Below are 72,089 nucleotides of genomic sequence, written 5' to 3' on the forward strand. Positions count from 1 at the left end.
TTATGAGTAACATCACATATACTAAGGCAAGATGAGTCTATAACCTAATAAATAAAGTGTTGCATGACACGACACATATGTTACTTCTCATTATAAAGGTAGTAACTTAGACTAGTAACATATGCATGTTACTAGTCTAAGTTACTCCCCACTGTGGCTGGTCTTAGAAATGATTGTTGATGCACTTATTGTGTCTTTTTTTCGCAGGGAATTTAGAGCTTTATTCAAACAAAAGCGTTCTCTGAACAGTCAGCAATAAGGCTACTGATCAGGAAGTTGGGAGTCTCCGTAAGCCAGCTTTCGGTGCCAGTCACCGTGCAAGCACGCTTTGCACAAAGATGAGCTGGACCATTGGCTGATGTACTTACATGTTGGATTACAAAAGAATGAAAACTATCAGAAAGCTCTTCAATTTCTAAGATAACTGGTGCCACAACTGATCGATTGTTGCGGCGAGTGTTCCAGAGGTTGACCACCTCCAGGCTATCGGTCTCTACCACCACATGCGTAAACCCTCTGAGATTTGCAAAAATTAGTCCATCCCGAACTACAAGGGCCTCCGCTATCATGGGGTCAGTAACTCCAGGGTGTGGTTTACACCAAGCACCTAACAGGGCTGTGGATGATCTTGCAACACCACCAGCTCCACTTTTGCCTTCGTCATGAACGACTGTTGCATCGGTGTTTATCTTAACTTGATCTGATTCCGGAGGTCGCCACCCATGCCCTGGCAATACATTTGTGTGTTGTCCGGGAATATCAAGTAGGGCCAGAGCTTCTCGAGTAAGTCTCATCGAGTTGGCCGGGTCGAGTTTATCCCCATCATGCGTCCATCTGTTCCGGGAAGTCCAAATGGACCACATCACAGTGATTATCGTTGCTCGTTCTCTCGGTGAGAACCTTGGTTCACATAAAATATCAGCTGCTCAAGTTGTGGGATGAAGGCGAGGTAGTTTGACATCCAGTAGCTTGCGCGCTTCGTCCCAAAAACCTCGAGCATGTGAACAGGATATGAGTGCATGTTGTAGATCTTCTTCATGTGATTGACAAAGCTTTCATGTACTGATAACTCGGATATGTCGATGCTTTAGTGTGCATTCATCTGGCAGTATACCACGGAGTACCCTCCACCAGAACACACGCACTTTAGGTACCACCTTGAGAGACTAGAGGGCTTTCCACAACTGTTGTTTATTAACTGAAGCTTCTGTAACCGGCCCTTCTTCTCGAGCTTGATGCTCTTTCTGAATCACTAGAGCTCGGTACGCTGACTTAACAGTGTAGTTACCTGTCCTCTCATGTGCCCATGCCATTGTATCTGCACCCCCTCCGCGCCGTAGAGGGATATTCAGTATAGCCTCTGCATCTGGTGCGATAAAGTTCTGCCGAACAAGATCCTGTTTCCAGGACCAGTTATCTACATCAATCAGGTCGTTGAATAGTGAGATAGTAGGCGCCATTGGTATCAACAATGGTGTCCTTGTAGGAGTTGTAGGAATCCACTTGTCAGTCCATGCATTGATAGAAGTACCATCACCAACCCGCATCACAATACCCGCAAGCAAGGCCTCACGACCTGCAATGATGGCCCGCCAAATTGCTGACGCGGCCTTGGGTACAGTAGCTTGCAAGAAATCAGATTCTGGGAAGTACCTGCCCTTCATGACTCTTGCACAAAGAGATGTAGGCTTTGTCATTAGACGCCACCCATGTTTGCCAAGAAGAGCGAGGTTAAACATATGTAGATCACGGAAGCCCATGCCTCCTTGACATTTAGGTTTCGTCAGCTCCTTCCAAGAGAGCCAATGGAGCGACCTCTTATCAATGGAACTACTCCACCAATACCGTGCCATGCTTGACGTCAGTTTTGCACAAACTTTCTTCGTTAGCAGGAAACAACTCATGCTATAAGTAGGGATCGCCTGGATAATAGTTTTAATGAGCGTTTCTCTTCCAGCGCATGCAAAGTGCCTCTCAGACCATCCCTGCATTTTGCTCCTGGACCTCTCACCAATGTGCTCGAAAGTACCACTCGTGATCCGTCCTACAGCAGTAGGTAAGCCAAGGTATCGGTCGCTAAACGCTTCAACCATGACACCTAGTTTTCCTTTGATAGCCTGCCTGGTGGAGCTGGGTGTGTTCGGGCTAAAATAAATAGCACTTTTATCTTTATTCACACATTGACCTGAAGCTTCACCGTAAATTCGCAGGATCTCATCCAATCTCTCCGCACTATTTGAATTAGCATTGAGAAAAATCAAGCAATCATCCGCAAACAGTAAATGGCTCACCCACGGTGACCGGATACTCGTCCTTATACACCTGTCAATATGACCATGATATTTGAGTAATGAGGAGAAGCCTTCTGCACATAGCAGAAATAAATATGGTGACGCTGGATCCCCTTGCCGAAGCCCCCGAGAGGGTGTGAAGTAGGGTTGAAGCTCACCATTCACCCGAACAGAGAAGCGCACTGAGGTAACACATTTCATAATTAAGTTGATCAGGGTTCCACTGAAGCCCAACCTTGCCAGCATAGCTTCCAGGTAGTGCCACTCGACTCTGTCGTATGCTTTCATCATATCTAACTTCACTGCACATGCATGGTTCTTGCCTTTCTTTCTCCTCCGTAAAGTGTGCACACTTTCAAAGGCCACCAGAACATTATCAGTAATCAATCGCCCAGGGACAAATGCACTTTGTTCCTCGCTAATTATCTCATCCATGCAGCTCCTCAAACGGTTAGTTATAACCTTAGATGCGATCTTATATAATACAGAGCATAGCGCAATGGGGCGATACTGAGAAATTGTTTGAGGGTACCGTACCTTTGGGATCAGGGTAATGGAAGTGTCATTGAAACCACTCGGTAAGTCACCCCCATTTAAAAAATTTAACACAGGATTAGTCACATCATCCTTCAACAAATGCCAATGTCGTTGGAAGAAGCCAGCCGTAAAACCATCGACCCCCGGAGCTTTCGTTGGGGCCATCTGGAAAAGAGCATCATGAACCTCTTTCGCGTCGTACGGTTTTTCCAGCATGTCATTCATCGCCGGCGTCACTTTCACTGGAACGTGATTTAGCAGCTCGCTTGTATCAGTCACTCCTTGAGAGGTGTATAGTGCTTGATAAAACGACTGCACTTCCTGCTTGTCCTCAGCTTCGTCGGCACAAACCGACCCATCCACTCTTTTCAGGCCACGAATTTTGTTCATTCTCTGTCTTTGTTTAGCTTGAGCCTGGAAGTATCCCGTGTTACGATCACCAGCCCATAGCCATAAGACGACCCTGGACCGCTGCCGTAGCCATATTTCCTCCTGTCGAAGAGCCTCGCGTAACTTTGCGGCAGTAGCTTTTTCTTCGTCAGAGGGGCCGCGACCTATAGACTGTCTATGCAATTTGTCAAGTTTCTTTTGAAGCTGCCTGACTGTTCTAGCGAGACATCCAAATTCCTTCGCCCCCCATGGCTCAAGTTCCTTTTGTAAAGCATTAAGCGACTCTACAATCCCCTGCAAGCCGGGAGCATGCATTTGTTTCTTCCATACATATGTTACTAGCTTCTCATAGTCAGAATGAGTTTGCCAAATGTTTTCATATCTGAATTGCTTGGTCCGAGGTGAACTTACAGTCTGCCTTGTCCTATGAATTTCTGCGACCACAAAACAATGATCAGATTCAATTGCACTGATATGTCGCATGGGTCTATCTTCATAACACTGACGAAAGGCTTCGTTAGCAAACGCTCGATCAAGCCTTGCTTTGACATTCTGATGACCACCTTTCCTGTTATCCCAAGTGTAGGCCATTCCAGACCAGCCAAGGTCTTGGAAGGAAACATCTTCAACAACCTCTCTAAAAGCCTTCATCTGCGATTCCGGCCGAGCCGTCTGACTGAAGTGTTCATCGCCAAAAAGGGTCTCGTTGAAGTCGCCCATACATATCCATGAAGAATGGGGTATGGCATGCAATGTCCGAAGAAAACGCCAACTATGGTGTCTATCTTCGACTCTTGGTGCACCGTAGAATCCTGTGAATCTCCACTCCGAGGAGCTTTGATCCGTAGCTCTAACCAGTACATCAATGTGGTTCTTGCTATAATTTTTCAGGTCAACACTGACATCATTAGACCAGAAGAGGCCAATACCTCCGCTTAGTCCAACACTATCCACCGCAAAACAGCCCGCAAATCCAAGATGGAATCGCAGATCTTCTACTCTTTTAGCCCTGATTTTGGTTTCCATGACGAACAGCAGGGCAGGACCTTCTTGCTTCACCAAACGGCGAAGCTCTCGAACTGCCTCGGGGTTCCCAAGCCCCCGGCAGTTCCAACTAATGCAAATCATTCGGATGGGCAGCGCTACTCTGCAGACGCTGCCGAGTTGTCAGGCGTTGGCTTTTTCTTTTTTGGAATCCTCTCCACAACATGCTCATCCCCGTTTTTGACACTACCCGCATCTATCTCCTCTGGATCTATTTCAGTTTCCATCCTTGGGTTTAATCCATCCATCAACAGAAGTGGCTATCCGCCCGCCGGTAAACTTGCTTCGGTGCCTCCTTCCTCTTGTTAGATTGTTTCTTATTCTTGACCGGAGAGTTCACCTCTGCCCCTCCTTTACCAGCGTTGCTAGAGTTTCTGGACTCCCTTTGGCTGCTAGGACCTGAATATTGTTCTTTGTTCGAGCTCTCCCCTGATGCAGCCGCCTTCCAATCCTCTGGTGCCCTCAACATAGGTCCAAATGGCAGATCCCCATTATCATCCCGAGGGCCTGGAGTTGGGCAAAACAGGTCCGAATGACCAAGTCCGCCACAAGAGAAGCAAAAGTGAGGAACTTGCTCGTATTGTATGTCATACAAATCTGTCTTCTTCCTCTTGGCAGAGTCAATCAAGATCCACCTCCTTAGAGGTTTACTAACATCATGTGCTATTCTAGCTCTCAGATATCCTCCCACATGATCGAACTGGACCGATGTAGCATCCTTGTCGATCTGCTGTGCAATCATCTTGCCCCAATGATCATCTCGAAGATTGTAAGGGAGGTTTGGGACCCTAGCCCACAGATGGAGCCGGTCAAATTGGACCTCATCAGGTCGCATACAGTCCTCGAACTCGGCCAGCACGACCGCGTTCTTGCTAACATGCCATGGTGAACCAATCCAGATGCGATCGCGATCCCTCTGTGTCTCAAACTCTGCCACAAACGTGTTTTCGCCCATCGATCTGAACTTCAACCCTCTAGGGTTTCCCCAAGCTGGACGAAGCGCATTTGCAATGGTCTGGACGTGGAGCGATTTCCTATGCAAAACCCTCCCCGCCAGCAGCCACTTCTGCGTCTCTCCATCCCCCAGGTCATCGACCACCAGAGGAGTCGCCTCCTCGTCCGTGATCCCAAGTTTCCCCAGCGCCTCCTCAAGCCGAGCCCTAGCCGCTCGCGAGGCGCTAGTTTCTGCCTCGTGCTGCCTGCCGCCATCCGATGAAGCCATCGTTTGCCGGAATCAGTGGCTGCCCCGCCGGAGAGATCCGCCGGGCGGCGTTTGCGTCCACCGAAACCCTAATCGCCGCCAGGGTTTTTTTAGGTTTTCGTGGAAAACAGCTTGCTGCATATACGATGCACTTATTGTGTCTGTAGTGACATGAATGACACAAGAATAATAAAATACTACATTCACATCCATTTCGGCGTTCAGTAGTTCCGAACGGAGGCAGTGCATAATAAAAGTGCATTAGTAGTAATATACTCACTGGTCAACACCATCTCCGCCAGCCAATACGTACTAAAACCTTTCGAGTCCGCCCCTTACCAGCGCTGCACAACGTATTCGCGTTTCTGCACCGGCTTTTTGCTTATTTTAATTTTCTTTGGAGCTGCCGTTTGGCCTCCCGGGAAAGCCGAGGCTGATCCGGACGCGACGTCTCGTACCTCGTTGACACTTGGCTGCTTTGTTTAACCAAACCCCCAGATCAGCCCATAGCTCCGGGCGCAGGCGATCACCTCCCCAGTTGCGCACGCCGGAATCCACAAAACTAACAACGATAGCGCGTCGCCGCCGCCGCCGTTCACGTACGTACGTATGATGATCAAGGCTGCTGGGCTGCTGCTTCCCGAGCTCGCAGGACGGCGGCAGCAGCCATGTGCCATGGTGCACGGCGTTCATGTCTAACGACCTCCGGCCGGTTACCACCTCCCTCTCCACGTCAACCATCTCTCTCTCTCTCTCTGAGCTGTGACTCTCTCACCTGCATTATGCAGCGTAAACAATTAATGGCACACGCTGCTGCTCATCGCTTATCATGCATTGGAGGAATATATGATTAATATTAGGTTTGTTCACGGGGTCTCACTGGCTCTTGGAGATACCCAAAAGAGGGGGGAGGAATCTTGTAGCGGATAGAGTTCGTGAACGAGCGATTTAAATTAGTTTTTGCTCAATAATTGCTCGCAGTTTGACCCTGGAGAGATCGACGTGTCTACTACAGTACTTAATTAGTGGTACGATGTGGCAGTCCCTTCCTCCGAGCTTTAATTTGGCAAATGTATGAGAACGGAGCGGCCAGATCGGATGGACTGCTTTTTCGGCACACATGGAATTATCTGTCAAAGAAATGTATGATACGTCTTCTTCATGAATGCTGAAAAGTCTGATGAAACTAAAAAAAATACTGTGAGAAAATAGTAGTAGTGGACATGTATTGCTAGTTTCCGGCTCAGGGAGGCTCCATCGTGATTTTCTAACAATATGCACTACCTGATCACAAAAATGAAGAGAAATACAAATGCAGTCAAACTTAGTTTAATGTGGAATATATGATCTCGTGCCTGGAAGAGCCATGACCGATGTGTATGAGCTTACTCGACCAAGCAAGCAGGAGTACCTCCTGATGCCAACCCGGCTCTCTGAATCTGGTTGAGTTACGGTATAAACTAGTAGTGTCAAAAACGTTCTTATATTATAGAACGGAGGGAGTACAAAACATTGCAGGTTTGATCCTCTTCTCGTAATATTTTTCTAGATAATGAAACAGTTTATCTACCGAACGTCTGATTCACATTAAATTGTAGACAGTGTTTTGCAAATACCAGCAGCCCCTCTAATGGATCGGTTGGGTGAATTAAGATGCACACAACCGTTTGCCGGGCGCCTGTTCCCTAAGCAGGAGCCGAAATCGATCGAGCTAATCCTCGAGATACATGGTTACCAGTATGCCCAGCTCACAAGTCAGATTCTCTTATGCCCGCTGCATCCTGTCTCACACCATGTGATTCTCACGGTCACACTGGCATGCATGTTCTGCAAGCTCATGAGCAGATAAATACGTTCTTGTTCTTGAAACAAAATCATGAGCATGGGTTATGTTTTATCTGTATCTTGTGAACCTATATATTCTTTTTAGAACGAAGGCTCAAGAAGAACCCGGCTTTGAATTAACAAAGCCATCAACCGGCCAGGATTACAACGAGCAGCAAAGTAAAATGAAAAGAAACAGCGAGAGGATACAAGGTGCTGTGTAAATAGCTAACAGGCTACCACAAACTAGTAGCCAAGATATGAAAACTAAAGCACTAATACAGCTAGAAGTTGAAGAAGCCCTCCATAGCGAGCAGAGCACCACGTAGGACACCAACAAAAGCTTGGGGAAGAATCATCCAGTGGCTGGCGGAGCGCCTTTGTCAGCTCCATGAGCTCCGGCCGTTGATGTCAACCTCCTCCACCTCCGAAAGGTGCTCCCTGCCCCCTCGCCCTGGCACGAAGGGTGTCGATCCGTCGAAAGGTGAAGACGCCCACCATAGGGCTAAAGTGAAATCGGCGCCATTGCCAGCCGGAAGGCCACATCAGGACACCACCACCAAACAACAGCGATCTTCGCCAAGGGGAGCATCGGCACTACATGAGAGCTGCACACGAGGAGAAGCAAACTACACGGCAAGGCTGCTGATGGCCAAGCAGTAAAGGGGGGAAAGCATCCGCAACGGAGCTGGTGGACGACACCAAGGTCACAGAAGATAAGAACCGAGCCCATGCCACCATTGGCGAGCACTGACAACCCTGGGAGGGGAACCCTATCCCCTGCCCGAATGGCCAAGACAACACCGGTAACCATGGGCATCCACAAAAGATGAGAACTTGTGCGGCCTCGCCGCCAGCGCCAGCACGAAGTTTCCGACCTCACCGCCAACAAACCCCGACCAGGACAAGCGCGCTTCCCCCAAATCTCACCAAAGACGACACCTCCTTGAAGGTGACGATGCCCACAGCATCACTGCCGCCCAATCCAGAGGGATTTGGGTTTTCACCCGGTACACGAGCAATATGGGAGGAAGAGGAAGGGGAAAAGGGGAATTAACCAGCGCCTACATGTAGGGGGCGGCGCCCTTGGGCGTCGCCGCCAGCGGCCGACAGAGCCGGCCATGGATTTCTCCGGTCCCTTCTCCCACCTCCACCTCAAGATAAGACACGGCTACGGCGCCCGAAGACCACCGAGGGATGGATCTGGGGCGAGGGCGACTTGAGGATGAAGAGGAAGGCGCCATAAGATCTGATGCGGGTGCCCGCGAGGCAACCGCGGACCACAGCCGACGCCGGCCGTCACCCCGCCGCCCGCACGACCGAGGTGGACGGGCAGCACCCGCTGACGCCGCGAGCTGAGGGCGGCGCAGCTCCACCACGAGAGGTCGCCACCTCTGCTCCGAGGTCCTCCACAGGGGCGGAGCGACCAGATCCTCGCCGCCGCCATCCCCAGCAGTCGCGCGGCATTCCAGCGACCACCTCCGGCGGCGATGAGGGAGAGGAGAATGGGGGAGGGAGCCCCAGCGGCGGCTAGGGTTTGAGCTGCCTGAGTCGCCCCTGCGGGAGCGACGCGGGGGCCGAGAGGGGGGGTAAATTTAATCTGAACGTTTGTTTCTGGGCCGTGAACCTACAAAATTTCATACAAAAGTATGACGAACATCTATGGTGTGTGAAAAATAAAGAGTGCATAGTATCATGGACGCAGAGTATCTGAGCTCGAGCTTAAATGAGCTTGATGAACAGTAAAATCGAAAAACTTTTTTTGAGATAAACTTTGACAAAAGTTTTAAGTGCTTGCAAATTTTCATCATGAGATCATGGTCGTGGAAGGCGTGACAAAAAAAAAGTCGATGCTTTGAAAATGCTACTTTCAAAAACATTTTGGAGCATTGATAATTTTTTGCCACGCCTTCCACAAATGTGATCTCATGATGAAAATTTGCAAACACTTAGAACATTTGTCAAAGTTTATCACAAGAAAATGATTTTTTTTCGATTTTACTGTATCCGAGCTCATTTGAGCCCGAAATTAGAAGGGTACTTTCGATAGTATCATGTGTTATTCACACACAATTTGTTCTTTCTGCACGGGTCACAAAATGGTCATTTTTTTGGATCGAAATTTATAGGTGCGCAAAGCCAACACACACGAACTTTTATTTGCATTTTTTTGAAAAAAAATAGAAGAGCCGTATGCAGCATGTGTGCATGCACAACTATTTGCGAATTATAGCTAGTTTCCCTCAGCTATACATGGTTGCAATTAACGTCGGAAGGGAACTTACGGCTTTTTTTTGGGGGGGGGGGGGGGGGGGGGGGGGGGGCACCCTCTATGCACAAAATAATCTAATATTTTTTTAAAACAAACATGATTACAAGTATCTTACTCGTGTAAAGAGTTTCGCCAAGTTGTTGCCAGGTTCTTCAATTAGCAGCTTTCTCCTCACAATTATATATAAAGCAAAAAAATTTGCTTGCGTTTCAAGAAGTTGCCGTGTTTGCTAGTTCACCAAAAAGTTACGTTCTGAACCAGATCCTTGTGCACTTTTACCCCAAAAGGCTAGGTTGAACGATGGAGGTGCAATCGTTAGTCTTATACCTCAGTTAGTGATTGGTTGCTTCTAATTATTTTCCCTGCCGCCTGTATACAGGCATGCATCACCAAATATGGATTGTCCCACGGATGCGCTCCATTAGCCCTTGCGATTGCGGAACGACGAGATAAGCAAAGTATTAACTAAACCCTAAACGAGACAAGCAATCAATCAAACACACTTGCGCGGCACACATCACATCTTATGATGTGGCAGAGATCAAGTCAAGGAGATGATCCTTGATTCGCCAGAAAAAGTAGGTCATTACGGTTTGTGGCCTGTATATTCTCTTGCTTAAAATTTGAACTGCCCACTGGATTAATCACTGACGACGTGGAGGTTGTGACACTCGTGTATAAAATCCAGTGGGCTGGACATGGATCCTCAGACGCTTGTGGTTCTTGCTGTACTGGACGTACGTACGTAACGCATTGTGCTTTTGCTGTATATATATAAAATTTGGGAGTAGTAGTGATAATATTGATGAACGTATCAGTACGTAAGTCATGGCCCCATCGGTTTGTGTAAGTAACTTATGGGTACATATAATTCGGATTTTTGTGGGCTGTGTGCATCAGCTAGCGTCCGGCCGATAGTTTTTCCTATTATCTAATCTATAAAACCTCCACTCAAAAAAGCAATCTAACCTATAACCGTATTTGGCTTTACCATCTTTTTAGCTGTCCAAGAGTTATCATTACTAGTTCGACCGAGTCGCATATCACGAATGCTACCACCTTGTATCGTTTCAGCCGTTTATGTTTTATCTATAAAGCGGGGTAAATGCTTGTTTCATGTATTTATGTGAATAATTCACATGAATATCACATATATGACCTCAGAAATCAAATATAAGTACTATACAATATGAGATATTAATTATACATATGGACAATGGATTAATTGCTGCATTTTTTGTTACAATGAATACCAAGGAGTAAATTCCTGGTTCTGCCACTGACCTAAAGTTGAACGTAAATAATAAAACATGCACTAGTAGGAAAATGCTTATACATAGAAGTTTATCAGTAGCGTTTGTTTGTGTCCCCACGCTACTGGTAATTACCAGTAGCGCTGGGTACAAAGCGCGCTACTCGTATGGCTTAGCAGCGGCGTTGGTTTCTTTTGGGCACGCTACTGGTAAGTGTGCCACACCACACCACCAGATAAAAAATATTAGTAGCGCGTGTTGTAAATCCTGCGCTACTACTAAGTGAATAGCTATAGCGCAGGCGATACACCCACGCTACTACTCAGCGTGTCCATTGCGGAGTGCGGCACCATCCACCCCCGATCCACTCCCACCCCTCTCCTCCGCCCCCATGATCTCCTTGCCGCCGCTACCTCCGCCTCTCACCCCTCCTCCGCCTTTCTCTCCCCCATTCGCGTCGCCTCTCCTCTTCCTCCCCTCCACCTCCCCGTGTCGCAAGAAACCCTCCCATGGCGGAGTCGCCCGAGAACTTCGCTAGGGTGCCCGCGCCACCCGCCGCTCCCTCTCCGGCCCCGTGAACGAAATATGCCCTAGAGGCAATAATAAAGTTATTATTTATTTCCTTATTTCATGATAAATGTTTATTATTCATGCTAGAATTGTATTAACCGGAAACTTAGTACATGTGTGAATACATAGACAAAACAAAGTGTCCCTAGTATGCCTCTACTTGACTAGCTCGTTTATAAAAGATGGTTATGTTTCCTAACCATAGACATGTGTTGTCATTTGATGAACGGGATCACATCATTAGGAGAATGATGTGATGGACAAGACCCATTCGTTAGCTTAGCATTATGATCTTTATAGTTTCATTGCTACTGCTTTCTTCATGACTTATACATGTTCCTCGGACTATGAGATTATGCAACTCCCGAATACCGGATGAACACCTTGTGTGATATCAAACATCACAACGTAACTGGGTGATTATAAAGATGCTCTACAGGTGTCTCCGATGGTGTTTGTTGAGTTGGCATAGATCGAGATTAGGATTTGTCACTCCGTGTATCGGAGAGGTATCTCTGGGCCCTCTCGGTAATGCACATCACTATAAGCCTTGCAAGCAATGTGACTAATGAGTTAGTTGCGGGATGATGCATTACGGAACGAGTAAAGAGACTTGCTGGTAACGAGATTGAACTAGGTGTTGAGATACCGATGATCGAATCTCGGGCAAGTAACATACCGATGACAAAGGGAACAACGTATATGCGGTTTGACCGATAAAGATCTTCGTAGAATATGTGGGAGCCAATATGAACATCTAGGTTCCGCTATTGGTTATTGACCGGAGACCTGTCTCGGTCATGTCTACATAGTTCTCGAACCCGTAGGGTCCGCACGCTTAACGTTCGGTGACGATCGGTATTATGAGTTTATGTGTTTTGATGTACCGAAGATAGTTCAGAGTCCCGGATGTGATCACGGACATGACGAGGAGTCTCGAAATGGTCGAGACATAAAGATTGATATATTGGATGACTATATTCGGACATCAGATGAGTTCCGGGGGTCACCGGATAATTATCGGAGTGCCGGGGGGTTATCGGAACCCCCGGGGGGACTATTGGGCCTACATGAGCCATAGGGAAGAGGGGAGGCAGCCCACAAGGGGCAGCCGCGCCCCCTCCCTATAGGGGGTCCAAATTGGACTAGGGAGGGGGGCGCCCCCCCCCCCCCCCCCCCGTTTCCTTCTCCTTTCCCTCTCCTTCCTTCCCCCTTCCTCCTCCTAGTTGGACTAGGAAAGGGGGAGTCCTACTCCTACTAGGAGGAGGACTTCCCCCTTCCTCCTCCTAGTTGGACTAGGAAAGGGGGAGTCCTACTCCTACTAGGAGGAGGACTCCTCCCCCTCCTTGGCGCGCCCCAAGGCCGGCCGGCCTCCCCCCTTGCTCATTTATATACGGGGGCAGGGGGCACCCTAGAACACACAAGTTGATTGTTTCCAGCCGTGTGCGGTGCCCCCCTCCACCATAATCCACCTCGGTCATATCGTCGTAGTGCTTAGGCGAAGCCCTGCGCCGGTAACTTCATCATCACCGTCATCACGCCGTCATGCTGACGAAGCTCTCCCTCGACACTCTGCTGGATCGTGAGTTCGTGGGACGTCACCGAGCCGAACGTGTGCAGATCGCGGAGGTGCCGTACTTTCGGTCTAGGATTGGTCGATCCTGAAGATGTACGACTACATCAACCGCGTTGTCATAACGCTTCCGCTTACGGTCTATGAGGGTACGTGGACTACACTCTCCCCTCTCGTTGCTATGCATCACCATGATCTTGCGTGTGCGCAGGAATTTTTTTGAAATTACTACGTTCCCCAACACCCCGGCGCCGACGCTGTAGCCGTCCTCACCCACCAGGTCTGGGATCCCGCCGCGGTACGACCTGGACGCCAAGTGGGACGCCTGCCTCGACCTCTCCATCCGCCGCATCACTACTCCTCCCTCACCGGCGCCTTCGGGGGCCTCATCCTCTTCCGTAAGCTCCCCAATCCCCACCTCTCCCTTCCGCTCGGTGCATCGCGAGATCTGTTCGCCGCGTGCCCCGCTTGCCTGTGCTTATCTATTGATCTAGGGTTGCGCAAAACAATTCTCGTGCTCCATCTCGGTCGGCCTGAGCTGATGCGGGACTAGCTGCATAGGTAGCTCCTCCGGGGAAAACATCTGGGGACGGGACTAATGTGCATGCCCTGCTTTACGGCGATGTAGATGGACTGTTTCCTGTGTGATTGGAGCCCCAAATTTGACAGCAGTTGTTTCTCTAGCCTGATTTGCATAGAGGTTGTGAGATTCCGATGAGCATAAGTGAAAATTCGCTTATGTTCCATTTGTTGTATGTTTGTATTCTCTAGAGGGCAGAGTCTCATTTCAATCGATTCTTCAATCAGTGCAGGAAGAGCAAGACGTTCCTGTGTTAATGGCTAGGCTATGTGACAGCTTTGAGTAGTAGGCAGGGAAACTTTTGTGTGCAAGTTTAGCTGGTGTGAGCGATGCTTTCCTGGTGGTAGTCATTCTCTCGGAATAGTAATGGAGAATTCTGTTTTTTAAAACAATCCAGTCTTGTCATTGTTTCCCCGTGTATGGTAATTTGAAGAAAGAACAACGCTATTCCTGTCTGGGATTGTGGTATGTTGGGGACTTGAACACTGCCCTGTTCTTCAAAATTATAGCGTGTTTGCTCCTAGTGCTCAATCATATTCTGTCCTAGATCGTTATACCACTTAGGCCGTTGATCTGCATAATGTACACTTTCATTGTAATATGTAAGATGCGTATGATATGTTTTGAATATGATCAATGGTAAACTTACTGACTTACTGATTCCTGAGTTCTATCTTGATGCTTTTTGTTCCAAGTGTTAAGCAGGAATTGATAGGGCTGTCATATGATTTTGTTTAATCTTTGCTAATGTGAATTGTGAAATGTTGGTTAAACTTAATCTGATCATCACCAAACTCTCTACCTCAGTTATGTTTTAGTAGTGATGCAAACTGCTTACAGCATATAGGCTGCAGTATGTGGAGTCCTAAGTCCAAAAAAGAGGTCTGGACATGTTTATTATTATAGTTATTACTCCTCAATACACTTTAGGAGCCATTTAACCTTTCTAACGGTTCATACAACAGCATCATAAATCATACTTTATCGTCAACCAAGCAGTTACATCAAAAAATAGAATTTCCCTTGAAAGCTTGCCATTTTTTTCTTTGGTGTCAGATGTTTTTATCTCTCTAGTAGAATCAATGACTTCTGTGCTTTTTAGCTTGACAAACGGTATCAGTAGTTTAGTACCGATATAGATTGCTCCTTGCTCATGCTAATGTAGTTATTATGTGCTTCTAGCCAATTGCGTCTGCCATCCCATCACGAGACACAAACTTTGCCATGCCAAATATTACTCTTATGATTGCAACTTTGCAAGTGTATGGAGATGTATAGCATAAATCATTTATTTTCCTTAGTCCTCTGCATTCATGTTTCTGAGAGCTATGATATTGGTTAATTTTCAGGTTATCAGTCTTAGTCTGGACCTCTTATTAAAAAAAACTTAATGTCTTTGAACCTATAAGCTTCGATGTCATCTAAAATGTGTATATCTAATGTTTCTTACTGCAGCTTTAAGCTTCGCTGTCATCTAACTCTTTCTAGTTAATTTTTGTTATCTGTCTTTGAACCTATAAAAATGGGTGATCTGTACAATTTTTGTTATTTTTCTGTACAAGTTTGTTTGTGTCAAGTGCATGCTAATTGATGTTTCGAGGGGTGCTCATATACTTCCTCGGCAACATGGGAAGCTTTCACATTTGGTCTAGTTGTCTCTATGGGTTAGCGACTTAGCATACATGTTGTAATCAACTTTCACATTTGCTTCTCTGATAAGTAAGGTCTGTTTTCATTCATAGGTAGAAGATAGCAACAGAGTGGGAAGGTTTGTGCAGATATCTTACCTCGAGGTTATCACAGATGCGCACAATATGACACTGAATTGGCCAAAAATAGGGAGCTACAAGATGAACTTTTAAAGGTTGGTTCCATTTTCTGTATATGCCTTGTACACTCTTATATTCTCCCATGATTGAAGTTTGCAATGCTTATGGGACAATCTTTATTTGTAGGTTAAGACCTCACTGTCTTCTTCAACGAAGAGATTTGAAGAGTTGCAAAAGGTAATTTTGGGGCAAATTTCCATTGCTGCAGGATAATGAGATGTTGAAGCGACAGACTGAATCCATGACACCGAAGTGCAATTGCGGCAGATTAGAGCAACTCCAATGGGGCGGCCCATTTCGTCCGCGGCCGTCCGTTTGGGTCGGGGACACAAAAGGCGGCCCAACGCGCTGACCCAAACGGACCCGCGTCCATTTTTCGTCCGCGGGCGACCCATTTTTGAACCGGATTTGCGTCGGCGCGGACACGCGACGGACGCGCGCGCGCTCGCCTACTCCTCTCCCCGGGCCCGCTGGTCTGTGGCACATTGGCCTCCCGTCTCACCCTGCGGCCAACAAGCAACCCTCCCGCCTCCTCCGTCGCCGACGCCGCCGCCCATTTTTTCCGCTGACTCTTCCAGCTGCCGCCGCCTCCACATCCACCCAGCAACGCCACCCCTCCCCCCGTCGCCCTCCGCCGCAATTTTGCCGCCGGGGAGCAAACTGCTTCCCACCGCCGCTTCCCCCACCGCACAGCCGCCCGCGACCAAGAAGCCGCCTCGCCGCCCCTGCCACATCCGACCGGCATGCCCGTCGGATGCCGGCAGGGCAGCTAGCTTGTTTGTGGGAGCCGCGACTCCCCTCGCCGGCCGTCTCCAACGTCGCCGCCTGCAAGCTGTTCGACAGTTTGCCAAGGTACGAAATGGACTCCGCCGATGAGATATTTTTCCACAATTTCCTTTGCGACTCCGACGATTCGTCGACCGACGAGGAGGAGGAGATATTGGCTGCCGTGTTGGTCCATCACCACCTCAACAGCCAGTAGCCGTTGTTCCGTGGCTCCATTCCGGGCCACCTTCCGGCGTTGAATCACAACTGAGAGAGCGGGCATTTCCTTCTCTGGAAGGACTACTTTGATACAACAAACCCGTTGTTCAAACATCACAAATTCCGCCGCCGGTTCCGTATGAGTAGGCATGTTTTCAACCGTATTAGAGATGGAGTGGTCGGCTATGATGACTACTTTGAGTGCAAAGAGGATGCCGTCGGCGAGATTGGTTTCTCCTCTTATCAGAAATGCACTACCGTCATCCGAATGCTTGCATACGGAGTGCCCGGTGATCTCATTGACGAGTACGTCCGTATGAGCGAGTCTACATGCCTAGAGTCCCTATATAAGTTCTGCAAGGTTGTTATTGCTGTGTTTGGCCCTGAGTACTTGAGAGAGCCGACAGCTAAAGATACAGCCCGTTTGTTGGCGATGAATGCCAGCAGGGGCTTCTCAGGGATGCTTGGCAGCATAGACTGCATGCACTGGGAGTGGAAGAACTGCCCTTCTGCTTGGCAAGGGCAGTGTAAGGGACATGTCAGGGCTTGCACTGTCATACTAGAGGCCGTGGCATCTCAAGATCTCTGGATCTGGCACTCTTTCTTTGGCATGGCTGGATCACACAATGATATCAACGTGCTTCAGCGCTCGCCGGTGTTTGCTAGGCTTGTAGAAGTCAACAGCCCACCGGTGAACTTTACTGTCAACGGCCACAACTACGACAAAGGGTACTATCTGGGTGACGGTATCTATCCTCAGTGGACCACTATTGTCAAGACAATACCCAACCTTGTCGGAGAGAAAAGGAAAAGATTTGCCCAAGAGCAAGAGAGTGCTAGAAAGGATGTCGAGCGTGCCATTGGTGTTTTGCAATCTCGATGGGGCATCGTTCGGTATCCTGCTAATACTTGGAGCACGCAAAACTGTGGGAGGTGATGACTGCTTGTGTGATCATGCACAATATGATCGTAGAAGACGAGCGCCCGGAACGTCTGTACGATCAAGGCTTTCAGTTTCAGGGTGAGAATGTTGTGCTTGAGCATGGAGTAGCGGCAACATTTGAGCAGTTCACTCAATTTCATGAAGACATGCGTGATTGAGAAACTCACGTGCAACTGCAAAATGATTTGGTTGAGCATATGTGGGCTCATGTTGGCAACCAATAGATGTATCTTCTTTTATTCATTTGCAAAACTATGTGAAACATTTTTATTTGTATTTGGCTTGTAAAACTATACTATTTATTTGGGCGGCCAGACTATTTGGCTTGTTAACATTTTCATTTGACAATATGTTGAATGCAAATCATGTAAAATTGGGCGGCAGCCGGCCACGCCGGCACATATGGGTCGGCGCGTTGGGCGCGCTGCCGACCCATTTCAAAAACGAGGCGGGCGTCGGGCGGGCGGCCGACCCAAACGGACAAAAAGCGGACGAAATCGCCGTCCGTTTGGGTCGGCCCGTTGGAGTTGCTCTTATCTCTACTTTTCCTTTTCATTTTTCTTATTACCGGAGTGAGAACAGGTAGAATGAGGAACTGTGTGATAGTAAATACAACAACTGTAGTAAAAAGAAACTTATGTTTGCAATTGTTAATGGCATACATACTTGCATGTTCTTTGAAGTGGTCAATCGTGAGTACCAATGCATAATGATGGGGTTTTGGCTCATTTATCCGGAGCCCATGTCAATTATGTATGCTCTTACTGGATGTGTTCTAATACTGGTTTATTATAAATCATGTATTTGTAATGATGTGTACTGGTTTATTTTTTTTAATTTCTAATAAGTTAGTAGTAGCGTGGGGAGGAAACTGGGCGCTACTAGTATATAGGATACTAGTAGTGTTGGTTGTTTACCCACGCTACTACTATTTCATTAGTAGTAGCGCGCGTACGTAATAGCAGTAGCGCGGGTGGAACATGCTACTACTAACAAAGTTACCAGTAGCGTCGGGACAAACAAGCGCAACTGCTAAAAAATAGCTGTAGCGTCGTAGCAGTAGCGCGTCTGCCAACGCTATTGGTAGCAAGAAAACCAGCGCTACTGGTAAGCATTTTCCTAGTAATGATGCCACTATAACCGACTTAGGCCTTATTTGTTTGGGCTTTTGTTTCTATTTTTGCAGCTTTTTCACTTTGGTCAAAAAACCATAAAAGCTAATAAATAGGTGTTTTTGGAGTTAAGCACCTATTTAGGAGCTTCTATAGCTTTTTGGGCAAAGTGAAAAAGCTGCAAAGGCAAAAGCCCAAACAAACAGGGCCTTAGGCATTTACCTTAGACCGCGTGCTTAAAATTCGTTTCTAGCATTCATTTTGTTTTTCTGCTTTTAATTTTGTTAACTATTTATACTGACAAGCGGTCGATCAACAACTTCTGCAACTGCCGTATCATATTCTATCACCCATTTGCATTACATTAGGTATGGTGTCAATTCTAATTTGCAAGTTGCTGCTATAATATGTTGCAATACGCCAGATACTCGAAAATGTGAGCGCGCTTGAGAAAGAAACTCGAAGATGTAAACGAACAGTCAAAGCTCAGTTAGCTAAACCAAAAATGGGTGGAATTACAGATATAACCAGGAGGAAAAACTCGAATATGTGAACAAGCATAAGCATGTAGTAGTCAATTATTGTACAAAAATACACCCACTTGTTCATTCTTTTCTTCCTTTCTTGAGTAGAATGCGTGGTCGTCATTTTACCTGGCTTGCATGCAGCATGCATGGATCAGCCAACAGTTAATTTTTTTTTCGCATGCATGTGGGACATATATATGCCTTGCTCATCCATTAACCTAGCTTAGGTAATTAATTACGTCTAGCACAATGCAATTAAGCAGCTGGCCAGTATGCGCTCGTACTGGCCCTGTTTGGTTTATAAGTTGACTTTTTTTAGTCCCAACTTATAAGTCCCAAATCCCTAAAAAATCCTTACCTGTTTGGTTCATGGGACTTAACATGGACTAAAAGACCATATTACAACTATAAGTTCCTATAAGACTCTCCTTGAGAGTCTTATTTAATAAGTCCCAAATGTCCACTTTAAATCCCTATAAGTCCCTCCTGTTTGGTTTAGATGGGACTTATAGGGATTTTTTTTAAGTCTTTAAATCAATAAGTCCCTGGAAATAAACACCCTCACAGTACAGTTAAGGATCATGATTCGTTTCTAGTTATACTGCAGGGGAACCCAGTTCCCAGGTGAACCTTCTCCAAATCCCGCCTTAACTACATCAGGATCTCTTTTCTCCATGTGTAATTACCCCACGAACACCCTATATATACACTACTGGAGTAGTGGGTAGCTGAGATCCTTCCTTGAAAGCCGAACAGAGGAGGAAAAGGTAGACACCGGCAGCTGAGACTGGAGAGCTGGATGGGCCCATACAAAAAAATTCACCGCAACACTGTAGATAATTTTTTTTAACACAGTACAGACGCAAGCGTTCATACATATGCGCATACACTAACCCTATGAACGTACACACACCCTATCTCTATGAGTACCTCTGGAAAACTGAGCCGGCATATCATTTTGAAATTTACGACATCACCGTAGGCGCCTCGTCGTCAACCGGGAACGTCTCCCATTGAAAGCGCATCGCCGAAAATCCTGAAATAAATTCAGGAATAATGTGAGCACCAGGAGTTGAACCCTGATGTGCTGGGGATACCATGTCCCTCAAACCATCGAACCACATGTTGGTTCGCACTGTAGATAACTTTTGATCACATTGCGAACCAACATGTTCGTCTAAAATATGAACCTTAAATGGCCTGACGTTAGTGAAATTGCATGCACTTTTTATCCTCCACTAAATTTGATAGACGGGCCAGCTGTCAACAATAGATGAAAATGAAATCAGAGGCACTTTGGTAGAGCACGACGGAAGGAACTCAGGGAGGAGATACTGATTCCCCCACATAATGCACTTGTTTACAATAAATTAAGAGATCGAGACTGACCACCACCTAGCTCGTCAAGCAAAGGTGGGAGGAGGATCTCTCCGATCCCGGGCAACCCGAATCCCGATGCAAAGATCCACCACCGTTCGGCTATAAAATGGCACGCCTGAGGACCTCCACAGCCACCAACACCACCACCTTCCCTTCGAGCTCTACTCGTCTCTGAACGCGCACCAGCTGTCCCGGCTGCTCGTGCTCGGTTGATCCTGCGACATTCCGGCAAGCGCGCGCGAGAGAGGGACTAGCCCTAGCTTGGTGACCATGGGCTCGGTGCTGCCGGAGATCGCCGCGGAGGGCAAGGGCATCCTCACAGATGCCTGGGACAGCAAGGGCCGTCCCGCGGCCCGCTCCACCACCGGCGGGTGGGGATGCGCTGCCATGATCCTAGGCGCGGAGCTTTTCGAGCGGATGACGACGCTGGGCATCGCGGTGAACTTGGTGCCGTACATGACCGGCACCATGCACCTCGGCAGCGCCGCAGCCGCCAACACCGTCACCAACTTCATCGGCACCTCCTTCATGCTCTGCCTCCTCGGCGGCTTCGTCGCCGACACCTACCTCGGCCGCTACCTCACCATCGCCGTCTTCTCGGCTGTCCAAGCCACCGTACGTCCATGTCCATTCTTCATTGCCCCATCAGCGACAGTTGCACGCTTAGCAGCTATATGTACGTACTAACTCGCGTATTTCGATCGATGCAGGGTGTGATGGTACTGACGATCTCGACGGTTGCGCCGGGGCTGCGCCCGGCAGTGTGCGGGGACGCGACGGGGCAGAGCCCCGATTGCGTTCCGGCGAACGAGACGCAGCTCGGGGTGCTGTACCTGGGTCTGTACATGACGGCGCTGGGGACTGGCGGGCTCAAGTCGAGCGTGTCCGGGTTCGGGTCTGACCAGTTCGACGAGTCCGACGACGGCGAGCGCAAGAAGATGATGCGCTTCTTCAACTGGTTCTACTTCTTCGTCAGCATCGGCGCGCTGCTCGCCGTCACCGTGCTGGTGTACGTGCAAGACAACATCGGCCGCCGCTGGGGATACGGCATCTGCGCCGTCGGCATCCTCGCCGGGCTCGGCGTGTTCCTGTGCGGCACCAAGATGTACCGGTTCAAGAAGCTTGTCGGGAGTCCGCTGACGCAAGTCGCCGCCGTGACGACCGCGGCGTGGAGCAAGCGCGCCTTGCCGCTTCCGTCCGACCCGAGCATGCTCTACGACGTCGACGATGCGGCCGCCGCCGGTGAGGACCTCAAGGGCAAGCAGAAGCTGCCCCACAGTAAGGAATGCCGGTAAGTACTTTATTAATCACTAGGCAGTCTCCTGTCAATACTGACAAACTAAGCAGCAGAGAAATACGACGTCCACCTCCATTTTATTATCCGGGGAGCTCATCATCTAGTCCACGGCAACATTCGCATGTCTACTACCAGTAGTCATATTCTTCTGTGGACCAAAACGTACTCTGCTACGATATGTTGACTGTCACCATGACATGGACATGATATGTAGAGCGACATTGTGCATAGCCATTGGCATTAGTTGCAAGTTTGCAACTAGTGCTAGTCAAATTTGAACTTCTGTTCGGTTGATCTTCAGTTTAGTGATGAAACTAATAGGATGGCACCATTTCAAAAAAAAAAACTAAAAGGATGGCTTGTCATGTACATATATGCAGATTCCTAGACCATGCGGCCATCATCGATCGGGCCGAGGCGGCGTCGCCGGCCGAGGCGAGCAAGTGGACGCTGTGCACGCGGACGGACGTGGAGGAGGTGAAGCAGGTGGTGCGCATGCTGCCCATCTGGGCGACCACCATCATGTTCTGGACCATCCACGCGCAGATGACCACCTTCGCCGTCGAGCAGGCCTCCCTCATGGACCGCGGCATCGGCGGCTCGGGGTTCCTCGTCCCCGCAGGCTCCCTCACCGTCTTCCTCATCGGTTCCATCCTCCTCACGGTGCCCCTCTACGACCGCCTCGTCGCGCCTGTGGCCCGCCGCATCACGGGCAACCCGCACGGCCTCTCCCCGCTCCAGCGCGTCTTCGTCGGCCTCTTCCTGTCCATCATCGGCATGGCCGCGGCGGCGATCGTCGAGCGACACCGCCTCACATCGTCCACTCACGGGGTCACCCTCACGGTGTTCCTGCTCATGCCCCAGTTTCTGCTCGTCGGCGCCGGCGAGGCGTTCACGTACATGGGCCAGCTCGACTTCTTCCTGCGAGAGTGCCCAAAGGGGATGAAGACCATGAGCACGGGGCTATTCCTCAGCACCTGCGCGCTCGGCTTCTTCTTCAGCACGGTCACAGTAACCATCGTGCACAAGGTCACCGGTCACGGGCCACGGGGCACCGGCGGCTGGCTCGCCGACAACCTCGACCAGGGGAGGCTCGACTACTTCTACTGGTTGCTCGCCGTCATGAGCGCAATCAATATCGTCTTCTTCACGATCGCCGCAAGGGGCTACGTGTACAAGGAGAAGCGCTTGGCCGATGCCGGCATCGAGCTTGCCGACGAGGAGGCCATGATCGTCGGCCACTGATCGATGCATGCTACTTGCGCTTCTTTTTTCGCTTGTGTGTGTGTATAGTGTATTGACTTGTTTTTGTGTGTATTCGGTGGCGTATAATGTATGTTGGCAAGGTATACGTATCCTCATCATGTCGTACATGGAGTTTATTTGTACATGTGGGTATGTTTTCTTTTCCTTTTCCTTAAACGGGTTTGCTATTTCTCAATTGACTGAAAAATAGCTATAACTCAATCGATGCTGTACATGTGGGTATGTTTTCTTTTCCTTTTCCTTAAAACGGGTTTGCTATTTCTCAATTGACTGAAAAATAGCTATAACTCAATCGATGCTGTACATGTGGGTATGTTTTCTTTTCCTTTTCCTTAAACGGGTTTGCTATTCCTTAAACGGGTATGTTTTCTTTTCCTTTTCGTTTTCTTTTCCTTTTCCTTAAACGGGTTTATTTGTGGATTATTCACGTCGTGCTTTTTTTGGGTTCTAGTTTTTCTTTTCTATTCTCCGTTCCAAAATAAATGTCGTGGTTTTAGCTTAAATTAAACTTTCCTCTTGATGCTATACAATAGCTCTAACTAAGTCAAATTCCATAATTTCTAAAAACGATATGCCTTTTTATTTTTCACTGTGAAAACTTCTCTCAATGCTTTCCTAGTCTTTCCTTTTTCGACTTGCCTGGTTGATCGTCGACCTTCATTCATTGTGACTTCTGTTGCGGAATCAAACCATAGAGCTAGTGCAACTGAGATCTACAGTCCCATGCGTGAAACTAAAGAGGATTTTCAGTTCTCTGCCCCACCAACCAGAACCTAGAAGGATACTTCACACCTGATTTGACACAGGTATAGACTAAAAACACTGCTTGTCAAAAGCACATACCCCAATATGGAATTTTTTGAGTATGTTGGTAAGGTCTGGTCATCCGCATCGTGGTTCTAGTATTGTTTTTTGAGGGAGAGAATTTGAGATCTAGGCGCTCTTTGATAACATGAATTTTCACGCCTTCATCAATGAAGTTAAACGAGTCTTGCACTACTGTATCTGAGAATAGTTTTTGGACATTGCCCTCTTAGCTACATGTTGTATGGAGCATAGCTTAGATGGACTAGCCCACCCTGATTCAAATTCTAGACGTATCAGTGGTAGTCATGTATTTTCTAAATTTATTACATGGTTTCGCACGATATTCTTTTGCTGATATGACATGCCAATTGATTATGAGGTGCCTGTGGCGAGTTATCAATCCCAAATCTACCGGCTCAATCTTATTCATGTGTGTGTGTGTGTGTGTGTGTGTGTGTGTGTGTGTGTGTGTGTGTGTGTTAGCACAAGGTAGAAAGCTCGGAGTTTCCGACAGTCAAGGGGACTATGTTTTCTTTTTGGGAAATGCTTCTCCTCACCCGACTGATAACTAGGCTTCGTCTGTTGCCTCTGTTGCATGACCCATGTTCATGTAGGGGCCCACCCAACACTATTACGCACAACCTTATCTCAGCAAATGCGGCTATCCATACTTTTTTTCGAAAAGGGGGGACTCCCCGGCCTCTGCATCAGAACGATGCATACGACCAACTTTATAAATAAGCAAACAGGTTCAACAAGGTCTTAAAGTCTCCAACGAAAGTAAAGAAAAGCTCACAAAGAGCCAAAAGGCCAATAACAAACTAGCCAAAAGAAGCCACAACCGGCTGGCATAAGAGAGATAGGTAAACTAATTGCCTATCCTATTACATGACCGCCATCCAAACCGGTTGAAGATATCCCGTGCTACCATCTCCCACCGGATAGATCCAGTAACCAAACGCTCCCTGGCCTCCATCGGAGTGAGTAGCGACCACGTACGGATCAACGCAGTGGCTTGGAAAATAACCTGCAAAAAATGAATATTTGTTGCTCTGTTAAAAACCAAACCATTTCTGCAGTTCCATACTGCCCATAATAAAGCACATGCTCCTACGCGGATGTGTCGTGCTGTTTCGGACTCTATCCCATTAAGCCACGTTCCAAATAACGTGTTGACAGATCTTGGAGGAGTAATATTAAAGGCAATATGGACCGTCCGCCATAAGACTTTTGCCAACGGGCACTCAAGAAAAAGGTGTTTGATGGTTTCATCCCGATCGCAGAAGTTACACCTAGTAGGTCCTGTCCAGTTACGCTTTGCCAAATTATCCTTGGTCAAGATTACTTGTTTATGTACAAACCACATAAACGCTTTAATTTTCAAAGGAACTTTGACAACCCAAACATATTTGGAACTAGGAATGGAGCTTGAATTGATAACATCAAGATACATTGATTTGACTGTAAACTCTCCAGACCTAGTAAGCTTCCAGCGTAACTTATCGGGTTTCCCCTTCATCGAGTCTTCTTCTTCCATGGAAATCCCCTTCAATTTCTTCTCGTCACCAGTTGGGCGCTGCACGTTAGATGCCGCTAGACACCACCACGGCTGATGCCCTCATTGAACAAGCAGGGGACCATGAAAACATCGACCAACACTATCGTCGAGGTATGTCGGTGTTGCACCACAACTTCCTGCCATCGTGTGCAGGCTGTGCTGCCGCGCCCTCCAACGAGTCTGCATGGTGGTGTTGCGACTGCAACGGTGACGGGGTTGTGACTGCAATGGTAGTGGTGTTGCGACTGTAAAGGGGTGGTCTTGTGAGTGCGACCACAGTGGTATTTTTGCGTGGCGACGACTGAAACAGTGGTGGTGTTTGCGCGGATGGCTGCAACAGCGACGAGATTGTGACCGCAATGGTGTTGGGATTTGGTGTTTGCAATGACTGGGCTATGTTTTCGAAACATTTGTGTTGTTGCAATGGTATGTAATAGGGGCTATGTGTTTGAAACATGTGTGATGTTGCAATGGCGGCCACGGCGCGCTTTTGCAACATAGATCTTGTTTCAAAGGAAAAAAATGGTTCAAGGGAGATTGCAACAAGTCTTCTGTTGCGTAGAATCAAGGCTCCTGTTGCAGAGAATCAAGCGCAAAGGCTAGCAAGGCTAGCGCTCAGGTGGGAGAAAACAGACGGCTATTCGAGGATGCATCCAACGGCCGCCTGCGGTGGATCTTTTTAAATTATCACCCGACAGACAGCGCTGCCCTTTACTTTTTTCAAGATTAAGTTCCTTTTTGCATATTTATAATTGGTGGGTTAGCAATACGTACGTGACAAGAAAAACAAAAACAAAAAAGAGCTACACGTGTATACACGGACGCAGGCATGCAGCATGGCCAGCCTCAGTGACCGACGATCATGGCCTCCTCGTCAGCGAGCTCGATGCCAGCATCGGCCATGCGTTTCTCCTTGTACACGTAGCCCCTTGCGGCGATCGTGAAGAAGACGATATTGATTGCGCTCATGACGGCGAGCAACCAGTAGAAGTAGTCGAGCCTCCCTTGGTCGATGTTGTTGGCGAGCCAGCCGTCGTTGCTCCCGTGTCCAGTGACCTTGTGCACGATGGTGACTATGAGCGTGCTGAAGAAAAATCCAAGCGCGCAGGTGCTGAGGAACAGCCCCGTGCTCATGGTCTTCATCCCCTTGGGGCACTCGCGCAGGAAGAAATCGAGCTGCCCCATGTACGTGAACGCCTCGCCGGCCCCGACGAGCAGGAACTGGGGCATGAGCAGGAACACGGTGATCGTGACGCCGTCGGCGGACTCGGTGAGGCGGTACCGCTCGATGAGCGCGGCGGCGGCCATCCCGGCGATGGACAGGAAGAGGCCGACGAAGACGCGCTGGAGCGGGGAGAGGCCGTGCGGGTTGCCGGTGACGCGGCGGGCCACGGGGGCCACGAGGCGGTCGTAGAGGGGCACGGTGAGGAGGATGGAGCCGATGAGGAAGACGGTGAGGGAGCCCGCCGGGATGAGGAACCCCGAGCCGCCGATGGCACGGTTCATGACGGACGCCTGCTCGACGGCGAAGGTGGTCATCTGCGCGTGGATGGTCCAGAACATGATGGTGGTGGCCCAGATGGGCAGCATCCGCACCACCTGCTTCACCTCCTCCACGTCCGTCCGCGTGCACAGCGTCCAGCCGCTCGCCGCCGCGGGCGACTCCCGGTCGACGACGGCTGCGTGGTCGAGGAATCTGCATTTGCACATCATAACTCATTAGCCACTGTACTTGCAGCACTGTGCTGTAAAGGTGTATGCTAATCACACCAGTAACGATTTAGTTTAATGAAGCAATTGAGTGAGCCCATGACGTTCTTAGTTGAATCTTCGAGTCAAAACTGAATCTCCTTTTCCACAAGCCGATGCTGACGCACGTGAACGTGTGCTATGTTGCTGCCCTTTGGGACGAGGCGAGGAGGCACTACAGGAACGCGTGCGAACCGCAAGATCCAACGCCCAGCCGGCGTGCGATCGATCGAGCATTGCACCAAGTCACCAGACACCAACTGACCGACCCGCACAAAAGTCGATGCTGATGCACGGCGAATCTTTCCAGTCTTGGAGGAGGTGCTCTATCGCAAGTGACCTTTGGCCGTGGCAGCGAGCCCGTGAAGCCTGAGCAAAGCTGCGTATTGTCATGTGGCTGGGCAGCGCCGCCCGTGGGCGCTGGGCAGGCAACTGGCCACGAGAACTTGGCTACTTGCTTCTGCCAACGCGCGATGCATTGCACGTCTCCCTTTCATGGAAGCTGCCAGACGCATCGCCCAAAAGCAGTGGCTGTACATCTCGCGCCGAAACTTTACCGACCCAAAAAAGTTCTATGCAACGCAGTTACAATTCCTGTACAAGTTTCTGGCTTGTATAAGTTGTTTCCCGGACTTTTTTCTAGCTAGCTTGTTCGCGGTTCGTGTGCGGTCGCGTAACCGGCCTTATCTGATACAGCGAGCGGGGAACGTATCCGGCTGACAGCTACACGCTTGGACGTTGGAACTGAATATCTCATTTAAATCCCATCGATTAATCCCGGCTAGCTAGATTTCCGCACTACGTGATAGATGTGGCATGATCCATGGGGCCATGGCCGTGCACTGTCGCTCTACACTACACATCGTGTCCACGTCACGTATTAGTCACTGTGGGCCGGTGCCAACTCAATCGACCGCGTGCCCAAATTATTAATAATTGGCAGGCCGGGCTTCGCGCGCGGTGACACACTACTGTACGTGTTGGCCCACACATGCTGTCATGAATGCACAGTAGATGGCCCAACGCTAGCTTTGCTTGACACTTGATACTTACACAATCACTAGATACTGGACCATTGCCTTGTGTCTATTCTAGCTAGCTATTCATGAACTAAGATTCAGGAAGTACTGTACTGTTCTGACTTGTATAAGCTAGATACGTGAAGCATTGCTACAACCCTTTTTTAGCCAAGACAAATGGGCGTGCATGTGTTGTGAGTTGTGATCGGCTAGAGAGGGAGACAGAGAGTTGTTTTGGTAAATGAAGAGACATTTATTTTATTTGTGGACGATGGATGGGGATGTGAATGTTGCACTGGACCATACTACCACCAATGATGAGCTCCCTGGCTGGATACTCAAATCTCAGTTTAATCCCATTTAAAGTAATGGGAGTATCAGACAACCTGGCCTGATACAACTTTGTCAGATGATTCATCTCCTAGAACTTGTCTAGTACTAGTAGTTTAATTAGTTGTTAAAGCAGCAGACTAGGCAATTTAGGTACGAGGAGCGATGCTCTTGAGCGAATGCTTACCGGCACTCCTTGCTGTGGGGGAGCTTCAGCTTGCCCTTGAGGTCCTCGCCGGCGGCGGCCTTGTCGTCCACGTCGTAGAGCATGCTCGGGTCGGACGGCAGCGGCAGGGAGCGCTTCCTCCATGCCGCGGCCGTCACGGTGGCGACCTGCGTCAGCGGGCTGCCCACGAGCTTCTTGAACCGGTACTTCCTGGTGCCGGACAGGAACACGCCGAGCCCGCAGAGGATGCCGACGGCCACGACGCCGTAGCCCCAGCGGCGGCCCACGTTGTCCTGCACGTACACCAGCACGGTGACGGCGAGCAGTGCGCCGATGCTGACGAAGAAGTAGAACCAGTTGAAGAAGCGCATCATCATCTTGCGCTCGCCGTCGTCGGACTCGTCGAACTGGTCCGACCCGAAGCCGGACACGCTCGACTTGAGCCCGCCTGTCCCCAGCGCCGTCATGTACAGCCCCAGGTACAGCACGCCGAGCTGCGTCCCGTTCGCCGGCACGCAGTCGGGGCTCTGCCCCGTTGCGTCACCGCACGCCGCCGGCCGCAGCCCCGGCGCCACCGTCGAGATCGTCAGTATCATCACACCCTGCATCGATTGAGCTATGCAGGTTAGTACAGGCCGGGATGCTAGGCGTGTAACTGTGGCTTATGTGCAAGTCACGTACGGTGGCTTGGACGGCGGAGAAGACGGCGATGGTGAGGTAGCGGCCGAGGTAGGAGTCGGCGATGAAGCCGCCGAGGAGGCAGAGCATGAAGGAGGTGCCGATGAAGTTGGTGACGGTGTTGGCGGAGGCGGCGCTGCCGAGGTGCATGGTGCCGGTCATGTACGGCACCAGGTTCACCGCGATTCCCAGCGTCGTCATCCGCTCGAACAGCTCCGCGCCTTCACCACAACCAAGATCTCAGTTCTCCATTCGTCCCACGCCATCGATCGAACAGCATTCCACGAAGCGACCATGCAGCAAAACGACAAGGGCGCTCGTAAAAAATACCTAGGATCATGGCGGCGCATCCCCACCCGCCGGTGGTGGCGCGGGCGGCGGGGCGGCCCTTGTAGTCCCAGGCGTCCGTTAGGGCGGCGCCCTGCTTGCCGGCCTTCGCCACGGTCTCCGGCAGCACTTCCGTGCCCATCTCTGCCTCAAGATCAAGCCTCTCACGTGCTCGTGATGGCAGGATCAAGCCGGGGGACAGGCAGTGCGGTGACGAGGAAGCTCGGGCTCGAGGGGAGGGTGATGATGCTGGTGGAGTGGTCCTGCGGGGTTGAGGGCCTTCTTTTATAGCGGGAAGCCGGTGGATCTCTGCCTCGGGATTCGGGATGCATCTCACCTTTGCTTTCGTTGCTGAGCTAGGTGTGATCAGTTTGTGGTTAATTAGTCGTGGTCTCCTTCTGCCACAAAAATAACCACTGTCTCCTGCCTCCCGGGGTTCTTTTTCCCATGACTCTGGCACTCGTTAACTAATCGCTCAATTATTGGCTAGCTAGCTTGTTCTATTTTCCCAGAAGCTCAAACAAACCGAAAGTGCTCTTTTGATCCCGAGCTCATATGCTCCCGCATGAACAGTAAAATCGAAAAAAATAGTAAAAAAATTCAAAAAAAATCTGATTTTGTTGGTGATAAACACTGATGAATGTTCTAAATGCGTGCAAAATTTCAGGCCGAAATGACATTCGTGGAGGTCTGGGCAAAAATAACAAAATCGATGCTCCAAAATGCTTCCAACAATAATCTTTTTGGACCATTGATTTTTTTTGCCCAGACCTCTACGAATGTCATTTCAACCTGAAATTTTGCACCCAGTTAGAAAATTTATCAATGTTCATCACAACAAAAATCAGAATTTTTTTACTATTTTTTTGGATTTTACTGTTCATACGGGAGCATATGAGCTCGGGATCAAATACTCCATGTCCCAAACAAACATGCTATTGGTTGAGCAGGCGGCCGGGGAGCTAGCCTACCGGGTTGAGATGACACGAGATATTAATCCTTGTTTCTTTTTAGTTTGCATATAAAATTGTTTGAAGTCAAATTTCATAATCTTTGACCATTTTTATAGGAAAAATATATCAACATTCACGAAATTAAGTTTTATATTGTATAATTATAATGTTGTAAATGTTGATATTTTTTAATATAAAACTGGTTAAACTTTGCGTTGTTTGACTTCAAACAAATCTTATAAGAAACAAAGGGAGTATTTTCCAAACGTATGGTTAATAGTAGAGCTAACCGGGGGCTCTATATATTATTTTCTTCGATTGAGTTTATAAGTCAGGCACGTATTCTTAAATTTTGATTTAGCTAATAAAACATGTATAATATGCCATAAAAATTATATGGTAGAAACTTAATTTGATGACAAATCTATAGTCAACCGCCAACTTTATCCGGTAGTCATGTCATCTATAGGCAACTCATATAATAGTTAGCTATTGGCACTTACTACTTTACCATTACATGATCCATATCTTTCTCTCGCAATATTTTTGCAGCTCGTGCTGCAGTGGGCTACAAATTTACTCGGAGGAAACATACATCATCATGATATGTCCTATCTAATAAGTTGTGTGAAGAAACATTTTCCTCTTGCTCCTTCCACTTGCGAGTCCCACACTAGAGTTTCCCCGCCTCCCGCCGGCACACTCTCCAATTTGCCTTGTATTCTATGGCCTTAGGCCCATGGAGACGTGGTGGATCCGGACCCGTACCGGTGGGAGGGCTCTTGTTTCGTTTTTAAGTGTTCTTTTTTTAGTTTGTTTAGGGTTTGTGTCCTTCTGATGAAGACGAGGCGGTGGCTCCCTGAAGATGAAATAAGGTTTCTCCCGTCTAGCCTCCTTCTCAGTGTTTCTTCTCATGGGACTCGGTCGGTGTTTGTCTTCCGTGGATCTGCCTGGATTTGGTCTTCATTCGTCTGCTCCGTGTGTCTACATGTTGGGTCCTTCTGATATGCACTTCTCTTCATGTTCTGATATGCTGGTCATTTGGGGAGTTAACTCGACAACATCTCGATTGTCTACTATACCAAGGTTTGTCTGGCTCCAGTGAGGGAGGGTCGATGATGCCGGCATGCCTTTGACTCGCTCATGTGCTTGTAGTCGTCTCTATAGGTGGTCTACGGACATGGATGTAATTCAATTGTTTCTTGTGTTCTTTATACTACTATGATGTTTGATGAATTGATAAAAAGTTTTTCCCACAAAATAAATAAATGAGTTTTGTGAAAATAATTGCATGATGAATATGGTAGTTATAATATATTTGTTCAAAACAAGCCTAACATGGTGAAAACTATTACTTGAAATTAACTATGATGGAATGGAAAGTATATACAAATAGTTCATCATGTATGGTCTTACCTTGTTTGTACCACACAACATTATATTTATTTTTTTTCTTTTACCCAGGCTCTGATCCGCCGTGGTGCGATAATCATAATTTCATTGATTCAATTTTGCAAATAATTTTAAGTAAGAGGTGTGCAAACACATGGATACACAGTATTCTTAATTTTGATAAGATTTGATTTGAGTATAGGCAAGGGAAGAAAAGGAAATTTATATTTAGTTAAGATTTTGGTAAAATACGATTAGATTTGGTTTAGTTAATGTAGAACATGTGGGGGCGATGTACATGACAAAAAAAGTAAACGGAGGAGAGGCAAGGTGGAGGTGAACATACAAGGACCAACTCCCCATTAATAATAGAGATTTATTTATATCGAATGTATGTCTTTTTTCAGATTATTTACGTGTTTTCTACATTCGGAGATTTTGTGCACCTATGAACACGTATCTAAAGATTCAATGATCTCGATTTGTGTTGATGCATTTATGAAGAATTAGCGGCTATGATGTATGTTGGTTCGAACCTATTGGTTGTGTTATGATTATTATGAAGATATAATGGTCATGATATGCTTAGGTATAGTTATGAAGAGCTAATGATCGTTATTTGGGTTGGTATAATCATGAAAATAAATACCATGGTATGATTATCTGCAATTATAAAAATCTAATGGGTGCAGTTTATTAAATATAAAAATGCACCCCTAAATCAATGGCGGATGTTTTGCTTTTTGTGAGAAGATTCACCAATCTCTCTCATTTTTCTAATATATCGTGATTTTTTTATATATTAAGAAACATCAAAGTATGCACACAAAAATATGCAAGGCTATTTAGAAGAGTGGCATTTGGGGTATAGTGTTAGTAAGTGCATCTAGGCCCCCTTAGTGGATTTTGGATGATTAGTGACAAAACAATTAATGGACTAATGTGTTTGTGAGTATGCATAGGTGAAAATCCATAAGGATTTGATTTAACTAGCGGGTTATGACCCCTAAAAATGTTGTCAGAACATTGAAGTGTTCGAAATGCCCATTGAGGAATTGAAAGTTGTTGTGTTGACTTTAATTTACTAGTTTCTCTGTTTCTTCATTGAGTTGTAGGGGAAACCGTACAATCCAGGGGGTCTAAGTGAAGCAAGATCCAAATCTTAGTGTAGTGCTTAATTATCACCTAAATTTTCAGTGTGTAAAGACTTGAAAATATCCTTTCCAAGTGAGCCATCTAGCTCAACTGTTTTGGGACACCAAGGTTAAGTTCCCCACTGGGGAGTTGGATGTTTTGCCTCGCAAGACAGTCCACATGCGTGGGTTTTCAAATTTTCGACCATTGTCACATGTTGGCTTTCGGATGGGCGTGTCCCTACAATGGTCATACCAGTCCATCGGGACTAAGCCCCCGGCTATAAATAGCCCCTACCCAACTAATTGTGGTTTACTGCTTCGTGAGAAAATTGACAAGTGTTGTCTGAGCAACACCTCCTTGCACTGATTTGAGTAATCCTAAGTGAGAAAAAAACCCAAAGCCTAGAGTGAGCTGTGATTGAGCATCACTTAAGAACTTGATCAAGATTAGCTTGGACTCGTTACTCTCGAGGACTAAGCATCCTCTAGACCGTTAGGCATGGTTCAAGAGCATCCGACCCATGGATTCACTGAAGGACAAGTCTGCACCGGTCCAAAGATCTTTGCAAGATCTACCATGAGTGTTGGGCGAGTTTTGAGGAACTTACCTCAAGGAGTTAAGGCCAACAATTGTGTGCCTTCATAGTAGAGTGCTCAACCTCTCCACCCCAGATGTAGAACGGTGTCATAGTTTTGAACTAAGGGGTAAACACATCATTGTGTCTTCGCCGAGCAACGAGTTATAATTTCTCACAACTCTTTACTTAATGTTTTCCTCTAATTCTGGTGAATTTTCCCTTCCTCCTTTCTCCGTGATTACTGTGAGGACTTCTGAGTACTTACATTTATGTTCTGCTTCTTAATTCTGTTAAGTGTTGTACTTTGTTTACTTTTGAAGACTTTATCTCTTGCTAAATTACCCGCATCATTTGTGTGTTATTTTTTTCGTTCATGCGATAGCATGTTTTTTGTTGTTTTGTTTACTCAGTAGTTTTGTGTTGCATGCTTCTATGTCTTGTAGTTTTTCAGCTAGATTTCCACATTATTGCTCCATTGCTATCCTGTTATTCTTCAATCTATGAAAGCATCTTTATTTTTGAAGATTTTTTTAAAATCGTCGGTTCACCCTCTCTCGTGGATAACTTTGATCCCTACATTGGTGATTTTCAAAAGCATTTACTTTGCTTATGGGCAAGATAGTTTGTTGATATATTGTGCAACTCTAGATTTGAGAATGTGCAATTTGATATCGTGAGAAATAAGAATCACAAGGAATTTGATATAGTAATATTAGAATATTTTATTTAAATATAACATCAGTATTTTATTGGGATTTGCAAAATAAATCTCATAGGTAATTAGATTTCACATTTCGGGCCAACATATGCTACCCTCCCCTTTTACAAAATATAAGGCTTAAAAATTTGTCGTGTGCCACTATGCTAAGTTTGGCCAAAATTTCAGAAAAATAATAATATAAAAATACCAATTAAATAAGTTATATAAATATATTTTTTATGATAGATCTACTGATATCTATTTCCCACTGCACTCACTAATATTTTTCCAATAAGCTTGATTAAACTTATAAATTTTGACTGAAGACAAAAAAAATGTACTCCAGCTGGCATGAAGAAAGATCTAAACTTTAATCCAAGATTCCTTTTTGCTCGATCTATCAGTGCAACAGGTGAACTTTGGATCTGTCCCGGACTAGCTTGTCAAGCAAGTGGTATATGCGTCCATGAGTGACAATGTTTCTTCTGCTATAGATCCAGGGACAAACAAAGATGTCAATTCCTGATGGACAGCAGCTACGACCTAGCTAGTTCCTTCAACGGCGACACCCGTTGACAAGGCGACTCTCAGAACCCATCATTTTTTCTCGTGGAGTATCTCCTCCAGTACTCGGCTGCTGGTGTTGATCATTCATACTGCAGAGGTCCGAGAGTAACTTTTACTAGTATTCACCTTTTTTGTGGGTGGGTGCTAGTGCCCGCTCCGCCAGCCCGGACGCGCACGTCGGAATTGGAAGCGCTAGCCGCGAGAAACAACGGGGATGGGAGTGGGAAGCGGTGGAGCAATCCGTGTGTCACCGCCGCAGGTTGCCGGCGCAGCCCAACGAGGACGAGCGGCTCCTTGTTTGGGTCTACCACCGGTCGCTGACGACGACAGAGTCGGACTCTCGCCGGCTACGGACGAAGAATGAGAAGGCGCTCCGGCTTGCCATTGAGCAGTCAGAGCACGAGGCGGCGGAGGCAGCGGTGGCTCGGGTGCCCAAGCTCAAGCGATTGCAGGACAGGGTCGTTCGACGTATGAAGGGGATCGTCGTCCTCTTCGACTCCTCGTACGACGACAGCGACAACCATGGATCCGACTCCTCTGACCCCGACGATCCACCACCTGCCGCAGACGTCTACAACTGCGCTGATGACAGAAGGGCAAAGGCCCGACGAGGAAGTGGTGAATCTCCGCCGTCTTCATCGTTAAGTTCTAGTTATTTAGTACTCTAGTTAGAACCTATCCGTCGTGTACGTGGATTATGTAAACTTTGACTACTTTTTGGAGATCCCTAGGTGATCTTTAATTTGGTGATCGAAATGTGCATATCCATGTCCGTTTCATAGTCAGTGCGATAATCCACGTATTTTTTATTAACGTTACATGCTTAGTATGGATATAGGGTATATATAAGATACACGGACGTGTAGAACACAAATTAAGGAGTGCCCAATAAGTTTCTGACGCGCACGGCGTTTGAGAGGGCGGATTTGATGACCACGGCTATAGATGCTCTTATAGTTTGCCTATGTAGGATTACGCAAATAGCCATGATTTTCTTATACAAAGTTTTTGGTTAATATCTTTTACCAAAGAGGGAGACGTTCTTGACTTTTTTTAGAAAAGGAGGATGACCCCGGCCTCTGCGCATCTGGACAATGCATGCGATCACTTTATTAATTATTCTCATAAGACCTTACAAAGTCATGCAACAGCAAGACTGAAGCCACTGTCTAAGCAACAACTGTCGTTACACCTATCCAATTGATGAAGAGGCGCTGATAGCCTGGGCTTAATACCAAACAGACATCGCAGCCAAACCTAAACATCTAAGACCTGAGGTCCCAACCAGGACGCCTGCCTGGTATGGGGCACCTACCAGTCCGGCGCACTCCTCAACCAGGACGCCTGCCGGGTATGAGGCCGCCGCAGCCACCTGCCACGAGTCCATCTTCAGAGCCGTACTGTTGCATCTACCGTGCCAAGTCTTACTACCATCGACGCCACCACGACGCCAGACAGCGTCGTCCTCCTGCGCGAGTCCATCCTCCCACATCGAACTCCGAATCTGCACTGCGCCACGCCGTCAAGATTCGTCCCCATCAATGTATGGATGAAGCACCGCTCCACCAAATAAGCCGTCCGCTGGTCCCGCGAAGCCGAGTGCACCTCCAAGAATGCCGCCCCCAAGGGGGTTACGACACATGATTGCCGCCAACATCCGATCAGCTAGATCCGGCGACCAACCACAACAACAGTGCCACCGTGGGATCCCTGGCGCACCGGCCACTGCCTGAGTGTGCCACCACTGGAGCCTAGGAGGAGGGCTCCCACCCCGCCTCGCCAAGCCGCGAGAGCCGCCGAGAAGGATCCCGCGCGCTCGTCACCGTCTCTGATCCGAACCAATCCATAGCAGATCGCCGTCACAGATCCGCCTTGGACAGGGACTGCACCACGCCATGCCGCCGCGGGAAGCCCTAGCTTCACCGGCCACCACCCTCCAGGGCCGCCGCCCCGGGATCCAGACAGAACATTGCCGCTGCCACTGGCCAAGTTCCGCCGCCGCCGACCAGCCAAGCCGCCGATCACTGCATGACCATGCGAGCACAACCAACCGACCGACCAACTCTAACGAAGAAGAAGGCCACCACCACCAAGCCTAGGGCCGGCGCCCCAGACATCCCCGTGTTGCAGATCAAGTCCAGGAGCAGTGCAGCCCCGACGGCGATTGAGATCGGTAGCATAACGAATTAGCCCGACAAGAGTAAAGGCCAGATCCGCCGTTGCTGGTGCCGTCCTCCCCCGCCGCCGCCGCACCACTTCCATGCCGCCGCCGATCTGTGCCACCGCCGCCGATCTGGCCGGAAAGGAGCGCCGCCTCCCAACTAGATCGGGATCCGAGGAGAAAACCGCCGCCGCCACGCCACAAGGGCTTTGCCCCTGTGATGCCCTGGGCGACGACGGTGGAGGGGAGCGGAGGTGGGGCGACGGCTGTAGGAGGAGGGCGGGGGCTCCCCTGTGCGGGGCGGCGCCGCCGCACGGGGGAGGGAGGGAGGGAAAGATCAATTACTGTCTATCGGTCAAGATCATCTGCCACGCTCAACATTTTTTTCTTTGAAACGGAGGCGGAAACTTTGCCTCGTCTATTAACCCGAAATCATCGGACGTCTACGGCTATGTCAGATCAGTATCAGTGTCAAACATTGGTGCAGGTGGAGCCTTGATCCCACTAGACGCTCAAATCTTGAACCTGTCCCCATCAGGGAGACGTTCTTGACTAACTGGTGCACACAGACTTTTATTGTTTATTTCGAACACCATAAAGTTAACAGCATGGCTGCCCCAAGGCAAGTAAAAAAATGAAAAAAAATGCGAGATAAGCCTTATGCATCACAAAATCCTACTAATAGGACGTCAACCAAATCGGTCGAACAAATCCCGAGAGACCATCTCCCATCGATTGCACCCAAAGATTGTGGATGCCCGACAAAGTTTCTGGTTATGGCGTCTCAGCATTGCTCTACTTTTATTTATAAATCAAAATTTTCAAAATTCTCCTTTTGTTGATTAAATGATTGAGGCCTTTGGACTCGTCCGGTCATGTGTCTTTTTTTCTTTATGAAAACTATAGGATACCTCACGCGTTGCTACGGTGGTCGGTTGAAGGAATTTTTGCTTAATAACACGAGAATCAAAATTTTAAATACATATGACTTATACTATTTGATTATGTATAACTGTAACAATATTTATTGAATATATGTAGAATAATTGAACAAAAACATTTTTTTCATGCATGGTTGAATAATGTAGTGGGTCTTTTCTCATACATGGTTGGATGTTGATATGAGCCTTATCCCATTCATAATTGTATGGTGAGGTTGCATGCTTGCATGTTGAGATAAATAACTTAATGCCCATAACTCTCTTAGTTGTATCTGACTCCTCTGAAGCTTTGTTGAGCCTTCTCAATGATCGTTTATGCAGATCGGCGTATGGGCCCTTAGTGGCCGAGATCAAGTCTCTTATGCAGAACCGGGAGTTTATTCCGCAACAGATTAGACATGAGCAGAATAGGGTAGTAGATTGACTGGCTGTATATAGTCGTATGGAACAAACCACTGCTGTGTGGCTCAACCATAGTCCCCATGTATCGAGGAACTATTGCCTCTTGATTGTAACCCTATACCATTGGAATAAACTCTTTTTTCCGAAAAAAAAACTCTCTTAGTAGTATGGGATTAGCAGAGACAGAGGCAATAATCTTGTTCACTCTAGCTAAGACTATAGCAGAGGGCACATCTCGGTCCCACGGGATCTTTCTAACTTTTCTCTTCTGCAGGCAAAGAATCTTTCAACTACTTTGGCTGTTCACAGTCTCACGGCTGAACATCATGAAAACATAGTTTCACTGTAGAGCTAAGTAACGACATTGGGGTCTAGCTCGATTTAGAGTCAGCTAGCTGAACAGAGACAAAAGAGTGGATATCATGCATGCATGTTTTAAGAAGAATCTATTTGCTGGTCTGCCATGTGCAGACCATCCAGTACTGGCCAGGCTAGCGACCAGCATATCAGAGTGTATGTTGATCGCCTCACATGTGTTCTTGTCTCTTGATGAAGGATTAAAGCCAACGTACAAGTAGATGCATCTTGTTGTGCCTTGCAAGGCCCAAGTGGCCCGTACGTGCTATGAATTTAAGCACACAAAAACAAATGTGTACTCCCTTCATTTTTATTTACTTCACACACTAGTTTTGTCTCGAGTCAAACTTTTTAAACATCTATCAAATTTATATGAAAAATTATTAGAATCATCATTCAATAACATGGTCGAACTTTATAAAGTTAGGCTTAGGTCAAAACTGATATGCGGAGTAACTAAAAATGGACGGAGTGTTGTATTACTTGCACACTATTTGCAAGATTATTTCTTGCTAAGTATATATACTCCATCTCAGTTTTTCTTTTCCTGTAAAGGTGGTCTTCAGACTGAGTGTAATTGATATCTTTTCGATATTAATATATCCTCTTGGTCGGAAAAAACTGTCTAGCATCGATATGGTTTTCCCTCAGAAAAAAAAGGATCGATATGGTTAGTAGCTAAGTAAACAGAGATGTGCAAGTTAAGCTTAGCTATGTCCACCACATGCGCTTGCAGGGACAGGTAACTAATTTATTCATGCAGGGTCAACAATTTCAAACGACCATTCTAAGTACATGTAGGGTGAGGATGCACACCTTCTCGAGTTTTTCTGTCAGCTGGATAAGGATGCATCATCCATAGTTGTGTTTTCTCTGGCTGCGCTGCTCACGGATCCGAGTTTTTGACTTTTGCCACATGCGTGATATATTTATAGTTTCAGCCGTTTTCTCTTACTAAGCTGGCTTGATTATTCGTTCACGTCTTCGAGTTTCATTCTTGAGTAGTTCGAATTATACGGCGTTTTATAGCGATTAGCATTGACCCGATGCTTAAACTAATGCAAATGGGATATGCATACAGGCGGTTATAGTAGTATTTGCTAGCTTCTCATCGGTCAGTTGATTGCATGAATTGGCGGTGCAGATATAACTAATTATGTTTCACGCTGAATATTATTAATCCAGTTCAATTCATGTGGTATGAAAGATAGGTTTTCACAATAGTTTTTTTCCTTCGAAATATACGGTTTTCACACTGAATATTAATCCTCTGTGATTCTTGTGGTTGAGTTCAATTCAAAGATAGGGTCTTTTTCCAGCACAATATTTATGTGGTATGAAAAACAATTTACGCATAGCAATGGTTCTGTCACTGTCGTGTCCTTGTAATGATTACAGCACAGCAAAACTGTCATTAGTTGCCCTGAATTTCCTACTGCAAAAGCTTGCGTTACATGCAAATACAGACACCACAAGAACCAAGTGTGACATGGATTCAATGGCCGCGAGCATGTACAGGCCACAAACACAGGTGACGGTTAGGTCACGGCCTAATTAAATTGACAATTTGGTCTTGTTTATGCATCTCAGCTATTGGACTTAAACTGCTACGCCCTCCGTTCCGAAATATAAGTCTTTTTAGAAATTTCAAATGAACTGCCACATACGGATGTATATAGACATATTTTAGAGTGTAGATTCAATCATTTTGCTTCGTATATAGTCACTTATTGAAATCTCTAGAAAGACCTACATTTAGGAATGGAGTGAGTAGAAGGATGTCATGTGTACATGTGTTTGATTACTTGTCGCTTCTATGGTTTAATTAATTAGTCGATTATTATGATTATCCCATCCTTCCGCGATTGGAAAGGCTATTAGAGCAACTCTAGCAGACCCCGCATCCGACACAAACCCGCATAATTTGGGTGATTATACGGGCTTGTCCCATTTTTCTGGCCAGACCAGAGCCCGCATCGGTGTCCGGCCCGTAATTTTTTTTGCCACAGCCCATAAACGCAACCCCCGAGCCACTATAACTGCGGGTTTGCGGGGCAGATACGGGTCGAAACCCTATCCTCCCGCCGCCGCATTCCCCTCCAATTCCCCACCGTGCCGCTCGATTTCTCGCCGCCAGCGAGCCTTGAACCACCATGGCCGACTCGGGGGATGAGGCGGAGCGCCGCCGCCGCGCCAGATCTGACGCCGCGTGCAAGCGGAGGGCGCGTCGGTGGCTCAACCAGGGTGACCGGCCGCCGCCGGCATTCAACCGGCGCGAGCTCAACGAGTTCGAGCTCGAGCGCGCCCGTCGCCGCCGCGCCTCCTCCGGCAACTGGTCCGCGGGGAGCTCATCCGCGGGCGCATCGAGCTCGCGGCTCGTTCCAGTGAAGAGGGAGCCGGAGGAGGCCGTGCCCAATGTGCCGCCGTGCCGAGGCGTCATCGGACCCAAGGACTACCTCCCACTGGGGCGTGTATGAATGTGGCGTGTATGAACTTATTATGCGAAGAAGAACCATCTATGCGAGCGAGCTCCGGCGAGCTGTTGCTTAAATTTGTCGCGCGAAACAACTTTTTTTAAAATTTAGGGATTTGTTTGTGGTTTCTAGTCTGCCGCCGCAAATTTCGGCCTGCATAACCGCCCCCGTGCGACCTGCAAACACATTTTACAGGTCGGCAAAATGCGGGGTCTGCTAGAGTTGCTCTTACAGGCGTTCGTGGGCAGGCAAACCATTTTTGGTGCGTACAGGCCACAGCGGAATTTGAACCTATCAACGCGAATACTAGCACACTAAAAAATACTAGTAGCACTCTGCATGCATAGGTTCCATATTAAAGCCATCCAATAATACAGGATTCCTGTCAAAACTTTCGAAAATACATCTCAACTATGCAGAAGCCGGGTGTGTGTTCATTATGTTTGTATTCTTAATGCTTCATTTTGAGTTGCTAAAGTTCACCCTTTGCCGAGAAATGTTCAAAAATGGCAAAAGAGATCTCCTTTTCCGAAGAGTGGATAACCATGGCATCCGTATCATCATGATATACACAACTATTTCTTTAACGAGCTATTTTTTTCGTAAAGGCGCGACTTATTACTTAAAAGATTTTACCCGTACGTTGCAACAAGGACAACCTTTTTCTGGTGGTTAAGCGTTAATTTTTTGATTGGATTGAGATTGGGATATGTTATGAGGGAATCCATATGCAAAGGTAAGAAAATATATGATGTGACTGAGATTGTGTACTTACAACTATATGAGTTAATTTGGTTGTTTTGTTTGCAAGGAATATTTGCTATTGATGTTTATTTCATTTTTGTTCATTGCTTGCAAGGGATTTGTTTTCTCACAAATGAGAAGGTGGAGTAAGAGTTATCACATGGTTTGGAGAATAATCGGTGGGAGGAGTCATGCACCGATGATAGGGCTGGATGCGACAAACCAGCAATCTCCCTTTAGTAGTAGAGATAAAGTATCAGACATGAGCTCTCAATCATGAAAGAAAAGTTTAAAAAGGTGTAATGCCCACGATGCGGCTATATCTCCCACGTGTCGAGGCACGACTTAGAGGCATAACCGCATTATGGTTTTGTCGCAAGAAGGGTTATCTTCACACAATCCTATGTAATGAACAAGAATGGGATAACGAGAGTTGGCTTACAATCGCCACTTCACACAATACATAAATATAAATCATACATCATCCAAAATCCATACATAGACCGACTACGGTCAAAATCCAAATGAAAATAAGATAACCCCAACTGCTAGATCCCCGATCGTCCCAACTGGGCTCCACTACTGATCATCAGGAAAAGAAACATAGTAACGACGGCGTTCCTCGTCGAACTCCCACTTGAGCTCGATTGCGTCATCTGCACTGGCATCATCGGCACCTTTGGTAGAATCTGCGAGTCACGAGGACTCAGCAATCTCACACCCGCGAGATCAAGACTATTTAAGCTTATAGGAAAGGATGGTGTAATAAGGTGGAGCTGCAGCAGGCACTAAGCGTATATGGTGGCTAACATACGCAAGTGAGAGCGAGAAGAGAAGCAACGCAACGGTCACGAAGCTAGAGATGATCAAGAAGTGATCCTGAAGCTACTTACGTTCATGCATAACTCAAACCGTGTTCACTTCTCGGACTCTGCCGAGAAGAGACCATCACGGTTACACACACAGTTGATGTATTTTAATTGGGTCAAGTGACAAGTTCTCTACAACCGGACATTAACAAATTCCCATCTGCCTCATAACCGCGGGCACGGCTTTCGAAAGATAATACCCTGTAGGGGTGTCTCAACTTAGCCCATTATAAGCTCTCACGGTCAACGAAGGATAAACCTTCTCCTGGAAAGACCCGATCAGTCTCGGAATCCCGGTCTACAAGACATTTCGACAATGATAAAACAAGACCAGCAAAGCCACCCGAATGTGCCGACAAATCCCGATAGGAGCTGCACATATCTCGTTCTCAGGGCACACCGGATTGTCCAAGCTTCCGATAGGCGAGCCCAGAGTTGCCCCTGGTGGCCACCGGCGACTGACAGGTTGGACCAATACTCAGAGGAGCACTGGCCCCCGGGGGGGGGGGGGTTAAAATAAGATGACCCTCGGGCTCGCGAAAACCCGGGGAAAAGGCTTAGGTGGCAAATGGTAAAACCAAGGTTGGGCCTTGCTTGAGGAGTTTTATTCAAGGCAAACTGTCAAGGGGGTCTCATAAATCACCCAACCGCGAAGGAACGCAAACTCAAGGAACATAATACCGGTATGACGGAAACTAGGTCGGCAAGAGTGGAACAAAACACCAGGCATAAGGCCGAGCCTTCCACCCTTTACCAAATATATATAGATGCATTAATTAAATAAGAGATATTGTGATATCCCAAAAATATCCATGTTCCAACATGGAACCAACTTCAACTTCACCTGCAACTAGCAACGCTATAAGAAGGGCTGAGCAAAAGCGGTAACTTAGCCAAGCAACGGTTTGCTAGGAAAGGATGGTTAGAGGCTTGACATGGCAATATGGGAGGCATGATATAGCAAGTGGTAGGTAGCGCAGCATGGCAATAGAACGAATAACTAGCAAAGCAAAGATAGAAATGATTTCGAGGGTATGGTCATCTTGCCTGCAAGGTTCTCAGAGTTGTCGAAAGCTTGATCCTCGTAAGCGTACTCAACAGGTTCCTCGTTCACGAACTCGTCTCCCGGCTCTACCCAAAACAAGAACACAAGCAACGGAACCACAATCAATCACGGGAAATGCACAAGCAACATGATGCAAAACATGTATGATATGCGAGATGTGGTATGCGATGCATATGCGTGCTCCGGAAGAAAAATGATGAACAAGGCAGTAAATTGGCAAACCAAGCATGCCACTGGAAAAATGATGAATAAGGCAGTAATCTACAGGAGATGCTTGACAAAAGATGAACACTGAGCTACGGCTAGATCACAACATAACAGGCTCAAACAAGCATGGCAAAAGTGCAAAAGATATCAGGCTCACAGACTTAGTGAAATTACTGGACATGCCTGAAACAGCATCAGGTAGCAATGTTCAGAGCACGAAATCAACATGCTACAGGAACTTAACAGAGCAAAACAAGGCATGAGATGAATCTCCTAAATGCATAGAACAAAAGTCCATAACTGACCATAAGCCAAAAAGGAGCAGAAAATATGATGGCACCTATGTAAACATAGCAAGTTTCGTTAACAGGTTTCAGACTTAGCAGAAAACAGAGCATGGCAGAAACAGTAATATGAAGGCATCTTTGTGAGCTTGATACACTCACCACAAAATAATACATGACAAAACAAGCATACCTACAGCAATATGGCATGTTTATGAAGATACCCATGGCAAGAGGAAGTACATAGCATGAAAGGAGAAAGTACAACAAGCTTGGCAAAATTGAATATCATGTTAAGAATCTGCCAGAAATATTTTATAGCAAAAGTAGAGCAAGATTGAGTCATGTTAGGGCACTCCATAATTGCAAACAGGGGCATGGATGGATATAGCACAACTATATCTACAAAACATCCTTACTGAACATCTCCAAAAGGAGCATGGATCTCTCTGTAGCCACATGGATACATAGCAACAAAATAACAGCAGTCACTGACTTCGTAAAAATCACTAAGTCCCTGAAATCAGAAACATCACGAAGCCTAATTTGCATGCTTGTGCTAGTCACCACAGAGATCACAAAAATACATGGCATACACCTCTGTAAAGATGGCATGGCATACATCAAAACACATGTAGAGCTCATGCCCATAAGATGCACAGATTAAATGCAACAAAAATAACAAATCTTCATGTTCTGATAAGTAACAACAGTTAACAGCAACTAGCACTCTTGCACCAGAGATTTGGGCATCAAGATGGACTCAAAAGAATATGGTGCAATGGAACAAAATGAAGAGCATCTCGAGGCAAACATTTCGATATATTACACGCACGAAACGGAGCTATATGCAGAGAGTTATGATGCAGTGAACAGGAGCATGTACTGTAAATATATAAGACTCGGAGAAAAACGGGGAGGGGAAAAAGGTCAACCAGATCTGGATCGAGGCGCTCGAGCTAGGGTTCTCCGAGGCTGCCGGAGTTGAGGGCCGAGGCGCGGCGGGGCGCGGGTGCCCGCGGGGCGGCGGCGGACGGCGGCCCCGGGCGGCACCGGCGACGAGGTGGTGACGGCGGCGCCGGCGGAGAGGACGGGTGGCGGCGCGCGGGTGCGGGGCGGAGGAGACGGGCCGGCGGGGGCCGGTTGCGGGCTTGCGGGCTTCGGCGGCGGCGCGGTGTACGGCGCCACGTGGCGGGCTGTGATTGGCGCGGGGCGGCGGCGGCTTTCGTCCGGCGCCGGGCGGACACGTCCGGCGCGCGGAGGGAGAGGACTAGGGTTTCGGGGATCTGGAATTTCGGGGAGTCTCACATATTTATAGGTAGAGGGAGCTAGGAGAGTCCAAATGGAGCACGGTTTTCGCCCACACGATCGTGATCGAACGACCTAGAGCATGGAAGTGACTTAGATGGGTTTTGGGCTGTTTGGAGGGGAGTTTTGCTGCAACACACAAAAGGACTTTGCGGTTACCCGGTTAACCGTAGGAGTACCAAACGACCTCCAAATGGAACGAAACTTGACAGGTGGTCTACCGGTGGTATACCAAGGCCACTTGCCAAGACTCAGTCCATTCCGAGAACGTTCAACACCCGTTCACAAAAAAGAACAAGAGGGGTGCGCCGGAGGAGGTGGGAGTGCCGGATTGCAAAACGGACAACGGGGAAAATGCTCGGATGCATGAGACGAACACGCATGCAAATGCGATGCACATGATGACATGATATGAAATGCATGACATGAACAAAAAGCAAAACGAAAGAAAAAACCCGACCACGAATGGAATATCATAACACATAGCCGAAAATGGCAAGAGTTGGAGTTACAAATATGGAAAGTTACATCCGGGGTGTTACAAAAGGAAAACAAATAGACCACAACCCGTAACAGCCAACCTGGTAAGGTTTAGGACTTGGTGCTTATCATGCCAACCCTTGGATCGATTTGCTAGTATACACGGTAGCGATGTGATACCAAACATAAATGAATCATTAACTATTACATCTTGGGATTTAGAATAACATAGTTAAATACAAACCACTAGCCAGAGCTAGTCCAATTAGAGTAGCATTACAACGGATAGCAAATAACTCCAATGAGTCCCGTCTACACCACATGCGAACCATGTCGAGTGGAGACTTGCGACCCTACATTCATTCATTCATCATCGGAATCACCTACAACATAATAAGTTGGAGCCATGATATACCAAACTTATCTCACCCACATGCATTTGGGATAAGTGGAGGTTCGAATTTTGTTCTACAGAAAGCAACAATAATTCTGTCCTAACTTTGTAATAGCTAGATCTAATTTAGTATACAAGGACTTACTCGTAAAAACCTAGTAGTTGTCCAGGACAAAGTGGTAAAACTCGACTACTAGTCATATTCCCTTGTTCAAACTCATCAAGTTTTAGTTCACAAAACTATGGGCGACGAGACCTTCAAAATCGTTTGAGGCCAAGTTTCTCAAAGTTGTCAACGCAGCTAATCCCGCATGACTCGGTCAACCCCATTTCCCGCTAGACTCAATTGCAGAGTAGCCACAGAAGACCCAGATGGAACCGTTCAGAGGTAGTAACCTAGTAGTTGCGGTTTATTCTACCTTCAGTTACTTTGTGCAAGCTTATACTTTTGTGCTTATATTCTAGTTTATGGTTACCGTGTTGAGCTTTGCATATAGGTTGTCCTTCTAGTTGCATATTTAGATAACCTATATTCTAGTTGTAAGCTAAAATAAGAGAATACGTTAAAAATTGTTAGTCGCGTATTTTTTTGACCCAAAAACCGTAGAACAATAGTTCTATGGTGTGTGTATATATATATATATATATATTAATAAAACAAAACTATATTACAAAGGAAAAAGTGTAGACCAGAAGGCCCAACCAATGCCAGCTCTAGAAAAGAAATCATTGATTTACAAGTTGCTATCTATCCAGCTTGAAAGCTCTTGAGAATGTTCCTCTTTCACTTTGAATCTAAGCAACTTAATATCCTGTTTAAGCTAGAGTCCCCACGCTTGGATTGACTCCTGCTGTGCTCTCAAAATCTTTCCATTGCGCTGCGTCCAAATATTCCAACATCCCAACATGACAATCTCAGATGCAATGTTCTTGGGTAGAAAGTCCATGCCCAAGTTTATTTCCTCAAACACTGAAGTGCCCCTTTTTTTTACTAGGGATAATTGTGTTCCAACACTGCTGCGCGAAGTGACAGTCCCATAGCAGATGTATTGTGGTTTCTTCAGCACATTGATTGCAGTTTTGGCATAAGGGATTGTCTAAATGCATTCTTTTTCTTTTTAGCAGGGCCCTAGTGTTGATTCTGCAGTGAGCTACCAACCAAAGGAAAATTTTGTGCTTAAGCCTGCCCGAGCTATTCCAAATTAATTTGAAAAATGGATGTCCATCTTCATCTCCCATCAATCTTTTATACATCTGCATGGATAAGTATCTATGGCTGATCCACTACATATCCACTTATCCTTTCCACTTGGCTCAAGTTGTGGGATGATTTCCTTTAAACTATTGAATTGTTTAAAAGGAGCCATTGACATTGAAAAATGAAAATGTACAGTCAGATCTTGAGAGACAATTTTTGCATTGAGATTGAATCATCTATTGCAAAAGAGTGCAATTCAGGAAATTTGAGTTGAAGAGTTCCTCCTTCCGAGTTATCTTTCCAAAATAGAATAGTTTGCCCTGAAGAGACTTTGCATGAACTTGCTGCATTGAATTCGGTCCAGAGAGCAAGGTGGGCCTTCCACCAGAAAGATCCTTCTATTTTGTCCAGGGGCATATTCAAACTGTAATATTTTTCCCAAATGAGTTTGATCCAAGGGATGTCGAGCTAAGTGGGATATTTACTATAGGCGAAAGGATGAGTCTGGACATGGCATTGAGGATCTCGCTACTTAGTAAATGGCCATAAAACTTACTTACCGAGGATACAGGTGTCTGACAAGAGTTCCTATGAAACAAATACCTTCAGTTTGAAGACTAATCATAGTATTTCGTGAAGCCGCTGACTCCCCCTTTTGAAGGGTTTGATGCGAGTCAATGCTGAATTTTTCGTCGAGGATCTTTTGTGGTAGGTAATGAGTATATCATAATATTTTGGGACGATGCCTAGCTCGGAGATGCTCTGCTTGGCCTTTAGTACCTGCATTTGTGTAATATCATGCAACAAAAAGATGTTTCCGTTTCTTCGGTAGTAGGAGAGAGTCCTACGAGTATGTAGTTTCAAGCTCTAACTCATGACAAGTGGGCGACGTGGCTACATCTTGCACATATGTTGATGTCGGTAGGTTTAACACATTAGACTAGCGTACTCCAGCGGGCGTTCCACATTTCCGTTGTTTTTTGGGGTCAAATCTAGTATGTCGATCTCATTAACGTTGAGCTATTTTTTTACAAAAAAAGAAAAATATTTCAAAGATCAAAGTACCTTTATTGATAAAGATTTTCATGTAGAATTTGGACAAAATGGTGATTTTTACGAAGGATGATCTCGTGAACTGCAGATAGCAAGGCTGTAAAAAAATTTAACTTTTGTGAGAAGGAGGAAACGATCCATATCTTTTTCTGTCATGCCGCTCGCCACACTTTTTACGATGTACAATCCGCATAACGTTTAGCCTGCCTCCACCAATTAGCATAACAAACTTGTTCGAGAATTGATTGGTTGAGGTGCATCTAAAATGAAGTTACCAATATGTGTGGAAGCATATGGACAATTTGAAATTGCCAAAATGATCGTGTTTTTAATAGAACTTCATGATATATCCGTATGTGATACCCTATGTAACCTGCGGAGGATCATGCACATATGACATTGGATGCAACTGTTGGATGATGGAAGGATGGGCTACGTCAGTCGATATGGATGGCAATGTACTAGTAGGTTATGGTTTGGATCATGTAACCCTATTATTGAAGGAAATATGCCCTAGAGGCAATAATAAAGTTGTTATTTATATTTCCTGAAACAATGTACTAGTAGGTTACGAATTTGATCTTCATTTGAAACAATGTGGAATAGTTTCGCAACTCACGCCACCTGGAACACCACAGCGTAATGGTGTGTCCGAACGTCATAACCGTACTTTATTAGATATGGTGCGATCTATGATGTCTCTTACCGATTTATCACTATCATTTTGGGGTTATGCATTAGAGACAACTGCATTCACGTTAAATAGGGCACCATCTAAATCCGTCGAGACGACACCATATGAATTGTGGTTTGGCAATAAACCTAAGCAGTCGTTTCTTAAAGTTTGGGGCAACGATACTTATGTGAAAAACCTTCAACCTGATAAGCTCGAACCCAAATCGGAGAAATGCGTCTTCATAGGATACCCAAAGGAGACTGTTGGGTACACCTTCTATCACAGATCCGAAAGCAAGATATTCCTTGCTAAGAATGGATCCTTTCTAGAGAAGGAGTTTCTCTCGAAAGAAGTGAGTGGGAGGAAAGTAGAACTTGATGAGGTAACTGTACCTTCTCTCGAGTTGGAAAGTAGTTCATCAAAGAAATCAGTTCCCGTGATGCCTACACCAATTAGTGAGGAAGCTAATGATGATGATCATCAAACTTAAGATCAAGTTGCTACCGAACCTCGTAGGTCAACTAGAGTAAGGTCTACACCAGAGTGGTACAGAAATCTTGTTCTGGAGGTCATGTTACTTGACCATGACGAACCTACGAACTATGAGGAAGCGATGATGATCCCAGATTCCGCGAAATGGCTTAAGGCCATGAAATATGAGATGGGGTCCATGGATGAGAACAAAGTATGGACTTTGTTTGACTTGCCCGATGATTGGCAAGCCATGGAGAATAAATGGATCTTCAAGAGGAAGACAGATGCTGATGGTAGTGTTACTATCTACAAGCTCGACTTGTCACAAAAAGGTTTTCGACAAGTTCAAAGTGTTGACTACGATGAGATTTTATCACTCGTAGCGATGCTTAAGTCTGTCCGAATCATGTTAGCAATTGCCACATTTTTTGAAATCTGGCAAATGGATATCAAAACTGCCTTCCTTAATGGACTTATTAAAGAAGAGTTGTATATGATGCAACCAGAAGGTTTTGTTGATCCTAAAAGTGTTAACAAAATGTGCAAGCTCCAGCGATCCATCTACGACTTGTGCAAGCATCTCGGAGATGGAATATACACTTTGATGAGTTGATCAAAGTATGTAGTTTTATACAGACTTGCGGTGAAGCCTGTATTTACAAGAAAGTGAGTGGGAGCACTACAACCTTTCTGATAAGTATATGTGAATGACATATTGTTGATCGAAAATGATGTAGACTTTTCTGGAAAGCATAATGGAGTGTTTGAAAAGAGTTTTTGAAAGAAGGACCTCAGTGAAGCTGCTTACATATTGAGCATCAAGATCTATAGATATAGATCAAGACGCTTGATAAGTTTTTTCAATGAGTACATACCTTGACAAGATTTTGAAGTAGTTCAAAATGGAACAGTCAAAGAATGAGTTCTTGCCTGTGTTGCAAGGTGTGAAGTTGAGTAAAGACTCAAAACCCAACCACGGCAGAAAATAGAAAAAGAATGAAAAGCCATTCCCTATGCCTCAATCATAGGTTCTATAAAGTAAGCTATGTTGTGTACCAGACCTACTCACCATGAGTTTGGCAAGAGGGTACAATAGTGATCCAGGAGTGGATCACTGGACAACGGTCAAAATTATCCTTAGTGGAGAAAGGACATATTTCTCGGTTATGGAGGTGAAAAAAAGTTCGTCGTAAAGGGTTACGTCGATGCAAGCTTTCACACTAATCCGGATGACTCTAAGTCTCAATCTGGATACATATTGAAAGTGGGAGAAATTAGCTAGAGTAGCTCCATGCAGAGCATTGTAGACATAGAAAATTTGCAAAGTACATACGGCTCTGAATGTGGCAGACCCGTTGACTAAACTTCTCTCACGAGCAAAACATGATCACACCTTAGTACTCTCTGGGTGTTAAATCACATAGCGATGTGAACTAGATTATTGACTCTAGTAAACCTTTTGGGTGTTAGTCACATGGAGATGTGAACTTATCACATAAAGATGTGAAATATTGGTGTTAAATCACATGACGATGTGAACTAGATTATTGACTCTAGTGTAAGTGGGAGACTGAAGGAAATATGCCCTAGAGGCAATAATAAAGTTGTTATTTATATTTCCTTATATCATGATAAATGTTTATTATTCATGCTAGAATTGTATTAACCGGAAACTTAGTACATGTGTGAATACATAGACAAAACAAAGTGTCCCTAGCATGCCTCTACTTGACTAGCTCATTTATCAAAGATGGTTATGTTTCCTAACCATAGACATGTGTTGTCATTTGATGAATGGGATCACATCATTAGGAGAATGATGTGATCGACAAGACCCATTCGTTAGCTTAGCATAATGATCGTTATAGTTTCATTGCTACTGCTCTCTTCATGACTTATACATGTTCCTCAGACTTTGAGATTATGCAACTCCCGAATACCGGAGGAACACTTTGTGTGCTATCGAACGTCACAACGTAAATGGGTGATTATAAAGATGCTCTACAGGTGTCTCCGAAGGTATTTGTTGGGTTGGTATAGATCGAGATTAGGATTTGTCACTCTGTGTTTCGGAGAGGTATCTCCGGGCCCTCTCGGTAATGCTCATCACTATAAGCCTTGCAAGCAATGTGACTAATGAGTTAGTTGCGGGACGAAGTATTACGGAACGAGTAAAGAGACTTGCTGGTAACGAGATTGAACTAGGTATGATGATACGGGCGATCGAATCTCGGGCAAGTAACATACCGATGACAAAGGGAATAACGTATGTAGTTATGCGGTTTGACCGATAAAGATCTTCATAGAATATGTAGGAGCCAATATGAGCATCCATGTTCCGCTATTGTTTATTGACCGAAGATGTGTCTCGGTCATGTCTACATAGTTCTCGAACCCATAGGGTCCACACGCTTAACGTTCGATGACGATTTGTATTATGAGTTATGTGATTTGATGATCGAAGCTTGTTCGGAGTCTCGGATGAGATCACGGACATGACAAGGAGTCTCGAAATGGTCAAGAGGTAAAGATTCATATATTGGAAGGTTGCATTTGGACATCGAATGGTTCCGAGTGGTTCGGGCATTTTTGGGAGTACCGGGAGGTTACCGGAACCCCCCGAGAGATGTTATGGGTCTTATGGGCCATAAGAGGGAAGCACACCAGCCCACAAGGGGCTGGTGCGCCCCCCTTGGGCAGGAGGCCGATTAGGACTAGGAGAAGGGGGCCGCCCCCCTTTTCCTTCTCCTTCTCCCTTCCCCCTTTCCTACTCCGTATGGGAGGTGGAATCCTACTAGGACTAGGGAGTCCTAGTAGGACTCCACGCCTTGGCGCACCCCCTAGGGTCGGCTGCCTCTCCCTCTCCCTCCTTTATATACGGGGCAGGGGGGCACCCTAGAACATACAAGTTGATCTTTTAGCCGTGTGCGGTGCCCCCCTCCACAGTTACACACCTCGGTCATATCGTCGTAGTGCTTAGGCGAAGCCCTGCGCCGGTAAATTCATCATCTCCGTCACCATGGCGTCATGCTGATGGAACTCTCCCTCGGCCTCAACTGGATCAAGAGTTCGAGGGACGTCACCGAGCTGAACGTGTGCTGATCGTGGAGGTGTCGTGTGTTCGGTACTTGGATCGGTTGGATCGCAAAGACGTTCGACTACATCAACCGCGTTACTAAACGCTTCCGCTTTCGGTCTACGAGGGTACGTAGACACACTCCCCCCTCTCGTTGCTATGCTTCTCCTAGATAGATCTTGCGTGATCATAGGCAATTTTTTTGAAATTACCGCGTTCCCCAACAATGGCATCCGAGCCAGGTCTATGCGTAGATGTTATATGCACGAGTAGAACACAATGAGTTGTGGGCGATAATAGTCATACTGCTTACCAACAACGTCCTACTTTGATTTGGCGGTATTGTTGGATGAAGCGCCCCGGACCGACATTACATGACCGTGTTCATGAGACGGGTTCTACCAACGTGCTTCGCACACAGGTGGCTAGCAGGTGTCAGTTTCTCCAACTTTAGTTGAATCGAGTTTGACTATGCCCGGTCCTTGTTGAAGCTTAAAACAGCACACTTGACGAAAAATCGTTGTGGTTTTGATGCGTAGGTAAGAACGGTTCTTGCTAGTAGCCCGTAGCAGCCACATAAAAGTTGCAACAACAAAGTAGCGGACGTCTAACTTGTTTTTGCAGGGCTTGTTGTGATGTGATATGGTCAAGACGTGATGAGATATAAATTGTTGTATGAGATGATCATGTTTTGAAACCGTTATCGACAACTGGCAGGAGCCTTATGGTTGTCGCTTTATTGTATGAAATGCAACCGCCATGTAATTGATTTACTTAATCACTAAGCGGTAGCGATAGTCGTAGAAGCAATAGTTGGCGAGACGACAACGATGCTTCAATGGAGATCAAGGTGTCAAGCCGGTGATGATGGAGATCATGACGGTGCTTTGGAGATGGAGATCAAAGGCACAAGATGATGATGGCCATATCATGTCACATATTTTGATTGCATGTGATGTTTATCTTTTATGCATCTTATTTTGCTTAGTACGGCGGTAGCATTATAAGATGATCCTTCACTAAATTTCAAGGTATAGGTGTTCTCCCTGAGTATGCACCGTTGCTACAGTTCGTCGTGCCGAGAGACCACGTGATGATCGGGTGTGATAAGCTCTACGTTCACATACAACGGGTGCAAGCCAGTTTTGCACACGCGGAATACTCGGGTTAAACTTGATGAGCCTAGAATATGTAGATATGGCCTTGGAACACTTAGACCGAAAGGTCGAGCGTGAATCATATAGTAGATATGATAAACATAGTGATGTTCACCATTGAAAGCTACTCCATCTCACGTGATGATTGGACATGGTTTAGTTGATATGGATCACGCGATCATTTAGATGACTAGAGGGATGTCTATCTAAGTGGGAGTTCTTAAGTAATATGATTAATTGAACTTTAATTTATCATGAACTTAGTCCTGATAGTATTTGCATAACTATGTTGTAGATCAATAGCTCGCGATGTAGCTCCCCGTTAAATGTTGATATGTTCCTAGAGAAAACTAAGTTGAAAGATGATAGTAGCAATAATGCGGACTAGGTCCATGATCTGAGGATTATCCTCATTGCTGCACAGAAGAATTATGTCCTTGATGCACCGCTAGGTGACAGAACTATTGCAGGAGAAGATGCAGACGTTATGAACGTTTGAAAAGCTCGGTATGATGACTACTTGATAGTTTAGTGCACCATGCTTTACGGCTTAGAACCGGGACTTCAAAAATGTTTTGAACGACATGGAGCATATGAGATGTTCCAAGAGTTGAAATTTGTATTTCAGACTCATGCCCGAGTTAAGGGGTATGAGACCTCTGACAAGTACTTTTCCTACAAGATGGAGGAGAATAGCTCAGCTAGTGAGCATGTGCTCAGAATGTCTGAGTACTACAATCACTTGAGTCAAGTGGGAGTTAATCTTCCAGATAAGATAGTGATTGACAGAGTTCTCTAGTCACTATCACCAAGTTACTAGAACTTCATGATGAACTATAATATGCAAAGGGATAACGGAAACGATTCCCAAGCTCTTCGCGATGCTGAAATCGGCGAAGTTAGAAATCAAAGAAAAAGCATCAAGTGTTGATGGTTGACAAGACCGCTAGTTTCAAGTAAAAGGGCAAGGGAAAGAAAGGGAACTTCAAGAAGAATGGCAAGCAAGTTGCCACTCCCATGAAGAAGCCCAAAGCTAGACCCAAGCCTGAAACTGAGTGCTTCTACTGCAAAGGGAATGGTCACTGGAAATGGAACTGCCCTAGATACTTGACGGATAAGAAGGATGGCAAAGTGAACAAAGGTATATTGGATATACATCTTATTGATATGTACTTTACTAGTGTTTATAGCAACCCCTCGGTATTTGATACTGGTTCAGTTGCTAAGAGTAGTAACTCAAAATGGGAGTTGCAAAATAAACAGAGACTAGTTAAGGGCGAGGTGATGATGAGTGTTGTAAGTGATTCCAAGGTTGATAAGATCACCATCACACACTCCCTTTACCTTCAGGATTAGTATTGAACCTAAATAAATGTTATTTGGTGTTTACGTTGAGCATGAATATGATTGGATCATGTTTATTGCAATACGGTTATTCATTTAAGTCAAAGAATAATTGTTGTTCTATTTACATGAATAGAACCTTCTATGGTCATACACTCAATATAAATGGTTTATTGAATCTCGATCATAGTGATACACATATTCATAATATTGAAGCCAAAAGATGCAAAGTTAATAATGATAGTGCAACTTAATTGTGGCACTACGGTTTAGGTCATATTGGTGTAAAGCGCATGAAGAAACTCCATGCTGATGGGCTTTTGGAATCACTTGATTGTGAATCATTTGATGCTTACGAACCATGCCTCATGGGCAAGATGACTAAGACTCCGTTCTCCGGAACAATGGAGCGAGCAACTGACTTATTGGAAATAATACATACTGATGTATGCGATCCGATGAGTGTTGAGGCTCGCGGCGGGTATCATTATTTTCTGACATTCACAGATGATTTGAGTAGATATGGGTATATCTACTTGATGAAACATAAGTCTGAAACATTTGAAAAAGTTCAAAGAACTTCAGAGTGAAGTGGAAAATCATCGTAACAAGAAAATAAAGTTTCTATGATCTGATCACGGAAATGAATATTTGAGTTACGAATTTAGTCTTCATTTGAAACAATGTGGAATAGTTTCGCAACTCACGCCACCTGGAACACCACAGCGTAATGGTGTGTCCGAACGTCATAACCATACTTTATTAAATATGGTGCGATCTATGATGTCTCTTACCGGGTTATCACTATCGTTTTGGGGTTATGCATTAGAGACAACTGCATTCACGTTAAATAGGGCACCATCTAAATCCGTTGATACGACACCATATGAACTGTGGTTTGGCAAGAAACCTAAGCAGTCGTTTCTTAAAGTTTGGGGCAGGGATGCTTATGTGAAAAACCTTCAACCTGATAAGCTCGAACCCAAATCGGAGAAATGCGTCTTCATAGGATACCCAAAGGAGACTGCTGGGTACACCTTCTATCACAGATCCGAAAGCAAGATATTCGTTGCTAAGAATGGATCCTTTCTAGAGAAGGAGTTTCTCTCGAAAGAAGTGAGTGGGAGGAAAGTAGAACTTGATGAGGTAATTGTACCTTCTCTCGAGTTGGAAAGTAGTTCATCACAAAAATCAGTTCCGGTGATGCCTACACCAATTAGTGAGGAAGCTAATGATGATGATCATGAAACTTAAGATCAAGTTGCTACCGAACCTCGTAGGTCAACCAGAGTAAGGTCTGCACCAGAGTGGTACGGCAATCCTGTTCTAGAGGTCATGTTACTTGACCATGACGAACCTACGAACTATGAGGAAGCGATGATGAGCCCAGATTCCGTGAAATGGCTTAAGGCCCTGAAATCTGAGATGGGATCCATGTATGAGAACAAAGTATGGACTTTGGTTGACTTGCCCGATGATCGGCAAGCCATAGAGAATAAATGGATCTTTAAGAGGAAGACAGACGCTGATGGTAGTGTTACTATCTACAAAGCTCGACTTGTCACAAAAAGGTTTTCGACAAGTTCAAAGTGTTGACTACGATGAGATTTTATCACTCGTAGCGATGCTTAAGTCTGTCCGAATCATGTTAGCAATTGCCACATTTTTTGAAATCTGGCAAATGGATATCAAAACTGCCTTCCTTAATGGACTTATTAAAGAAGAGTTGTATATGATGCAACCAGAAGGTTTTGTTGATCCTAAAAGTGTTAACAAAATGTGCAAGCTCCAGCGATCCATCTACGACTTGTGCAAGCATCTCGGAGATGGAATATACACTTTGATGAGTTGATCAAAGTATGTAGTTTTATACAGACTTGCGGTGAAGCCTGTATTTACAAGAAAGTGAGTGGGAGCACTACAACCTTTCTGATAAGTATATGTGAATGACATATTGTTGATCGAAAATGATGTAGAATTTTCTGGAAAGCATAATGGAGTGTTTGAAAAGAGTTTTTAAAAGAAAGACCTCAGTGAAGCTGCTTACATATTGAGCATCAAGATCTATAGATATAGATCAAGACGCTTGATAAGTTTTTTCAATGAGTACATACCTTGACAAGATTTTGAAGTAGTTCAAAATGGAACAGTCAAAGAATGAGTTCTTGCCTGTGTTGCAAGGTGTGAAGTTGAGTAAAGACTCAAAACCCAACCACGGCAGAAAATAGAAAAAGAATGAAAAGCCATTCCCTATGCCTCAATCATAGGTTCTATAAAGTAAGCTATGTTGTGTACCAGACCTACTCACCATGAGTTTGGCAAGAGGGTACAATAGTGATCCAGGAGTGGATCACTGGACAACGGTCAAAATTATCCTTAGTGGAGAAAGGACATATTTCTCGGTTATGGAGGTGAAAAAAAGTTCGTCGTAAAGGGTTACGTCGATGCAAGCTTTCACACTAATCCGGATGACTCTAAGTCTCAATCTGGATACATATTGAAAGTGGGAGCAATTAGCTAGAGTAGCTCCGTGCAGAGCATTGTAGACATAGAAAATTTGCAAAGTACATACGGCTCTGAATGTGGCAGACCCGTTGACTAAACTTCTCTCACGAGCAAAACATGATCACACCTTAGTACTCTCTGGGTGTTAAATCACATAGCGATGTGAACTAGATTATTGACTCTAGTAAACCTTTTGGGTGTTAGTCACATGGAGATGTGAACTAATCACATAAAGGTGTGAAATATTGGTGTTAAATCACATGACGATGTGAACTAGATTATTGACTCTAGTGCAAGTGGGAGACTGAAGGAAATATGCCCTAGAGGCAATAATAAAGTTGTTATTTATATTTCCTTATATCATGATAAATGTTTATTATTCATGCTAGAATTGTATTAACCGGAAACTTAGTACATGTGTGAATACATAGACAAAACAAAGTGTCCCTAGCATGCCTCTACTTGACTAGCTCGTTTATCAAAAATGGTTATGTTTCCTAACCATAGACATGTGTTGTCATTTGATGAATGGGATCACATCATTAGGAGAATGATGTGATCGACAAGACCCATTCGTTAGCTTAGCATAATGATCGTTATAGTTTCATTGCTACTGCTCTCTTCATGACTTATACATGTTCCTCAGACTTTGAGATTATGCAACTCCCGAATACCGGAGGAACACTTTGTGTGCTATCGAACGTCACAACGTAAATGGGTGATTATAAAGATGCTCTACAGGTGTCTCTGAAGGTATTTGTTGGGTTGGCATAGATCGAGATTAGGATTTGTCACTCCGTGTTTCGGAGAGGTATCTCTGGGCCCTCTCGGTAATGCTCATCACTATAAGCCTTGCAAGCAATGTGACTAATGAGTTAGTTGCGGGATGAAGTATTACGGAATGAGTAAAGAGACTTGCTGGTAACAAGATTGAACTAGGTATGATGATACCGACGATCGAATCTCGGGCAAGTAACATACCGATGACAAAGGGAACAACGTATGTAGTTATGCGGTTTGACCGATAAAGATCTTCGTAGAATATGTAGGAGCCAATATGAACATCCACGTTCCGCTATTGGTTATTGACCGGAGATGTGTCCCGGTCATGTCTACATAGTTCTCGAACCCGTAGGGTCCGCACGCTTAACGTTTGATGACGATTTGTATTATGAGTTATGTGATTTGATGACCGAAGCTTGTTCGGAGTCCCGGATGAGATCATGGACATGACAAGGAGTCTTAAAATGGTCGAGAGGTAAAGATTCATATATTGGAAGGTTGCATTTGGACATCGGAATGGTTCCGAGTGGTTCGGGCATTTTTCCGGAGTACCGGGAGGTTACCGGAACCCCCCGGGAGAAGTTATGGGCCTTATGGGCCATAAGACGGAAGCACACCAGCCCACAAGGGGCTGGTGCGCCCCCCTTGGGCAGGAGGCCGATTAGGACTAGGAGAAGGGGGCCGCCCCCCCTTTCCTTTTCCTTCTCCCTTCCCCCTTTCCTACTCCGTATGGGAGGTGGAATCCTACTAGGACTAGGGAGTCCTAGTAGGACTCCACACCTTGGCGCGCCCCCCTAGGGCCGGCTACCTCTCCCTCTCCCTCCTTTATATGCGGGGGCAGGGTAGCACCCTAGAACATACAAGTTGATCTTTTAGCCGTGTGCGGTGCCCCCCTCCACAGTTACACACCTTGGTCATATCGTCGTAGTGCTTAGACGAAGCCCTGTGCCGGTAACTTCATCATCACCGTCACCACGCCGTCGTGCTGACGGAACTCTCCCTCGGCCTCAACTGGATCAAGAGTTCGAGGGACGTCACCGAGCTGAACGTGTGCTAATCGCGGAGGTGCCGTACGTTCGGTACTTGGATTGGTTGGATCACGAAGACGTTCGACTACATCAACCGCGTTACTAAACGCTTCCGCTTTTGGTCTACGAGGGTACATAGACACACTCTGCCCGCTCGTTGTTATGCTTCTCCTAGATAGATCTTGCGTGATCATAGGCAATTTTGGATGTTTAATGTGATATTTTAATAAATATAATAGTGTGAACTATTTCTTTTTTTTGAATATTATTGAAAACTTTACTACATGTGTCACGTGGTTATAATTGTGGCATTTATAAACCGGGGAAAGAAAGGCTTCATAATCTCAATAACTATCTAGATTTAAAAGCCGAGATCAGTATGCTCGACATCATTGACTGTATTGCTAAGTGAGAGGACGAAGAGAAGCTAGGAAAGCTTCTCAGAGAAGAAGAGATAAAATGGGCACTCAAAGCCAAAATTCGACGAGTGGTTCAAGGGGATAATAATACCCAATTTTTCCATATGGCTGCGATTGGAAAACATAGGAAAAAGAAAATTATCCAGGTAGACAGGATAATGATACAATTGTAGGGCATGGTGACCTAAAATTGTATATCTCAAACTTCTACAAAAAGCTCTTTGAGGCACCAAAGGATAATTTCGTTTCACTCCACGAGAAAATGGTTGGGGGTCTACTTCAACTAGGTGCCGATGAGAATGAGATTCTGTCAGCACCCTTCTCAGAAAAGGAGTTGTTTGAGGCAATAGCACAAATGAAGAATAATAAGGCATCGGGCCAAATGGTTTTCCAACCACATTTTACAAGAGGTGTTGGGATATCATTAAAGGGGATCTTATGCCCATGTTCCATGTTCTGTTTAATGGCCAGTTACAATTGTTTAAACTCAACTTTGGGACTGTTATGTTGTTGCCAAAGAAGGATGAGACGGTTTGCATTGAGTAGTTTAGACCAATATGCCTGCTTAATGTCTGCTTTAAGATCTTTACCAAAGTTGGTACTAATTGCCTCGCGCAGATTGCGCACATTGTGGTGCATCCGACTCAGACGGCTTCTACGTTGGGACGAAATATTCTGGGGGGTGTGGTCATTCTACATGAAACCTTACACAAAGTCCACTAGAATAAACTAGATGGAGTTGTCATCAAACTGGACATTTGAGAAGGCCTACAATAAAGTTAAGTGGCCATTTTTGCAACAGGCCTTGCGTATGAAGAGTTTTGATGTGTCTTGAAGGAAGTAGGTCGAATCCTTTGTTCAAGCCGGCTACGTAGGGATAAAGGTCAATGATGACACGGGTCATGCTACTTCTTGAGCTTGCGTTGGTCTTTCTATTGAAGAGGAAAGGCTGATGCAGCAAAGTAGAGATAAGTATTTCTCTCAGTTAGAGAACCAAAGTATCAATCCAGTAGGAGAAGAATGCACAAATCACCAATACCTGCACAAACAATCAAACACTTGCACCCAACACAATAAAGGGGTTGTCAATCCCTTCACGGTAACTTGAAAAATAGTAGATCATAAACTAATATGATGGAAAATAGACCCCGGGGCCATAGGTTTCACTAGAGGCTTCTCTCTTGAAGGTAAATAATACGGTGGGTGAACAAATTACTGTTGAGCAATTTATAAAAAGCACAAAGTTATGACGATATCCAAGGCAATGATTATGCAATATAGGCATCACATCCGTATCAAGTAGACCGACTCCTGCCTGCATCTACTACTACTACTCCACACATCGACCGCTATCCAGCATGCATCTAGAGTATTAAGTTCATAAAGAACGGATGAACGCCTTAAGTAAGATGACATGATGTAGAGGAATAAACTCATGTGATATGATGTAAACCCCATCTTTTTATCCTCGATGGCAACAAGACAATACGTGCCTCGCCGCCCCTACTTTGTCACTGGGTGAGGACACCGCAAGATTGAACCCAAAGATAAGCACCTCTCCCATTGCAAGAAAAACCAATCTAGTTGGCCAAACCAAACCGATAGTTTGAAGAGAAATACAAAGATACCAACTCATGCATATAAGAATTCAGAGAAGATTCAAATAATATTCATAGATAAGCTGATCATAAATCCACAATTCATCGGATCTCGACAAACACACCGCAAAAGAAGATTACATCGGATAGATCTCCAAGAATATCGAGGAGAACATGGTATTGAGAATCAAAGAGAGAGAAGAAGCCATGTAGCTACTAGCTATGGACCCGTAGGTCTGAGGTAAACTACTCAGGCTTCATCGGAAGGGCAATAGAGTTGATGTATATGCCCTCCGTGATCGAATCCCCCTTCGGCAGGATGCCGGAAAAGGCCCCAAGATGGGATCTAACAGGAACAGAAGGTTGTGGCGGTGGAAAAGTGTTTTCGTGGATGCTTCTGGTGGCTTAGGAATATATGTGAATATATAGGAGGCAGAACTAGGTCAGGGGGTCACCGAGGGGCCCACAAGGTATGGGGGCACGCCCTACCCCCATGGGCGCGCCCTCCACCCTTGTGGCCGCCTCGTGGCTCTTCTGACTTGAATTCCAAGTCTCCTGGGTGTCTTCTGGTCCAAGAAAAATCATCGTGAAGTTTTATTCTGTTTGGACTCCGTTTGGTATTCTTTTTCTGCGAAGCTCAAAAACAAGGGGAAAATAGAAACTGGCACTAGGCTCTAGGTTATTAAGTTAGTCACAAAAATAATATAAAATAGCATATTAATGCATATAAAACATCCAAAACAGATAATACAATAGCATGGAGCAATCAAAAAATATAGATACGCTGGAGACGTATCAGGTCATTATTTCCAGACGCAAAAGGGATTGAGGCAAGGGAATCTGATGTATCTTATCATGTTTAATGTCGTCGTTGACATGTTGGCAGTTCTCATTCCTAGAGCAAAAGAGCATGTATAGGTAGGTGGACTCATTCCACATCTCGCTGAGGGTCGGCTAATTCTAATAATCTGTGTGCTTACAAGTATGCCGATGTTCCTTTTGTCCGTCTTTGAAGTACCTATAGCGGTACGAAAAAGGTTGGACTTCTATCGATCACGATTTTTTTGGCAAAGTGATGAAAATAAATCAAAGTATAGACTAGCCAAGTGAGATATACTCCCTCCATTCCTTTATATAAGGTGCATTTGTTTTTTGATAAAATTCCACAAAGTAAGGTGCATTTCTTCTAATTCCTCCTAATTCTGTTGTTAGCCCTCTGGAAAAAAGGAAAGTATATCTTTCCTGATTGCATGTATCTCTCCTTGTGGCAAAAGAAGGAAAGTATCTTTCTCTCGATTGCATCTATCTCTTTCTTTCATGGACTACCTGATTTACTTGCCACTAACCAACGATTGGCCAAGTGTAATTTTGTTTCAAATGTCTATAATTTTGTGCTTTGGTCCTTGTGCCAAAAATATTACGCCTTATATAAAGGAACGGAGGGAGTAATTTTTAGGCCGAAGGACGAAGGGGGTTTAGGTATTGAAAACCTCGAAGTAAGAAACAGGTGTCTGCTCAGTAAATGGCTATATAGGCTATCTGGAGAGGGAGGGTGTGCGGATATAGTTATTGCGTAACAAGTATTTGCACAGTCTAAAACCCTCGCATAAGTCACAACATAGCTGAATGATTGTCCTTTTTGGAAGGGGCTAATGAGGACAAAGATTGTCTTCTTCAATAGGAGCAAGTTCATAGTTGGGAACAGTAATACTACTAGATTCTGGGAGGATACATGGCTAGGGGAGACGCGGTATCCATCCCCTTACAATATTATACCATGTAAAGACGCCTTCGTTAATACAATACTAGGATCAGTTCTCTTAAATATTCATTTCAGGAGATCCCTCGTGAGGGAGCAATTGGATAGGTGGCTGCATCTTGTGCGTAGATTGATGGAGGTTAACCTTTCTGATGAGTCGGATACATTGCACTAGAAATTTTCAGTGTCATGTGTGTCGATTTGATTAACACTAGTCCCAAAGTTGCTTCATATTTGAAAAATTAAGGTACCTTTAAAAATAAAGGTCTTCGTGTGGTTTGTACACAAACAAGTGATCTTGACTAAGGACAACTTGACAAAGCATAGCTGAGAGGACAATAAAAGGGGTTGCTTCTGTGATCAAGATGAAACCATACAACATCTTTTTCTCCAATGTCCACTAGGCAAGAAATTGTGGCGTACAATACATTTGTCCTTTAATGTCAGTCCTCCTAATAGCATAGCCACTTTATTTTGGACATGGCTAAATGGGTACACCCTAGGACAGCGGCGCATATTCAGTCAGACTGTGTCCATTACTTTGGGCTATTTGGAATTGTCGGAATGATGTTGTTTTTAACAGACAAAACATTACAATTTTTTGCAGGTTATCTTTCGGGCGACTAGCTGGATCGGTATGTGGTCGTTACTCAGTCATGCGAAAGTCACTGAGAATATTGCTTTGGATGACGGTCCAAGAATAGAATAGGTGTCTAGTCATCTTGTCTTTCTTTTACCGGTTGTGGCAGCTTACTATTTTATTTTTGGTTTTGCTTGCGAACTTGTATCGGATTACGTACTTTGTGAAGGTTTTATTCAATAATGTGACAAGTGTGTATCAACTGATGCAGAGGCCATGGGTCATCCTCCTTTTAAAAAGAAAATACTATGAACAGGTGGGTGTGGGGATTTTCAACTTGCTTTTTAGAGGAAAAATGATGACGTGTGTATACAGACCGATTTGCCTACTAAATGTTAGTTTTAAAATCTTTATGAAGTTAGCGACTAATCGGCTGAATGGGGTGGCTGACCATGTTGTCAAACCCACTCAAACAACATTTATGCAAGGACGCAACATACTAGATGGAGTTGTTGTACTGCATGAAACTGTACATGAGCTTCAACATAAAAAGTTGAATGGAGTCATCTTTAAAATTGACTTCGAAAAAGCCTACGATAAAGTTAAATGGCCCTTTCTATTGCAAACATTATGCATGGAGGGGTTCTCGCAAAAATGGTGCCGATGGGTAGAGAGTTTTGTGTCTGGAGGTAGTGCGGCCATCAAGGTTAATGATGATGTGGGAAATTACTTTCAGACTAAGAAGGGGCTTCGCCAAGGGGACCCCACATCCCCTATTTTATTTAATATAGTGGCTGATATGTTAGCTACCCTCGTTGAAAGGGCTAAGATGGCCGGACAAGTCAGTGGTGTAATGACACATTTGGTAGAAGATGGTCTCTCCATTCTACAATATGCGGATGATATGATCCTGTTCTTGGATCATGATCTAGAGCAAGCAAGAAACCTCAAATTACTGTTATGTGCTTTTGAGGAACTTCCGGGTCTAAAATTTAATTTTCATAAGAGTGAACTTTTCTGTTTTAGCGAGGCCGCAGAATTTGCACATGAGTATGCTGAAATTGTTGGTTGCCAACTTGGGCAGTTCCCAATTCGTTATCTGGGGATTCCCATTCACTATCGGCAATTAACTATAGCCGAGTGGAAGCATATGGAAGAGAGACTAGAGAAACGCCTTGCCAGTTGGAAGGCGAAACTCTTGTCCTATGGGAGTCGATTAATTTAGATCAATTCTGTCCTCAACAATATGGTTTTATACATGTTATCATTCTTCCACCTTCCAAAGGAGTTCTTCAGCGACTAGATTACTTTAGATCCAGATTTTTTGGCAGAGTGATAATGAAACCAAAAAATATCGTCTGGCTCGGTGGGATGTATTATGTCGACCTAAAAGCCAAGGGAGACTGGGGATCCAGGACCTTGAGATTAAAAACATTGCTCTTCTCAGCAAATAGGTGTACAAATTACTCACAGAGAATGGTGTGTGGCAGGAAATCATTCGTAATAAGTACGTGGGTTCCAAAGCGATTTCTCAAGTTTATTGGAAACCTGGCGATTCACATTTTTGGAGTGGGGTGATGAAGGCTAAGGAATTATTTTTTCAATTCGGAACCTTCTCGGTCAGGGACGGGTCTTTGGTCAGATTCTGGGAAAACACCTGACTAGGGACCACCCCGCTCAATGTGCAATACCCAAACTTGTACAGGATTGTCAGACATAAATTTGTTACAATCAAACAAGTGCTGGGACAGGCAAACCCGAGTATTTCTTTTCGTAGGGATCTCCTAGGGCCTCGATTGGCAGCATGGAATGAATTACTCCTCCGTCTGGGGGTTATTCAGTTGTTGGATGAACCGGACATATTTCGATGGAAGTTGCATCAGAATGGCATGTTTTCAGTCAAGTCCATGTATGATGCTCTGGTTCATAATGAGGTTCCGGTTGACAACAGAAAATTGTGGAAGCTCAAAATACCTCTAAGAGTGAAGATTTTTCTCTGGTTTCTTAATAGAGGGGTCATATTAACTAGGGATAATCTGGCTTGGTCTGTGTGGGCTGTTGTTCAAATAGCTTCAAATCTTTACCCACCATGTAGTGCATGGAATATATTCGTCAATTGGTTGAGGGGTATTCAAAAACAATTTTCTGCACACATTCTAGTGGGGGCAGTTGCCTTATGTTATGCACTGTGGCTTACCAGGAATGATGTAGTGTTTAACAATAAAAGTGTTTCATCTCCTATGCAGGTTATCCATGCATGCTCGCGATGGCTCCGTACTTGGTCTATCCTGTAGAGGCCGGAGGACAGGGACCTTTTTATGAGAGTCATTTTACAGTGCATCCGGACGGTATGGACCGTCCGCCGGAGCGAATTCGACGGTCCAGATCCGATGCAATACGCTGATGTCATGTGTATTATATCAGACCCCGAGGGGCATTTTCGGGAGAAAAAATATTTCGAACTGATCTGATTTTCCCTCCCAAATATTTCGAGGGTATTCTCGGTACGAATTTCAGGGCTATTTTCGGTTCGAGATTTATCCCGTTCGTTAGGGTTTATTCCTCGCCGCCGCTACGGTTTTAATCCTCGCCGGCAGGATCTAGCCGCTCGTCGCGGCCCCTCCCTCGTCGCCGGCAGGATCTAGCCGCGCGTCGCGGCCCCTCCCTTCCTCCACCCCAATTCCATCGCGATCTCGCACCACCTTTTCAACGAACACGAGAGGAGGCTCACTGCCCTCCCCGCGGCGGCCGCCAGCGAAGAGTCGGCACCATCCCACCTCCCAGTCCTCCATGCGGGTGCCTATAGCCACAAGGTCATAGGCAACCTCTTTCCCACACCCCAATTGGTTTTTTGCGTCCTCTACATATCATTTCTCAGCCATGGCTGCAGCTTTGATCTGGCCATGCATCTCGTCTGATGGCAAGGTGGTTGGGTATGGATCATGTTCTGCGGGACTAGATGAAGCAGGCCGCCGGCCTCAACGGCCAGCCCCATTCGTCCAGCCCCGACTGCTTGATCTACGAACATTCAATCGTTGCATTCAACATGTATTCTTTCAATTTGGCTGATAGGTGAGATTTGGAGATCAATAGAGATGATAAGCTATTAATTTTGGAATGTACTATAAACAATTCATGGCTTATGTTGCTCAATATTTATGATGCTCGCTTCTTCTTGTGCAATTGCTGGACTGGGATCAACAGACTTGGCATGTGCTTTATATGAAAAATTAGAATCACATGGGATATCCACCTTTTCAAGATTGCTGTTAAGTCTTATTATGATGTTTTAGCCTTGTTAAAGGGAGAGTAATGGTCCTCACAAAAAGCAGAGAGAAAGGAATGAGCATTTGATTCTTCCATATGTTGCATTTCATTCTTCCGTGTTTAGTTATGTCCAACATTTGTTACATGCACACACTTGACAAGGTTAGTACAAGTAGTAATTTTTCCTCTGTTTGCAGGGCTATGACAGAACATGCTATGTGATTCCCTGAGGCAGGATGGATGTACCATGGCCACACCAGTGTGCTCCTGAAGGTGATCGCTTCAATTCAGCGTTGCAGCACCTGCAGAGGCCCCCTATGGTACGTGCTTTTACTCTTGTTATCCTATGCTCTATTTTTTGGCTTTGCAGCCTGCCTACGAGACATAGCTGGGATTGCATATTGAATCAGGCAGTATTTTTGACTTCTGTTGTGAGGCTATGCTCATGGTTTAATAAATTTTTCTCTCGTATGAAAATAGACATATCATAATCCATTATTCTTCTAGGGTTGCCCCAGGCACCATTACTGTCACATGGTAGTAAAAAGCAAATATAGATTTCTACGAGATCCCATAGAGACCAAATTTATTTCAAGCAAAATATAGTAACCAATATTATTGAAGTTTTACAACTTGACTCATGTGCAATGGACTAAGAACACGGCTAGGAAACCTTCTTCGGGACCAAAACCCAACCACACCCTACTCTATCGCTTTATGGCCAAGTGTACACTCCACATGTAAGAATGAACCACAATGCTGGACTAACTGCTTGCATCCTCGTCGTCTTCAACCGCAGCTGCATCCGATTGCCTAGCATGGTACTGCTTGAACCTAGTCCTGTATTTCATTTTGTTGTAGGGTGAATCGACAAGCACAACAGGTAGCTCTCTTCTGAATTTGTTGATGTAGGCCTGCATGCGAGGATATGTTAGTATCGTTCCATATGTTTCAGAAAATGACAGAATTTTAGGTGTTACTCTACGTACTTCGTCATATTGCAACCTCAGTTTTACTCCCGTAAATAATTCGATGTTCTTGAGCATGTACAGTGCACAACAAGAACTGCAACATTTTATGTTGTTAGATCAGCATTTCAGATATTACAAATCTAAAACAAAAACAAAAGCTAATATTGTTGACTGATGTCTCATCGGATTTTGGCACATTAATATTCCGTACTGGCCATTGCGTCACGTTAATGTCTTCCCATGCATTTCTTTCGATCCCATTGACTCGCATCGCTGCTCTCAGATGTGCTTCCATCCCACATACCTGCAAGCCCAATGGGATGAGAAGTTGCCTACAACTAATACTTACATACGATGTTAAATCCTTTCTTATAATTAAATATGCTGAAATTCTCACCACGTTATTTACTTCTCTGGGTATCATACAGTGGAAAAGTGAATCAAGAACCTGAATCTCCTTCCTTCTGGGGTTTACGACCACAAGGAACCAGTGGGTGTTTAAACTATTCGTAGGTAGGAAAACCTGGAGTGCACAGATAATTAGATCAATGTGCATAGTAATAAAAAATATGTTCTACGTCAGCTTAAAATACCATATCATGTTTCAGGTAGGTGGTGCCTTGTGTTGTTCCAGGAATGCCTGCCAAAGCGTCCTCGTAGCACTCCTCTATCCTACCATCTCTTTCGAGCTTAGCGACGCCGGCCACCCTCTCAATGTAAACCAGTTGGCCGTCCCTTGTGTCAATTGGTTGATCATGACGCATGAGCTGGATCGCAGCATCAACCACCTACAACAATAATCAAGTTAATTGTACTGTACAAAAATGAAACTTCATAAACTAATTTGTGAAATACTATCTTACTTCGTCACCCAACCATACGCCATCTCCAGATTCATCTTTATGGGTGAGGCATTGCAAATGCTTTGATAGCACGAGAATGCCATCAACTAAGACCATTTGTTTTTCACGATTTGTAGTGTTGATCAGTGAGGCCACGAAATCCTGTCAAACCATGTCTAGCTGGTCCCTCTGGGTTTCAGGAACTTCTGACCTCTTTTTTAAGTTGCTAGAGCCGATTTCCTCTTTTTACTGTTCGTGTCCTCGGAATCATTTGTACACTCTGATGGAGTCTTGTTTTTCCTTTTTTTTCTCAGTGTCGTACGAAGCATACTCGTCATTCTTAAATAATTACAATACCACCCTTTTCTTTTTGCCCCCATGATTTGGTGGCGTCGATTCAACCACACTTACTTGTTGCTGCTTTTCAAAGGATTCATCATGGCTGTTGTCGTGGTTTTGTCACGGCAGATGTCCTAGAGAAAGGACTTAGTCATGGAGCCATCGCTACGGGTTAGCTTAAAGGGGTTAAAGCCGACAAGGGACGCAAGAGAGTTTTATATTAGTTCGGCCCCTTACGATGAAGGTAAAAGCCTACATCTAGTTGTGATGGAATTGATGGGGTTTCGATGACCAGGGAGCGAATACGCTTTGCCTGAGTCTCGAGTTGTTGTTTTTTGTTCTCCTTGAACCGCCGCCGGGTAGTCCCCTTATACACATGGGTTGACGCCCGCCGGTTTACAGAATCCCGAGGCCGGCTCATAATCATGTCCGGCTCGGTCTCTCCTACCTCTATCTTACAACACAAGTTTACATATCAACGCCGGTTTATGTCTACAGGCCTTAAACCGGCTTTGGGCCCTGGGCTTTCATAAAGTGTCACCGTCTGTCTTCATGGACTTCAGATACAGATGAACTACTTATGGGGTTAACCCGGCCTCTCCTGGCCGGTTTACGCCCAGTGGTAATATCCCCAACATTAGGCCCCAGATTGATTTGAACTGGTTCATGTCAATCCTCAATACTTAAGAAAACTTCTTCTTCAACATCTTCACATAATCTTGTAAACCGCCGTGACATCATCTTCTAGGACCATGATAAACCGCCGTGACGTCACCTGTTTCTTTTAAAACTGTGTATAATCCACCTTCATTAATGGGCCTCCGACAATCGAGGCGACAGCTCCGCCTCATATCCAAAAATTCGGCTCCTCGATTTTCGCGCCTGACGTTTATCTTTCTGCCCTTATAAATAGGGCCAGGGGGTCTTTCCATTTTCCCCCTCGTGCCTCTTCGCGTCATCGTCATCCTCGCGACGCCCGAACCTTCGACCTCGGCCGCCGCCGTCAACCTTCGACTGCTGCACCAACCTTGGCCGCTGCATCGACCTGAACGTACCAGAGCTCCTCCGCGCGCCGCCGCTGCTCAACAGCCTCAGTAAGTCTCCCCTTTCTCTTACCATAGATCTGCACTTAGGGTTTCTGTCGTTCATCAGTGTTCGTCGCCGCCCTTCTTTATCCTTATTTATATCCATGGATTAGATCCAAAAACCACATAGATCTCGCGCGGTAGTAGTTTTAGCACCTGTTTGATATCCAACTCATCTCAACTTGGTGAACTTTTAGTACGCTGGAAATTAGGTCAGAATATATTTTGTTTTTCCAACGCGCGGTAGATCTGAAATTACCATAGCAAGATGTGAAACTTGTTTCTTCCTTCACTTACACACTTTGAATACCAGATTGGGCGGTTTAACTTCACAGAAAAAATGATGACCCGGTAGATACCATTAGTCCCCTGTTGAACCGTCAATGCATTACACCGTTTCCATTGTCAGACTCCGGTTTACGAATAACCAAATCCGGTTTATCAATATGCTTGTATCCTTATACCGCTGTATAGTTGTCCACTGTAAATCTTAAACCGGTAATAATCATGTTTCAGATCCTTCATTGCCATGGCCAAGCAAGTCTATGAATGCAATTGGGCTCCTTCTCGAGTAACCGAAGAACAGTTAAACAATCTTGTTAAAACGGGCGCTTTAGCCAAGAAAGATGTCATCCACTGGAGGGTCCCTGGCCCGGAAAATCCTCCTACACCCAAGGATGGAGAGGTAGTCGTGTTTGCTGATCATCTCGGACGAGGTTTTAGCCCTCCCGGTTCAAAAAATTTCCGAGATGTACTAGCCAATTTTCAGCTGCGCCCTCAAGACATCGGTCCCAATTCTGTGACCAACATCTGCCACTTCCAAGTCTTCTGTGAGGTTTATCTGCAAGAGGAACCTACTGTCGAACTGTTTAGGGATTTCTTTCACTTAAACCGTCGCACAGAGTTCTCGGATGGACCCAACACGGAACTGGGCGGAATGGCGGTTCAGAAAAGGAAAGAAGTCACCTTCCCTCATCCCAAACTCCACAGTCACCCCAAAGAGTGGAACCAGACTTGGTTTTATTGCATGGATACATCTCCACCTGATGAAAACCCCCTGCCGGGTTACCGCCCTGAACGCCTAAGCAACACACATCCTTTTCCTCAGAGGTTGACTGCAAGAGAAAGGGCCAACTATGCTCCTCAATTATCAAAGCTTAGAGCCTTCATGGCAAACGGTTTGACAGGAGTTGATCTTGCTCGTTGTTGGATAAGCTGGAGTATTCTTCCCTTAAGCCGGCGCTCCGGTTTGATGTGTGAGTATACAGGGAGTTTGAAGGATGCTCAGCGGCACATTGACATTCAGCTTACAGATGCAGAAGTCACTGAGGCTGTAAAAAAGATACTGAACGAACCGGAGGCTGTTTGTGCCCAAACCGGACTACTCCCTTTCTGCACCTTCAACAAACCACCAG

The 72,089-nt window shown here is 45.6% G+C and overlaps 2 protein-coding genes across 2 annotated transcripts; one reads left to right on the forward strand and one right to left on the reverse strand.

The window, feature by feature from the left end:
• The first annotated feature begins 20,443 nt into the window (after nt 1-20,443).
• On the forward strand, nt 20,444-23,084 carry LOC123168822 (protein NRT1/ PTR FAMILY 6.3). Its single transcript, XM_044586691.1, has 3 exons — nt 20,444-20,925; nt 21,021-21,601; nt 21,988-23,084. The coding sequence occupies exons 1-3, from the start codon at nt 20,581-20,583 to the stop codon at nt 22,850-22,852; spliced, it is 1,791 nt and encodes a 596-aa protein (XP_044442626.1). The 5' UTR covers nt 20,444-20,580; the 3' UTR covers nt 22,853-23,084.
• A 2,554-nt stretch (nt 23,085-25,638) lies between these two features.
• Nucleotides 25,639-29,770, reverse strand: LOC123181617 (protein NRT1/ PTR FAMILY 6.3). Its single transcript, XM_044593925.1, has 4 exons — nt 29,511-29,770; nt 29,184-29,401; nt 28,524-29,104; nt 25,639-26,934 (listed from the first exon to the last, which is right to left on the reverse strand). Exons 1-4 carry the CDS (start codon nt 29,647-29,649, stop codon nt 26,085-26,087), a joined length of 1,788 nt encoding a protein of 595 aa, XP_044449860.1. The 5' UTR covers nt 29,650-29,770; the 3' UTR covers nt 25,639-26,084.
• Nucleotides 29,771-72,089: the final 42,319 nt, after the last annotated feature.

The sequence above is a fragment of the Triticum aestivum genome, chromosome 1D (assembly GCF_018294505.1).
Source record: "Triticum aestivum cultivar Chinese Spring chromosome 1D, IWGSC CS RefSeq v2.1, whole genome shotgun sequence".
NCBI lineage: Eukaryota > Viridiplantae > Streptophyta > Magnoliopsida > Poales > Poaceae > Triticum > Triticum aestivum.

What these genes read in the sequence shown, in the direction of transcription:
- LOC123168822 (XM_044586691.1), top strand. Translation starts at nt 20,581, where the DNA reads ATGGGCTCGGTGCTGCCGGAGATCGCCGCGGAGGGCAAGGGCATCCTC. An exon ending in TCTCGGCTGTCCAAGCCACC is followed by an intron (nt 20,926 to 21,020) that starts GTACGTCCATGT and finishes CGATCGATGCAG; the next exon opens with GGTGTGATGGTACTGACGAT. An exon ending in CCCCACAGTAAGGAATGCCG is followed by an intron (nt 21,602 to 21,987) that starts GTAAGTACTTTA and finishes ACATATATGCAG; the next exon opens with ATTCCTAGACCATGCGGCCA.
- LOC123181617 (XM_044593925.1), bottom strand. Translation starts at nt 29,649, where the DNA reads ATGGGCACGGAAGTGCTGCCGGAGACCGTGGCGAAGGCCGGCAAGCAG. An exon ending in TCTCCGCCGTCCAAGCCACC is followed by an intron (nt 29,105 to 29,183) that starts GTACGTGACTTG and finishes CAATCGATGCAG; the next exon opens with GGTGTGATGATACTGACGAT. An exon ending in CCCCACAGCAAGGAGTGCCG is followed by an intron (nt 26,935 to 28,523) that starts GTAAGCATTCGC and finishes GTGCAAATGCAG; the next exon opens with ATTCCTCGACCACGCAGCCG.